Consider the following 72,089-nt stretch of genomic DNA (forward strand, 5'->3'; position numbering starts at 1 on the left):
CTAACCTCTCTCACACCCTCTGACTACCCTCCCCCTTAGGGGCTGCAGTGCACCTGGCCACTTACCTGTCCCAATCTGATGGCCGATCTCTCCGCGGTCCTTTCCTCCCTCGGCTCTAGCTTGGCTGTCTGGGTTTAAATCACTGGGGAGCTCTGCCACCTCCACCTTAAACAGATGCTCTGCTTCTGGCTGGTGTTGCTGCTGCTTGTAGGGCTGGGGTGGACACCCCTCTGTGTCTTCCTTCTCCTCATCTCTATTCTCCCCACCTCCACCTTGCCATTTGGAATAATTCAGATCACACTTCTGCTCTTGCTCCTGCCCTAAGGGGTGCTTGGGGCTGGTAGTGGTGACCTGGGTCTGTAGCACCCTATCCATTTCTTCATAAAAGGGGCATCCTTGAGGGGCCGTACCAGAGTGCAAGACTGCAGCATGAGCCTTCTTGTAAGCCACTTTGAGAGCCTTGAACTTGGTGCGGCATTGGTGGGCATGTCGAATGTACCCTTGTTCCTGGAGGCGCCGGGCCACATCCTCATACACAGAAGTGTTACGATGGACTGTCTTCAGCCGTCGCCGAATGGCTGGCTCCTCCATGATGGCCAGGAGGTGCCGGATCTCTGCTGGGGCCCAGTGGACCCCGGCTGGATCCTGCTGGAAAGACTGGGAGGGCTTGCCTGGCTCTTGGCTGGGTGGCACAGGGGCTGAGGCCATTGGTGGCAAGGTTGAAGCAGTTCCCTCTTGACGCATAATCTTCCAGAGTAGGCTTGAGGAAGGAGGCAAAATGATTTGACTAGGGTACTTTCTCTTCTCTTATAGCCTCTTTGCGGTTACCTAGGAGGGAGTGGAGTGGGTGCTACTGGACTGGGCAGGGAGCAGGAGGAACTGGAGGTGCCAGGTCCAACATGAACAATCCTGAACTTGAGCTTTATCTTTTCCCCAATGAGTGTGTGGAATGGAAGCCTTGGGGTATCTGCCACAGAGCTAGAGGATGGATGACGTGGTCTCTGGGAAACACTGTTGCTGCTTCTCTTTCTTCTGTAGCTGCTCTTTGACCTAAAATGATGGTCCTCAGAGAGCAAGTGATGATGTGGTAACTGCCAGACAGAAGAGCCTAATGATGTCCTGCGCTCCAGCTCCTTAACACTTGTTGGCTTCCTCCCTCTGAAGCTGACCAGCCCCGGGACTCTGAGTGAATCCAAGGCCAGGCTGGACTCTATGGTGGAGGTCTGTAGGGGCTAGCTTCAGCCTCCACCCTGTAGGGTTAGGGAGAGGTGGCTAGGCTCCAGGGATCCTAGCCGCAGTCCCCTGCCTCCGTAGGGGTGCCCCAGCTCAGCCAGAGGAGGTGTCTTCACCCTACCAGTGTGCCTTCTCTTTCTAGATTGAGCAGGAAGGCGGCTCCAGGGCTGTGCAAATATCAGAGCTGCAGACAGCTTGTCTGCTTACTTACCTCTAGTTAAATATGGCTCCTTCACAGCTAACAGCTGAAGGGCCACTGGGTCCAGCACGACTGGCTAGCCAATGAGGAAGCACGCCCAAAGAAGGGGGGACATGGGGGGAACCACGCACTCCAATAGACCGGTTCCACTGTTTGCATTGCAAGCCAAACAAACGTCTTTGTTGGAAAACCCCTTCGGCTGCAACTGAACAGACCGGTTCCCACAGTACAGTTTGCTATAGTAGCTTACAGGGCTGGACTGGTTTCTGAGCTAAGAAAGTACCACCCACAGCTTTAAGTTCCAGTTTGTTTCTCCCTGCTAAACAGAAGATTGTTATGATGAAGATCAGGGCTGGCCTTTGGGAGTATAAAGCTGGGGCGTGAGAGATTGCTTCTGGGATCGAGGACTTATGCATGGGAAGAGGGGTCAGAAGAATGACAGAATTATGTGGGGAGAACTGCCACACACAGTTCTGACTCTTCTCATACTCTTCTAGGTCTGTTTCTCTGCCAGGGCTGCCACAGAACAAATAGAGAGCTATTCCAGGACCCTTGTGGTACTCGAAGAGGGTCTTTTCCAAAGTACTTCCAGGCCACAACAGTTCCTGAATGGGCCAGTATTGCCTCTGTCCATATACCAGGTCTACAAACAAATATCAAGGCTTGTTCCAACATCATATCATGAGATCAGGCCAGTATTCCACAAGTGAAGTTGAGAATCCTACTTAAAGAATAAGAGAGCATAAGGGCTAAAGTCTGAGGCCCATGATGAGGTTTCAGAGCCCCAACCAGTGAACCAGGAGTCAGGTAGGGGTAAAAGAAAAGAATGCAGAATGATCAGATAAAGCTTGGAGTGAGACATAAAGTCATCCTGGGAGCATTTAAGATGAGATTGGAAGGGGGACAACAAGCACATAAAAGATGTAAAAAAATGTATGAATGCTATCATAGCAAAATGAGTGGAGACACCACATTTGGGTTCTAACATTATAGTAGTTAACATTAATAATCTCGAGGAAAAATAAATCAGTTTGAAGAACACAGAGATGGAAAAAGCAATCGGATTGGATTAAGTATATACAGAGAAGTTACATGTTGGAGACGATGGTGTTGAGGGATTGATTCTTAAGGTCTGTGAAAGAGGAGAAACTACCAAAGATGTGGAAAAAAAACCCCTCAAACAATGTTATTACCAAAAAACCCCCCAAAAACCCAATAACTGAAAGAATATTAATTACTGACCCGTGGCCTACTTTGCCATCTTTATAAAATTTTTATGAAAATAACCTACATGTGCCCACTAGACATTTTTTGATGAGGCTATGAGATAGAAATCTTATGAAGGCTTTCACAAGTGATATACCACAGCAGACCACTTCTTTTACCATCGCACAGTTGATTGAAAAATGTAGAGAATCCAAAGTGCTACTATTTTTTTTCCTGATTATAAAAAGCATTTGGTTCAGTAAAGCAAACTACTCCAACAAGGCATCCTCCATTTATGTGTCAAAATTATATGAGATTCCTTCAAAGATATGACAGGAGAGATCCTTTTTTTTTTTTGATGTTCCTTTAATTTTTTGTATCAAGTTAGGAATAAAACAGGGACATGAATGTTCAACAAAAATGTTCCTAACTGTTGTGAAGAATGTAGAACATTAGGGTCCAAGTCAAACAAGGAATCGTCAAAGATGGTGAGGGCCTCCAGATGCTCCTATTGTGCTAATTACATCAAGTCCCAGGACATGGCAGAACTTCCTAAATGAGAGTCACAGTCATGTGTGGCACGGTGAAAAAGGTGATGGATTTGGAGTGAGAGAACCCGGGTTTCAATTCTGGCTCTCCTGCATGTGACCTTGGGTAAATCACTTGACTTGTTTGGGCCTTGGGATCCTCATATTTAAATGAGTGTATTGGGCTAAATGACCGCTAGGGTCCCTTGAAGTTCTAAGTCTATGAAAAGTATTGGGTCTAACTATCCACATAGAAAACACTAAATGGATGAGAAATGCCTATTGTCCAAATGATGATATATTATTGGATGGACAGCTTATAGAATTTGTTCATTATTGTACATGACAGTGAGCTGGTCCCAGAAAAGAATAGGAGGAAGAAATTGTATTGGATTGCCTTTGGGGAATGATGAAGTTCTTTTTAATGTTCCTAAGATTGTTCTAATTTTCTTCAGGTAATACTTTATGAATGTGAGTCAAGAAATACCATATAGTTTCTGAAGAACTGAATTTGAAGATTACCCATAGAGCAATAGAGAGGCACATGGTAGGACTGAGCAGGCTACAATATTTTTTTTTTAAAAAAAGAGCTAACATTTGCATGTCAATTTAAAGTTTTCAAAGCACTTTACATGTGTTATTTCCTATGATCCCCTCAACAACCCTGTCCCTAGGAAGTAGGTACTATTATTCTCCCCATTTCACAGCTGAGAAAACTGAGACAAATGGAAACTCTGACCTATTGGGGGTCACACAGCTAGTCAGTGTCAGAAGCAGGATTCCTACTCAGGTCCTCCTGACTCCAAGTCCAGCAATCTTATCCACTACACCCTCTAGCTTCCTCAAATAAGGTATTAGTCAAGAAAAGTGGCATAAAGGATATCATCAAAGAAATATCTGATTGAAAAAGATGAGTCAGTTACATAGACAGAGTGAGGAATAGCCAATGGACCTCTTACTTGCCCTGTTGGTATCCTCTCCTTGTTAAGAGAATATAATAAGGCCCTTAGAACCTTGGGGAGACCCCCAGAGACAAATTTATGGGAAGATATGGACAAAAATCACACAAGATGGGTGGGCATGGGATTCAATCTGCTTTGGCAGATTCATGGGAGTATGGGCATAGCAGTGTGCTAGGTATTGGAGATATGAAATCCAAGTGGAAGACAATTATTTCCCTCAAGGTGCTTGTAACATTAATTAAGGTAGGACATTTTTTTTTCTTTTTACTGTTTTCTCTTTTAGAATGCTAAAGTAATCAAGTGCCTTTGATTAAGTCTTACTAGGTGCAAAGCCCCAGGCCCACACCCTTTTGTGATTAGGTATGAAGCCTTCAGGCCCTAAGAAGGGTATATAAACTCAGAGGTTAGCATTTTGTTTGGGGCTCTCACTCACTGGAAGAGTGTTAATGTGGAGATTCTGGGTAGCCGCTGGAGTCCCCTGGCTCTGAAAAAAACCCAGACGTTGGTGTTTCTCTTTTTGGTAACTATGTATGTGATGTCTTGATCAGATAAAGTCTGTCTGTTGAATTGTGTTATTTGCTCTGTTTTTATTGTCTCTGTTTGTAATTTCTGTTTGTGTTTGCTCTGAAGTTCAAGTTGCTGGCTTTCCCCCCTGAACTAAGTGAATGATATATGTATGTTTGATTAAAGTGAGATTGTTAACCCCTTAAAGTTGCTTTCCTTAGAAAAGCAGATCAAAGAACCTGTGCTAGTAGCTCTTGTTGCTGGTCTTGTTGGGTTTTACACCCTACAACAGCTGCTAGCCACATTGTTGTTATACTTTCCATGTGTGAGAAACAGCAGAGGTCACCTAACCGAGCTCAGGTACCACAATACTTTGGATGAGAGAGAGAGAAAATTGCTATTACGAGCCACATGTAATGAGGCTAGACAATGGGAGACCCATCCTCAAAGCGTGAACAGTGTGCTCTGCCTGTTACTAAACCGTGAGGAGAGGCTTGGTGACCTTGTTTCTGGAAGTGCCTGATGATATGAAATGATTCAAATGAAGAGACCTGCCTCTCTGCTTACATGCAAGAATGACTGCTAACTATGACATTACAAGTTGAAGAGAAGGACTTTCCTCTCCCTTTCTTACTCTCTTCATTTCCTCTTTTACCTTCTCCCTCTTTCCCTTCCTCTTCCTCTCTTCCCTTCCTTTCCCTTCCCATCTCTTCCCTTCATCTTCTCTTCCCTTTCTCTCCTTTTTCCTCCCTTTCCTTGCCTTCTCGTCTCTTCTTCTCCCTCCCTCCTTCCCTTTCTCCACTTTTCCTCCCTATTTCCCTCTCCCTCTTTTTCTTCTTTCTATTCTCCATCCTTCTTCATGTCCCCCTTTCTCTCCCTCCCCGCTCTACCTTTTCCCTTCCTCTTCTCCTTCTTCTCTTTCCTTCCGTTCCCCTTCCTCTTCCTCTTTCCCTCCCTCTTTTCCTCTCCCTCTCCATTTCCCTCTTCCCCTCTCTCCCTCTCCCTCCTCCTGCCTGGTTATATTAAAATGAGGAGGCGAAGACCATTCTAAGCCTCTGGATGGGGAGAGAGCTAACACCAGCAGCCCTTTCCCCACTTGGATTAACCTGAAGCCACGAGGACATGGACTTGCTATTGCTTGTGCTGCTATTGTGACTACTCTTTCTTCCCTTAGGTAAAGGAATATGGAATGGATTGGGCTGTGTGACCTTGTGAGCTTTGAAAAGTTAGAAGAGTGAGCTGCCAAAGGTCTGGGGATGGGAGTCTGTGCCAGATTTTGTGGACTCTGGTGCCCAGCGAGGAGCAAGGCACAGAGCAGCTTGACCCAGCAGAGCAGCGGGTTGGAGGCAGCCAAGAGGTGGTGACATCAGCCCATCCACTGGCCGTGTATTTGGGAATGACATCAGCCCATCTACTGGCTATGTTATTGTACTTGTAAGTGAATTTGGTGGGTTAATGCTTTGTAGCAACCACTTTAACTTTGATCCCAACCCTCTCCAGGGACCGAAGAGCTATAAGGGAGAGTGCCCTCTCCTCCTCTGCCCTGCCTAGTTCAGAAGAATGTTCGTATTTCTGTTCTTTAGAAGTCTTCTCAGTAAGTATATCTTTGTGAAAGCGAATGGCTCTTAATTGATTAAATGATACTGGAGTGCTAATCACTGGAGGGTATCAGTCATATAAGGGGAATGGTAACTGTAATTGGTGGTTGATATTGGGGAGAACACACCAGAATCGGGGCTCAAGCTGATAGCCTTAGAAACCCCTCAGGTCTACCATTGAGCTTTGGAGAGGGAGGTGCAGCTGACCTTGTTCTGGGAACCTGCTCGAGTATGTGGATTGGAACAGTGTGCCCAGAGTGGTGCCACACATATATTACAGGTAGTAAAACCGAGGTACAGGGAGGTTAAATGTTTTATCAAAAACCACCTTATCTTCACTTTCACAGCTACCACCACTTCTATCAATACCATAATCATTAGGTGGTAGCAATCATGTAGTGAAAAGAGGTGGGTTCAAATCCTGACTCTGACACTTCCAAGCTATATGATTATGAATAAATCACTTACCCTAGTTTCCTCATCTTTAAAATGGGGAGAATAATATTTGTACTTATTACAATTGCTGGAAGTATATTGTGAGATAATGTATTTGTGAGTGCTTTTAAATTCTAAAAAAAAATGAAAATTGCTATTAATATAAAGTATATAGAAGGGCTTTGGGGAGTATAAAGTACTATATATGTATATCTATAAACATATATAGTCAGTTAAAAATTCCTTAAATACTTATCACTTATGATATTGAAATAAGGTCTATTTCACCAGCCAACTAGATGCCCAGTCATTCTTTGATCGTTTTGGAGATCTCTTTCATTTTAAATGAACAAGGTGGCTTTGGAGCTTGGCAGAAAGTAATAATAAATGGCTATTTGTAAATGTTCCTTCCCTGTGTGATTCTTTCTGCTGCCAGCTCAGAAAGACACAGGATGGACAAAAGCCAAGAAAATGTTCCATTAGAAGTCAGTGTCAGATCAAAGACTTTTTGTTTTTTGTTTTAGTGCCACATAAAAAAAAAAGCAGTTAAATACTTTGGAAAACAGATAAACATTCAACGTTTAGCCCTCCAGTCTGGGTCCTATACCTGGGTCCTACAGCTGGGTCCTATATCTTTTATGGTGTAAATAGAGGATATTTGTTGTTTGCCTATTTTTCAGTAGTGTCCTATTCTTCCTGACCTCATTCGGGGTTTTTTTTTTTTTTTTGACAAAGATACTGGAATGTTTTGCCATTTCCTTCTCCAGCTCATTTTGCAGTTGAGGAAACTGAGGCAAACAGGGTAAAGTGACTTGCCCAGGGTCACACAGATATTATACATCTGAGGTGAGATCTGAACTCAGGTCTTCCTGACTCCAGGCCTGGCACTCTATCCACTGAACCACCTAGCTACTCACCTGGCACATAGCAGGCATTTAATAAATGCCTCTTTGCTTCCTTCCTTACCTATCTCTATGACTGGTAACCAGAACCTGTTGGGGCAACAGTATCATCCACTGCTAATTTGATTGGAGCCTGTGGTGGTAAGCCCCGCAACTAGGAATTCATCACTCCTGGTCTAAGAAGACTACAAGGTCCCTGCCACATGGGCTAGTTTTTCCTTAAAAAGCAATTAAACCATCCTTGAAACTTAAATGGTCTAGGAGACTAAGACACAGGTAGCTGACATTTGCTTCATGGCCACCCAAGATGCCCAGTTTAGGAAAAGTCAGGGCTCCTTGGTACGGACAGACTTACTACTGCTTGCACCCCTCTTGACCAGGCCTGCCAGCATGACAAATGAGGAAGCAAAGGAAGCCTGTATTCAACTGAACCAACCTGTATCAGCTATGAATCAGCACTGTTGCATACCCTTTAAATTCTATCGTTGAATAAAGTACCTTTTGTTAAAGGTTTTATGATCGACCAGTGTCTCATTTTGAGCCGGAACCACCAAAATATCTGTCACTGACAATAAGGTTCAGAGTGACCTTCTGAATTATGTGGCTGACCTCATCACTGAAGTGGGCAAAGAGCAGTGTGGAGAGAGGGCAGCCTCAAGCCACTGTGTGGCCTGATACAGAGCCTGACAACCTGTGGCCACAGTACTTTTGGCGATATATGGCAAGTCCTCTCAATGGCACAGGAAAGGGACCTCCATAACCCTGGTGGGGTTGTTTACAGAGGTTGGTGGCATAGGTGACAAAGGGGAAAGGTGTTGCCCGAGTTCAAATTCTTTGGATATTGAGTCTTATGCTTAGATGAAAAAAATCAACTTCAAAACCATAAGATAGGGGACGCATAGCTCCCCTTTTCTAGAAAAGGCCTGAGGTGTTTTAGTGAACCGAAGATCAGTCATTCAACAAGCATTTATTAAACACCTACTATGTGCTAATAGGGCAGCTAAGTGGCACAGAGGATAGAGGGCTGGGTCTGGGTCTTGAAGACTCATCTTCCCAAATTCAAATCTGGTCTCAGATGCTGACTGGGTGACGCTGGGTCAGTCACTTAACCCTATTTGCCAGTTTCCTCATATATAAAATGAGCTAGAGAAGGAAATGGCAAACCATTCCAGTATCTCCGCCAAGAAAACCCCAAATGGGGCCATGAAGAATTGGTCACAACTGAAAAACGAGTGAATGACACGTGTTAGGCACTGTGGATACAATTGTGAACTATTTGTATTTGTAAACTTTTTTATTTCAATCTCTCCATTAGGGCAGTTAAAAAAAAAAGTCTAGAAATGAAGTGCTTTCCAAACTTTTCAAAAACTTTGTTTTTTGGGGCAGCTAGGTGGTGTAGAGTACCGGCCCTGGACTCAGGAGGACCTGAGTTCAAATGGGGCCTCAGACCCTTGACACTTACTAGCTGTATGACCTTGGGCAAGTCATTTAACCTCAATTTCCTTGCCTTCTCTTCTCCAAAAAAAACCCCAAAAACATAAAACAAACAAAAAAAAACAACCACTTGGTTTCATACTTCAGAGCTGAACCTTGACAAGGCATTTGGACATCCTAGTCAAAGTTTGAAAATTGTACCCCCTGTGTGAACATCTCATAGAGGTTATAGAGTGTGATCCACGAGAGCTTAAAATAGAAAATTCACAAATGTACTCATTGAGTAGGAGGGACTGTTCCTGTCTACCAGGAGTTTTTGTAGTGGGGTAAGGGGGTGGGGAATGAGATCAGTTGAGGAATCAGCTAGGGGATGGAGAGAGGCTTCATGAGCAGAGTCCTTAAAAAACCAATGGATTGTAAGGGGTGGGGAGAAGTGCATTCTAGGCAAGTGAACTCAATATGAATCGCCAACGGGAAGCTAGTGGGGTCTTTGGCTACATTAAAAAAGACATAGTATCCAAGATTAGAGAGATGACAGTCCCACCATGTACCACCCTGGTCAGATCATTATGGATTATTGTCTTCAATTCTGAATGCATCATTTTTGGAAGGACAATGATGATCTAGGAATTGCCCAGAACAGGGAAGGTGAAGGAACTGAAGATCATGCCATCCAAAGACTGGCTGAAGGAACTGGGGATGTCTAGCCTGGAGAAGAGACTTAGGATACACATGATTGCTAAGCTCGAGCAGTAAAGGGCTGTCATGTGGAACAATATTAATTACTAACATTTATTTAGTGTTTACTATGTACCAGGCACTGTGCTAAGAGCCTTACAATTATTATCTCATTTGATTCTCATAATATCTTGAGATATATTTTCCCTTTTTGCAGGTAAGGAAACTGAGGCAAACAGAGGTTAATAAGCATCTAAGGTTACATTTCAACTCAAGTCTTCCTCACTCCAGGCCATGTTCTCTATCTACTGTGCCACTTAGCGGTCCCCTTGGAAGGGGGATTAATTAGACTTGTTCTGCTTGGCCCAAGAGGGTAGAATTAGGGGCAATGAATGGGTGGAAATTGTAAAGCAGCCAATTTAGGCTTGTTATCAGGAAAGTCTTCATCACAATTTAAGCAGCTAACAATAGGCGGCCACGGGGCACAGTGAATGAAATTACAGCATTACAGAATCTCAGGGTTGGAAGAGGACCCAAAAGTCATCTAGTCCAATTCATACCCAAATTAGAACTCCTGCTGCGACGTCCCCAGTACGTGATCAATCGACTTTTGCTTGAAGACTTCCATAAAGGGGAACCCATTACCTGCTACATCAGCCCACTCCACTTAGGGCCAGCTAATAATAATTTGACAGTTGAGGAAACTGAGGCAAACAGGGGTTAAGTGACCTGTCCAAGGTCACACAGCTAGTAAGAATAGTAGTAACAATAAAAACAGCTGACATTTATATAGTGCTTACTATATGCCATGCATGATCCTAAGCATTTACAATTTTTGTCTCTTTTGAGTCTCACAACAACTGTGGGAGGTGGGTGCTATCGGTATTCCCATTTTACAGATGAGAAAACTAAGGCAAACAGGTTAAGTGACTTGCCCAAGATCACACAGCTAGTGTTTGAGGCTGAATTTGAACTCTGGGCCCAGCTCCATTGGAAACATAATGCTTTTTTTTTTTTAAAGCCTGTTTTTTTTTTTCAGAGCTATATTTCAAGAAATCATAAATTAAAACAAAAAAATAAATTGTCCCAGCTTAAAAAAAATAAAAATAGACACAGACGCTGTGTCCTCGGACAAATCAGAGCACTACAGAGGTCTAGGTCCTACCTCTATTTCTCCTTGCTCTAGGCAACTCTGTAAGACTCTAAGTTGTAGAGAAAGTACCCAAGAAGTATTTTTCTCATCTGCAAAACTAGACAGGTCTAGTTGCTACCCCCACACTTTCTCCTTCCCTGGGAACCCTGAAAAACGAAGTGTCACATTATCACCAGTTTTCATGGCATCCAAGACCTGTTCAGTATTGTGAGCCCGAAATTGTGTTGGCCTTGAAATAAGTGCTTTCCAAACTTTTCAAAAACTTGGTTTTTCAGGGCGGCTAGGTGGCATAGTGAATAGAGTACTGGCCCTGGAGTCAGGAGGACCTGAGTTCAAATGGGGCTTCAGACCCTTGACACTTACTAGCTGTGTGACCTTGGGCAAGATATGAGATAAGAAATCATAAATATGGATAAAAATGGAAATTGGGATACTTAGCAATCCTTTTTTCTGCCCCCTCCCTTTTCTCTGGACATAGTAATCAAATCAATAGTAAAGGAAATACATTTCTGCCAGCCTCAGTTTCATCTTCTGTACAATGGGTATAATAACAGGGATGGGGTGGTGGGACCTGGACCCCCAAAAGCTCTAAGACCATGTCTCTGAAAGCAGGCCAGCCCCCCTCCCCCTCCTCCACCCGTGAGAAAATTCTCTCCTTGTTACAGACATAAGACACAGTTGACTCGGTAATTCCTTAGATAAACAACAGATGCATGGGTGCCTGGCCCAAGGGTTCTCCCTCCAGTCAGATCCCCGAAGTCCATGCTTCTGACAACTCCCTCAGTGTCTGTTATCAACAAAGTTATCTCTGCAAAATTCCCTACATTTTTCCATCCATAGATCACTGACACCTACTCCCAAGACACCTGGACCCTTGCATCACCTAATTATTCCTTTCCCAGTCTCCTTTTCGATATAAGCTGTAGATTCACTCCCACTAGGTTGCAAGTTCTCTAAAGGAACCCTGACTGCTTCTATTGTCATCACAATAAACTGCCTCTGGACTAAAAGAGGGCTGGAGTGTGTGAATTCATTCCAGGCAACTCTGCCTTGGCATTCCTGGGGTCCCAGCACCCCAAACTTCATCAATAGGACCTAGGGTTGTTGTGAAGATAAAATAGGATAATATTTGTAAAACACTGCAAACTCTAAAGGGATCTATAAATGCTAGTAACAGCAGCAGCAGCAGGAGTGGTAGTAGTAGTAGCAGCAGCAGTTGTAGCAGTAGCAGGAACATTGCTTCTGGAAGGAATGGGCCAGTTAATTTCCCTACCGATCAACTCATTATCCCCGAAACCACTTTGCTGACCAAAATGTCCCTTGGCCACCACTCCCCTTTGTGTGCTGTTTCACCCTATTACAGGGGTTCATGACCTTTTTAGTGTGATAGACCCCTTTGACAGATTGGTGAAGTATATTGACTTCTTCTCAGAATGTTTTTTAATATATTAAAATACATGGGATTATAAAGAAAACCACTTATATTAAATAAAAGTTATAATTTTTCTCATCCAAACTTTCAGATCCTTGAAATCTATTCATGGATCCTATAGGGGATTGTGGACCTCAAGTTAAGAGTACCTGCTCTATTAGAATATAAACTCCTTGAGATCAGAAGCTATTTCACTTTTTATATATTTATATTGCTAGTACTTAATCCTGGTCCTGGCACGTAGTAACCATTTACTGATCTCATTCATTCATTCATTCATTCATTCAGAGTCTTATCTTGTATAAAAGTATAAATAGGATATTGATTCATGAATTTGTTTTTGTTCTCCAGATTTTAAATGCAGAAATCAGATGCTAGTCAAATTTTAGGCTTTCAAATCATAGTCTTGTAGCTAATCAACAAGACCTTAATTACGCATGCATACAGCCAGATTTTTACATATTTCATAGAAATTAGCTTACAACAACCCTATGTGGTACAACAGATATCACAGGCTGCTCAAAGACCATTTTGTAGAATTTTATGCAAATAGCCTTTGGGGTACAGGTTACACAGCTACCAACCCCTGTGAGATGAGGAAACTGTACTTAGAATTAGGTTAGTTAAATAAAAAAAAAAAAGAAAAAAAAAAGAATTAGGTTAGTTAGGAAGGAACAGGTAGTGAGTGGCAGAGCGAGAATTTAATTCTGGTATCTTTCATGTTTGAACTTTGAAGGACAAAGGTATTTATCATTGTATAATTTTGTAGAGATTGAATTTTAATGAAAGGGTAAACTGAGTTTGATCTCAGAGCAAAATAACATTTATTAGAAGGGGAAGGTTACCGGTCAATAAATGGGTCAATGGATTGCCTCCATTAATGCCAAAGAGCCCAAGCAAGAGGGCAATTCTCCTTATGCAGGGTTTTGGGAAGCAAAGATCAGATCAGGGTAGATGACATCATGGGATTAAGGGCAACATGACTGGTCACAGTTGAGGTGCAGGGAACAACATAATTGGTTGAAGTTTGGTAATAGGGGCTAGCAAGGACCCCTCCCTCCTTGTCCTCTCATGAGGCTAAGAAGTGTTCACTGAGTACAGGTGCGAGATAGTGGCCCAGACTTTTGGACAGCAGAACAGACATCTTTGAAAGATAGCTTTGTGGAGTAAGTATCAAGCTCAAACTTCCCTGCATTCTCTCACATTCACCAAGATTAATTAAATTCCTTGAGGCAGGAGAGCTGGATTTTTAAACTTAACCCCTCACAGGCCAGCTGAATGCTGAATTAATTTCAGAGACAAAGAACCATGACTTAAGCAGTTACAGGACAAAATCAATTAATTGTAAATAGGACCAATAAGAAAATGATACAGGATCAATCTTAATTTTCTCAACTTATAGGGATAAATAGCAAGAAGCTTACAGAGCACATATTAATGTACCCAGGTATTCAAAACATCAGTTACCATCATCATCATCACTAACATTTATTTTATTTTATTTATTTATGATTTTGTTTTTTGACTAACATTTATGTTTTTATTTTATTTTTATTTTATTTGTTTATTTTTATCACTAACATTTATATAGTGCCTAATATGTTTCAGGCGCTGTGCTTACTTTACAAAAATTCTCTCTCTTACAAAAAATTCTCTTTTACAAAAAGTGTTTACAAAAATTCTCTCGTTGTTATTCAGTCATGGCTGACTTTGTGACTCTATTTGGAGTTGTCTTGGCAGAGATACTGGAGTGGTTTGCCATTTCCTTATCCAGCTTATTTTACAGATGGGGAAACGGAGGCAAACAGGGTGAAGTGACTCGCCCAAGGTCACACAGCTAGTGTCAGGCTAGATCTGAATTCAGGAAGATGAGTCTTCCTCACCCCAGGCCTGGCATTCTTTCCAGTGCACCACTTAGCCGCCCATTATCCCATTAGATCTTTACAAAAACATAGCTGCATCATGGGATATCTTTTTTAACTATATGATTTCCAGAATTTATTTTTGTTTGTTAAACACTTTGAAATCATAGATATAATGATGATGACGGTGATGTGCATTTATGTAATGCTTTAAAGGTTTGCAAAGGGCTTACAAATATTATTTCGTATGATCCTCACAACGACCCTGGGGGGTAGGTGCTATCCTTAACTTCATTTTATTTTCAGATGATGAAACTGAGGCAGACAGAAGTTAAGTGATTTGTTCAGGGTCACACAGATACTAAGTATCTGAGAGTGGATTTGAAATCAGGTTTTACCTGACCCTATCCAAATGCGCCACCTAGCTGCCACTATTTAGAACTGCAAGGGGCCTTGGAGACTATTGTCCAATCCTTTTATTTTACAAAAATAGAGGCTTAAAAAATTTGTGTTTTGCCCCAGGTTACATAGATCCTAAGTGTCAGAGGCAGAATTTGAACCCTGCCTTCCTTGCTCCAAGTCCAGGACCCCTATCCAAGAGAGAAGCTGCTTGATAGATGTGAAAAGATATTTGCTTTGCATCGAATCTTTAATTTAATCAGTCTAGTCACATAGAGAAAAGAATTTCTGTCTTTCCTTCATATCGGCTACAGAAATGCGGGCAGATCACTTCAACTCTCGGTGCCCTGGCAACTCTCTAAGAGTGCAAATTACAGAAATGTTGCCGAATTATCAGTAAAGGGAATTCCCCAAACCTATGAAGTCTCAAGTGAATCAGGAGTGTGTTGGTAAATGTCCAACAGTGCATTACACTTTAAACTTAAAATCTGCATTGTTAACATTTCCTCCAACACTTTCTAGACAATCAATAAAACAAATCAAGTCCTAATTTGGAGCATTTGCCGATTTCCAAGTTATAAATGCTCACAGTGAAAATTTAACAATCAGTTCTAAGGGTAAGGAGCTCGCTCCAGCACATCCCTGACCCTGTCTACCTAATTTAAAAAAAAAAAAACGACAAAATTAATGATCTTCACGTTTTTATATCACTTGATACATTTATTATCCCAAACTATTATAAACCAAGGCACAGAACAAGGGACTGACTTTCCCAATCGCAAAGTGAGTATAAAGAGCAGGTGAGACTGGAAGACACAACACTGATACTATTTTTGGTTATTACCCAAAAAGGAAACAGCTTGCTAGAAATCAGGGAAAAGCATCCAGCCTCAGGAAGTATCAATCACCCCAGACTTTTAGATTTCTAGCATATGGACTACAATTCCCAGAAGGCAACGCGATGTATTTTCCTTGCAGGCCCAACCCCCGGGAGCTGAAAGTCACAAGGCTCTCCGCCCATCGCGCCCTCTTGATTGGCCAGCTACGCTCTTTGACTTAAGGGCGCTCCGAAGGGGGCGGGGGGAAGTAGAGAAACTTCTGTAAGTTTCCCGCCACGAGAGAGGTATCGGAACGCCAAGAGCAGGAAGATGCTTCCCATTGGGCACACGCTCTTCCGGCCTTGGAAGTTGCAGCCAATCAGAATCCAAGCTGCTTCCGCTGCCGCCTTAGCAGTAACTTTTGGTGGCGGGAAAAGTGAAGTAGTTTTCGCGCCAGGGGAGGAGTCTGCGCTGGGGAGAGCAAAGACGCGGACTCCATTCTGCTGCTTGGAAGCATGGCTGCCACTACCGTGATAGACGATGTTGAGCTGCGGGAGGCGCAGAGAGATTACCTGGACTTCCTGGACGATGAGGTGAGGGTACTAGCCCCCTCTTCCCGGGGCTCCAGGTGCGGGGTTCGGGGGAAGCCATGTGGTTCCGTCAAGAGCCTTGTGCTCGCAAGGGAACCCGGGACTCGATCCCTGCACGCGCTGCCCGAGGAAAAGGAGGCTCCTTTGTCTGGACCTTTGGTCCGCTCGGTTTATGGGAGCCGGGTCCGGGCTGTTAGTTTGAGCCCAGGCAGGTGGGGGTGGGTGGGGAGGGCTTGTTGCAGTTCTCCGGTGGTGGAGGTTTCAGCGGGAGGCATCCATGCGCTCGCCTAGGACTCCTCCTTAGACCGAGTGACTCTTTTGTTGCTAATCGAAGTTAGAGCCGAAGCCCTGAACTTTTATTGGATTGAGGGTGCCAAGATACTTTAGTCTTCGTTCTCTTGGGGTTGGGTAAAGAAGGGACCAAGTAGGGCCAACCTTGGAAAAGTTTTGTGTCTGGGATATTTTTGGTAGCAAATGCAGTCTCTTTAGCCTTTATCTGAGCATCTAGCACCAGACACGTAATAGATGCTTAGCAACTGTTGTGTCGAATTAAAATGGTTGAGTTAAACCGGTGAAAAATTTCCCAAGTGGCATTTTTTGGCATTGACAGCTGTGCATATCACCATTTAAAGAAAGACCTCTAAGATGCTGGTGCTATTTGCAAGGTTGTTGGTTTTTTTTGCAGGGAGGCAGGGTGGAGGGGAAGATGCTTGTCATTGGCTGACCCCGCCTTTTCTTTACTTAATTCAGATAACTAAGAGCGGAATATTTATCTGTCAGATAGATTAGTTTACCATATCATGATGGCTCCAGCATTTAGCGCAGTGCCTGGCACATAGTAGGCATTTAATAAATGCTAGTTGACCGAGACTGGCTTCCTGTGGGTAACGGGGTCTATTTGTTTCTCAGTAAGTTGAGTGTCAATAAGTACTGCCTTTCTAGATGGCTAAGATGGTACTTTTGTGAAGATCGCTAAGGGGATAGCCTGGTCCTAATACCTAAACCAGGGAAGGATAATGTAGAGGGAACTATAGACCAACATCTCTAATGAGTATCGATAATAATTTAAAAGTTTTTTTTGGCAAAAACCATGACAACTTATAAAAAAATTGTTCACTATGAACAAATTAGATTTATACTGTAGACGCAAGGATGGTACAGAGTCAGAAAGGTAGTTAACAGTCATTCGTATTAAAAATAAACCACAGTAAACTACAAGATTGTATGAACAGATACAAGAAAAGTCTTTGACAAAGTGTACCGTTTATTTATACTAAAAATTCTACACATCATAGACCTAGAAGGGCCATTTTTAATGATGAAAGTAAGTCTAAAACCATTTGCAATGGGAAAACAGAAACTTCATCAGTAAATGAAGGAGGCATTTTTTCATTATTCCGTGTTAGGTCAGAAGAGTATAATAAAAGTGATATTGTCTAAATTAATTTGCAGACTTAATACTATGCCAAATCAACTACAAAGGGGATACTTGACAGAGGTAGGCAAAATAATAATAAAAATCATTTGGAAGAACAAAAGATCCAGAATCTCAAGAGAAATAAGGGAAAAAAGTAAGAATGAAGGGTATTACTTCCAGACGTCTGGTTTTACTATAAAGCAGTAATCATTGAAACTATTTGGTATTGGTTAAAAAAAAGTAAAAAAGTAGATTAATAGAACAAATTGGATAAAGAAGAATCAGAAAAATTGAACTTAGTAACCCATTGACTTATATTCCTGAAGAGATAAATTACATAGCAAAGAATTCCGTGTTTGACAGAATTGTTGGCAAAACTGGAAAGCAGATTGGCAGAAATTAAATCTAGGTCAACATCTTATACAATAATAAGGTGAAAATGAATGTGCAACTTGAATGAAAGGTGATACTGTAAAGTGCAAATGAAAGGTGATACTATAAAAAATTTAGATGACAGATTAGGTGCCTTTCACTGTTATGACTAAGATGACAGTTTTTTTTTTTTTCCACCAAACATGGACGGAGTATACAGGTAGTTACATAACATAAAATAGACAAAACCTGTTGCACAAAGAAAATCAATGCAACTTGGATGAAAAGGAAAGCATAAGGTTGGGAGAAAAGCCTTTGGATCACTGATAGAACTCTCCAAGGATCCTGGATATGCGAAAAACCGATACAGGGACATAAGGCCAAGAATCATTTACCACTGGATATGATCAAAGAACATGAACAGACAGTTCTCAAAGGAACTGCAAGCTATTAATGAACCTGTGAAAGATTATTTCAAATCATTAATAACAAGAGAGATGAAAGTAAAAGCAACTCAAGTTTCACCTCACCTAGGAAATTGGCAAAGATCACAGAAGATGTGAATAGACCATGTTGAAGGGCTGTGGAAAGCCAGGCACATTGATACATTTTTTTATGGAACTGTATTTTGGTCAAACTGTTCAGAAAAGTAATTTGGAATTAATCCAAAGAAAATGAGTGAAATGTTCATACCCTTTGAGATCCTCCTGCTGGGTATATACCCTGAGGAGGTCAATGATAGAAAGGCACATATACCAAAAACATAGAATTGGAAACAAAGTAGGTAACCATCAAGTGGGTATTGACTAAACAAATTCTGGTATGATGAATGTAATAAAATAGTGTGGCTGTGTAAAAAATGTGATATGAAGAATGGGAAGGTTAGGGTTCAAGAGTTAAATAAAACAGAACCAGGAAAACAACATCTGTATTATATCTATCTATATACACACATGTAGACTGTAATAATACAAGTGGGAAGAAAGATAATAAAAAAATAACCTGAATGCTATATAACATAATAATTAAAGTTGGTCTTAGAGCGGAGATTAAAAAAATATTGCCTCCCTTCTTCACAGAGACTTCCTCCAATCCAGCTCATCTCACCAACTAGACTTAGCTGATATGTGGGTCAGTTTTGCTAAACCTTTTTTCCATTTCTTTTTTCTTCTTTTTTTAAAATATATTTTTATTTATGTTGTTGAATATTTCCCAATTACATTATGAAAACATTTTTAACATGCATTTTTAAAAGTTTTGAGTTCCAAATTTTCTCCCACCCTTTGAGAAGGCAGGCAGTATATTGATTATACATGTGAAGCCATACAAAACATTTTCCATATTAGCCAAGTTGCAAAAGAAAACACAATCCATAAGAAAAATAAAGTTGAAAAAAATATGCTTCAATTTGTACTCAGAGTTTATCAGTTCTCTCTGGAGGTGGATAGCATTCTTCATCTTGGGTCCTTTGGAATTGTTTTGGGTCATTGTCTTGAAAAGAGAAGCTAAGTCTTTCACAGCTGATCATCGTTAATACATTGCTATCTTTTTTATTCTTTTTTTTTTTAAAGGGAAAAGTTTCAGACTGAAAAGGAAGAAGATTAATCTTAAAAATATGGCATGGGGACATTTTCCCCCAGAGAACTTGTTGTTAAATATTTACTCTGGTTATTAAAACCAAGCAATGCATCAAACTGAATCTGACAATGTCATGTTTTCTACATTTAGTCACCTACCTCTCCAGTAAAGGGAGAGAGGAGTCATTTTCTCTTGTGTTCATTTAGAATCACTTTGAAACATTAACCATTTGACTAGGCTAATTAATGGGTTCTGGCTATTTTGTAGGAAGACCAGGGAATTTATCAGAGCAAAGTTCGAGAGCTGATTAGTGATAACCAGCATCGTCTGATTGTCAACGTGAATGATCTACGTCGGAAGAATGAGAAAAGAGCCATTCGGTAAGTACTGGGGTCACGGAGGGGAGAAATGAGTACAAATGGAAACCCTCCTGTTCCCCAGAGTCATGATCTCCCACGCAGGTTGCTGCATTGATACGTAAGTGGAGACAGAATACATAGTGCTGGCCCTGGAGTCAAAGGACAAGAAAGAGTACAAATCCATCCCTGCAATTTATCACTTCTGTGATTTTGGGCGAGTCATTGACCTCAATGTGCCCATCTTTAAAAAGAAGGGATTGGCCTAGATGATCTGTGAGGTACCTTCTAGCTTCATATACGATCCCATGAACCTATGATTTTATAATCTGATTGGACTTTCTGTTTTTCCATTGCTTGGTCCTTTGATTTCCCCCTGCCCTTGATTCCAAGAGTAGAATTTTGGTTTTCTAGAGACAACAAGTCATTTACCAGTCAGCGGGCTTCTTTCTAGGCTGATATGGAGTTCACATTTCCTGCCTTTCTTTTAGAAATTACATTCAAGGTTTTCTTTCATCAGTTCTCACTAGCAGTGAAATATAAAGTTCTTGAGGGCAGGAACTGTTTCTTTCTCTCCTCCCTTTTTCTTCTTTTCTGTCTTCTTTTTTCTTCTCATCTTTTCTTTTTTCTCTTCCTTTCTCATCTTTTTCTCTTTTCTTTTTTTTTTTTTCTTCTCATCTTTTCTTTTTTCTTTCTTCTCTTCTCCTTCCTATGTCCCCAGCACCTTACTCAGTGCCTGGTGTGCAATAGGTGCTTAATAAATAAGTAAATAAGATCTGTTGGATTGAAAGGGGTTGAAGTTCTTCTGGCTTTCAGTAGATACGTTAAAAAAAAAATTTTGGTCATAAGTTTCTCTTGGCAGGCTTGAGGTATCTGAAGAACTGAACACCGATGTTCAGAGGAGGCCTCCTCCATTCATGCTGTATTTTTCTTGACATGACTCTCACCATTCTAGTTGGTGAGATGAGTGAGATTGGAGGAAGGCCTTGAGAGGCAGCAGAGTGTACGGATGGATGTAGAGCATTGCCCTTGGAGTCAGGAAGACCTGGGTTCAAATCTCACCTCAGACACTTACTAGGGCTGCGGCCCTGGATGATTGATTTGACCTCTCTGGGCCTTGGTTTGCTTATTCATACAATAAAAGGTTTACATTGGGTGTTCCTTTTAGCTATACATCTGTGGCCTTGTTGTGATCCTTTGGGTTACATTTGGGTCAGTATTTTACTTGGGATTTGAATCTGCATTTTCTCCCTTTCTCAGTTAATTTTTTTTCCTTCTTGTCCCATCTGCAGGCTCCTTAACAATGCCTTTGAGGAGCTCCTTGCCTTCCAGCGTGCCCTGAAGGACTTTGTGGCCTCTATTGATGCCACCTATGCTAAGCAATATGAGGAATTCTACATCGGTCTGGAGGGCAGCTTTGGTTCCAAGCACGTTTCTCCTCGGACCCTCACCTCCTGCTTCCTCAGTTGCATCGTCTGCCTGGAGGGCATCGTCACCAAATGTGAGGGGGCTGAACAGCATTGTCAGAATGGAGGGGGCTCTCTGTGGGCACTGGGCAGTGCAGGACGGGGGAAGCATAGCTAGACAGCTTGAGGATGCAGAGTTTTGAGGACTTGGGACAAGGTGGTGAAAATGATCAGGAGAAACCCTGGGCTGCATAATAGGGTAAGAGGCCTCATTTTAAAACCCGTTCTTTTTCCTACATAGAGGAAGTGTAGCAGAGTGGATAGAAGGGCCATCCCTGGAGGCAGGGAAGATGAGGGTTCAAGTCCTGCCCCTCTGTGATGTCGGCAGCTCTGTTAAGATTTGCACTTACGCAGGAATTGGCTGAATTGCGTAAATGGAAGGAATTTCCGCACTGGGAATTCCCTATGCTGGTGAAATCACACATCAAGACCAAAACAAAATCTTTTTCTTTGAAAATGATGTCAGTGATCAGATCATCTGGAGGCCGTGTATTGTGCGTTACGGGGAAGCTGGGTGGTGCAGTAGAAAAAGTGCCAGGCTTGGAGTCCGGAAGACCTGAGTTTAAGTCCTGTCTGGACACTAGCTATGTGACCCTGGCAAGTCACTTAACTCGCTCTTTCCTCAGTTTCCTCACCTGTAAAATGAGTGTAGTAATAGTACTTATCTTCCAGGGCTGTTGTGAAGACCGAATGAAGCAATAATTGTTAAATATTTAACGCTGTGCTTGGTATACAGTAAGCACTATATAAATGTTAGCTGTTATTATTTTTGTAGTAGCATTGAGCCCCCTCTTAATAAGTAGCTAGGTGGTTCAGTGGACCTGTATTCAAATCCTGCCTCTGATATTTCCTTCCTGTAAGAATTTGGGCCAATCAATTAACTTCTCTGGATAGGAGTCAGGAAGACCCGAGTTCAAATCCTGTCGCAGACACTTAATAGCTTCTGTGACCTTGGGCACATCGCTTACTCTCTTGCAACTTCAGTTTCTTTGTCTGGAAACTAAGAATAATGATAGCACCCACCTCGTGGGGTTATCTTAGGGATCCAGAGTTAATATATGTAAAGAGCTTTGCAAACCTTATTTTGTAGGCGTTAGCTGCCGTAATTGCTATTTCAATCAGTAAACAATTGTTAAGTGCTTCCTATGTGCCTAGCTCTGTGCTAAGTGCTGACTATACAAAAGGAAGCAAAAGACAGCCCCTGCCCTCAAGGAGCTTATAGTCTAATGGGGGAGACAACATGTAAACAGATATCTACGAGGCAAGCTATATACAGGATAAACAGGAAATAATTAACAGAGGGAAGGCGCTGGAAGTAAGAGTGGTTGGGGACGTTTCTTGTGACCATGTTCTTGAACCAGACAGTAGTTTCCTTATTGTATCAGACATTCAGAAAACTGTCAGGGGACTTTACATTTGTGAAAGCCATCATCCTTTGATAGGACTTTAGGGAATATGAGTTGGCTAACTTGTATTTAGAGTGAGAGCCATCTCCTTCGGTCTGTTTTCCCTCATCTCTTCAGGAGCTGGTTCATGGGGTAGGGGATGAAGAGGAAGAAATGAGGAGCTAGGGTTGGGATGTGGAAGTCACCCTATAGGAAAAGGAGATGAATTTCCCTTCCATATCATTTAGTGATAGGGGAGAGGCTGCCTTCTGATCTTTATGTGGCTTCTCTCCTTTCAGGCTCCCTGATTCGTCCCAAGGTGGTCCGTAGCGTCCACTATTGTCCTGCCACCAAGAAGACCCTAGAGAGAAACTACAGTGATCTCACCACACTGGTGCCCTTTCCTTCCAGCTCTGTCTACCCCACCAAGGTAAGGAGACTGAGTTGACTGTCTCTTCTCATCCAGGGTTAAGTGGTATCAGAGAGGCCCACAGAGGAAACTAGCCTATAAGTCAGGAAGATCTGGGTTCAAGTCCCTCTTTTGAACACATACTGGCCGGGTGACCCTGGGCAAATTAAGTTAGCCTCTCCGTGAACTCAGGGAAATCTTGAAGATTATAAATTGTAGAGCAGGCGGCGGTGTGCATCAGCCGAGAGTTTTCTCAATGATAGCTTCTTTTCCTCATGGAATTACAGGGCTGATAAGAGAGAGAAAGGGAGGGAGGGAGACAGACAGAGAGGGGGAGAAAAAAAGAGGAAGAGAGAAAGAAGAAAGAGAGAAAGAAAGAAAAGGAGAAGAGAAAGAAAAATTTGAGGTTTTATCTCAGAAATTGACTGGGTGATGAAAAGGAGTCAATCCAGAGGAAGCTGGACTGCTGGACATACATACCTTGAGCCTTTAACCTGGATGGTTTTTACACGGCATTTCTTATCAAACAGGAAATTTTTTCCTGTTTTCTGGTTTAGTGAACCGCTAAGTTACTGAGTTCCATTATTTCTGATTCTCCCTCATCTTATTGACCTTTTTCTGTTTTTTCATCGGTACCAGACGATTTTGATGACTGCTGCTTTACAATACAGTTTGAGTTCTTCTCTACTTTTTTTCATTATTCCCCTTAGTAATCTAGATCCTTCATCCCTCCAGATGAATTTTGTTATTGTTTCATCAAGTTCTATGGAGTAACTCTTCCTTTGATAGTTATGATGTCCTGAGAATTTACAAACTTTATTCTCTAAGGGCAGATACATCTAGAATATCTGGGGGCATGGCTAATAATTGTGCCTTTTCCCTCTGTTTTCCAGGATGAAGAGAATAATCCTCTGGAGACAGAGTATGGTCTTTCGGTGTATAAGGACCACCAGACCATCACTATCCAGGAAATGCCTGAGAAGGCCCCCGCTGGCCAGCTTCCACGCTCTGTGGATGTTATCTTGGATGATGACCTGGTAGATAAAGTGAAGCCGGGTGACAGGATTCAGGTGGTGGGGACTTACCGTTGTCTCCCAGGAAAGAAAGGAGGATACACTTCAGGCACATTCAGGTAGCAATCTTGGAGACTCTCAAAGGTGTTGGACATGTTGGGGTTAGTGGCCTTCTCCCAAATCCTGTGATAATATCGCACAAGTGGAACACTGGATAAATCTGATTGTCCGGAGACCTGGCCTTTTCTCAGCTCTTTGGTCATAGGGAGGATCTCTTGAGCTTAGAGAACAGGTTTTTCCCATCAGTCAGAGAGAAAACTAAGCCTATAGCTATTGATTGGTGCACATTCATCCTAAGGGTAGGCCAGCTCAAGTCACTGAGCAAAGTCCTTCCAGTCATTCAATCAATCAACATTTATTAAGTGCCTCCTATGTGCCAGGGGATGCAAAAAGGGGCAAAGACAATCCCTGCCCTCAAGGAGTTTGCAGCTTAATGAGGGAGACAACATGCAAATGATAGATATAAATATATACTGTATATATGGGAAATAATTAATAGGGGGAAGGTGCTGGAATTAAGATGGGGGGAGACAACATGCAAATGATAGATACAAATATACATAGTATATATAGGAAATAATAGAGGGAACTGGAATTAAGGTGGGGGGAGACAACATGCAAATGATAGGTACACATATATACAGCATATATAAGACATAATTGATAGGGGGAAGGCACTGGAATTAAGAGGTATTGTAAAGTGGTTTACCCATTTCCAAGTGCTTCCTCCATCCAGACTAAAGCCTACTCTATCAAAGGAAATATGTGTAAAGTGTTTTGTAAATCTTTAAAGCACTATATAAATTATTACTAGTATTAATCATCAGCAAAAGGAAAGATGGATTCCATGATATGCATGTGGAGGTAGTTAGCCTGTGGGAGCCAGAAATTGGTAGAGAATAATTTCTGAATCCTGAAATCAGAGGATCAGTGATTGAGAGTTGGGAGGAACCTTAGAGGCCATTGAGTCCATCCCTCTCATGTTACAAGACTCAGAGGGGTTAAGTAATTTGCCCAGAGCCACACAACTCATGTCTGAGGCAGGATTTGAACTTAGATCTTATTGGCTCCAAGTCCAGTGCAGAATCCAGAACTTCATGCTGCCTGAAATCAGGATGGTCCCGGGTAGTTTCTTAGGTCAAGGCATGAGGATGCCATCTTCTCCCGAGGAATACCAATGATTGAACTGACTGGCCAGTAGATGTGAGTAGAAGATGCTGCTGAATGCTCAGTATTGATAATTATTGTCTTCTCCCTAGGACTATTCTGATTGCCTGCCATGTGAAATTTATGAGCAAGGAGGTTCAGCCTATGTTTTCCGCTGAAGATGTAGCCAAGATTAAGAAGTTCAGTAAATCTCGCTCCAAGGTAGGAAAGAGCTTTGGGATAGCCTCTTACTTTAAGTACTTTTGAGGGAAAGAAGTAGGAGAGCATCTTGGGTAGGAAAGGCTTGTGGGGTTGGAGCTTTCCTTGGGAGTTGTGGGGGAACCAGCTCTATTTCTCGGGGTCCTTTGACTTGGTTCTAATATTTTCCACTGAGTAGCAGACTTTCCACTGTTTTTATGGAAATAGCTGCCGTCTCTTGGATTTGGAGGAGGCCAGAGGAATGTAGGCTATGTAGGTGATGGCGTAAGAAATGCTGAGGAGGTCTAGAAAAGGTATAAAATAATTTTCTTTGTGTATACATTTTTTAAAACTTGCAGGTGAAAAGAAGTTCTTACCCAGTTGCTCCCTTACTATTTTTAAAAGAAAATTCTTAAAATTGCAAACTGTTTTTCATTGAATAAAAATAAGCAGACAATATGAAACTGAAAATAGGAAATATTCACATTTTGATAAAAAATATTAACTTTTATCAAATTTCTCTTCTTTTTGGACTAGACCTTTCATTTCTTTGGTATGGGGAGTTCATGGTGAGAACTTCCTCTACAGTATGTAAAACAAGTTGGTGTGTGGATTTGTATCCTTCCTATCTATGTGACTCTGGACAAAGTCACTTAACCTATGTAACTCCAGTTTCTCCATCTGTCAGATGAGAATGTAACACCTTCCTCATTCGGTTGTTTTGAGAAGCAAATGAAATAACATTTGCAGTTCCTGCATACTTAAAGTACTACGTAAATGTTAGGTATTATGTTATTTAAAAGGTGTTCACCTTCTTTGCAGGTGTCTTAGAGAGCTGATTTTCTGAGAAGGTATTTGACTTGCCCAGGGTCATATTGTCAGTTTGTGTCAGTCAGGACTTGAATTCAGATCTTCTTGGCTCTTGAGGCCAGGTCTGTTTAACTATGCCAATTGTGCCCTTCCCTACAGAATAACACTAACGATTTCTTTGATCTTTGCCTTTTAGCAATCTCTTCATTTTGATGCCCTTGGTTTTTCACCCCCTGTAGTTACAGTTTCCACGTATAGGTTACTTTATACCCTTTACTTTATATCATCTCCTATGAGTCTATCTATATCCCTTTGTATTTTGCCATTTTGTGGTTCAGTAGCATTCCATTGCATCACTGATAGACTATAATTCAGTTATTCTCCAGTCACTGGGCTAATAATAGCTTACCTTTTTTTTTTTTTTTGGCCGTTACAAATGAAGTGAATTTGAATATTTTTGTACAGATAAATCCTTTTTAAATTTGATTAAAATCCTTGGCATCTGGTTCCAGCACTATGGCGTTTTGGGATCCAAATGTATGATTAGTTTAGTAATTCTCATCGCGTGATGCTAGATGGCTCTCCAAAAAGCTTGTATCAATTTCTAGTCCTACTGACAACGTGAAAGTGCTTGTTTCCCTGAAGGGCTGCCAATGTTAACATTTTATAATTTTCAGCTGATTTTGCCATTTTGTGCTTGATATAATGTGGTGTCCGAGTTATTTTAATTACATTTCTGATCCTTAGAGAATTTGAATAACTTTTCTCATGGTTATTAGCAATTTTGCTTTCCTCTTTGAATTATTACATAATTAGTTAGTCTATAACTGAATTATTCATGTCTTTTGACCATTTTGCTGCATCTTAGACTTAGATCTGGATAGGACCTTAGAGGTCATTGAGTCCAACCTTCTTATTTTACAAATGAAGAAACCAAGGCCTTAGTGATGTGAAGTCACGTAGCTAGCATCTGAGGCATTCTAATGGGGAATGGCTATTATCCTTTTTTGAAGATTAGATTTTGAATGTCAGACGTTTGTCCTAAATGTTCTCCCCCTTCCCCCATCTGTTTCTCTTCGTTTTGGAAACATCACTTATTTGTTGTACAGAATTCTTTTACTGTGGTGTACTCAACTCCATCATTTTTGTTTCAGTTAGCCAATCAACAAAAATGTATTAATCACCTAAAATGGACCAGGCACTGACTATTCTGGGCACTGGGGATAAAAGTCCAAAGAATGAAACATTCCTTCCTCACTAGGAGCTTGTCCAATAGAGAAAATATTTGTCCCTCACCAAATTTGGGAGAAACATATTCTTCCTTTTTCTTCCAAATTTGTAGATCATGAATTAGATTGATTTTATCATAATAGCTGTTGCGTGTTTATCCTCTTTAAAAAAAATATTTTTTTGCCATTTTGCTTTCTAGTTTTATCAACAATTTTTATGGAATAAGAATTCTTTTCCTTAATGTTTTTTAGTCCTAGGTTTACCAGTTGAAAATCTTTGATTTAACATTAGTTTCTATTTCTGGATTCTCTGTTCTATTACAATGATCTGGGGTTTTTTTATAGCATGTTTTGGATTCTGCTAGGATGAAGCTCTTTTTAAAAGTTCTGTTATAAAATAATTTAAAGCTTGGGCATTTAATGAAATGGTACATTAAGAAAAGTAGCCGTGTAACATTTGCCCCGTAAATCTGGACCACACTGTCACAAATGCACAAATCAAACACGGAATATGCATGGCCAGACCTCACAAAGTTGAAAGGCAACTCATACACTTCTGACGGTGTAGGACTGCTGCTTTTCTGATGCTGTCTTTGCACTATTGTCACTGATCTCTGCAGGACATGACATCCCAGCTGTAAGCATAGCCCCTACTCACATAGTCACTACCAGTTGTTGCTTCTTCCTTATGAGAAGAGTGGACACTGCCATGTTCCCTCAATTCAAAGCCAGAGATCTTTTGATAGTAGCGCCTTTTTCTTTTGACCAACAAAAAGCCTTCTTTTCAGAATCTTTGTCTTTGTGTTAAGCTTCTCATATAGGAAAAAAAAAATAAAAGTTGCTTTTAATTGTATGGGTTTTTTTCACATTAGTTTTATTGAATCTTACAAAGTAGCCCATTGATAGTTTGAGAAGTACTGATTCATTACTATTTAAAATCTCCTGTTTCATAATTTAACTTTGTTTTTGGCCAACATTTTTGTTTGTCCTTTCATTTTAAGGAAGAAAGGATGAGTTTTACCTTCTATTTATGCTGCTTCCATCTCTAAAAGTCAATTTTGATGACTTTTAATGTCATTGTGTTGGAGAATGACATGGTTTCTGTAGTGAGTCTTTTCATGAACTGGGATGAATAGGTAAGGGAGGTTATGGAAGATCTTTAGAGGGGTTAGGTGGGATTTTGCCTGAGCAAGGGAGATAGATTGACTTAGTTAACCTCTCAAAAGTCCTTGTAGTTTCTAGACTTCTTTTAAGACTGTATAAGAAGCAGCTCTTGTAAATAACATGTTTTCCTTGAATTTTATGTGAAGTTTTTGGAGGTTAGAGCATAGAGAGAAGATCTCATCTCTTGGTTGCTGTATAGTCTGGTCTGTGCGCTTAATTTTAGAGCAGAATACCATGAGGTATTTCTTTAAGCATGTAACTCAGCACCAAGGAACCAAAAGATATCCATAAAATCTATCATCAATCAATTAAACATTTATTAAGTGCCAATTTTGTGGTAGGTGCTGGTCATACAAAGGTAAAAATGAGGAAGTCCTTACCCTCAAGAAGCTTACATTTTATTGGTCATTATTCTTTTTTTTTTTTTTTTCACTCCATATGTCTCTTCCCTAGGATATCTTTGATCAGCTCTCTAGGTCACTGGCTCCCAGCATCCATGGACATGAGTACATCAAGAAAGCCATCCTATGCATGCTCCTCGGAGGAGTAGAGAAGGTCCTAGAGAATGGGAGTCGCATCCGTGGGGACATCAACATTCTTCTGATAGGTGAGGAATTGTCTCACGCTAGCAATTCTCTGAGCACAGAGAATTGCTTGGTTCCCAGCACAGGAAACCCTTGCAATTCGTAGATTCGTGATAGATGTCTAAACTGTTTTTCCCCCACTCCAAGTGAGTGGTGCTTTACTGCTATTCTCTTATCAATGAGTACTCTTGTTATTCTGAGGTCTAGTAGGGACATGGGATATAGCTCTGGAAGGGACCTTAGAGATCTAGTCCAATCTGTCGTTTTATAGGTGAGGAAACTGAGGCAGACAGGAATGAAGTGACTTGGCCAGGGTCATGCAGCTTAGTAAGCGTCAGAGGCCAGATTTGAACTCAGGGCTCCCTGACTGGTTTCAGTTCTTTATCTATTATGACACCTAGTTGCCTCTTAACTTGGGTTGTAGCAGAGGTCAGATTCAAACCCTGGATCCCAATCCAGAGCTCTGTCAGGATGGCCACTGTAGTATTTTAGAACATCCCTTCATCCTGGTCCCTAAAAGAAAAGTGAATGATGATGGAGGAAAGATGTGAAAAATCAAAAGGCAAAAACGGTTAAGTGTTGGCTGTGGGTATGGTGCAGTGTTATGTGGACATCCCTTTTGGTGGGGATCTGTTGACTATGTCATCTGAATGGTAAGGTTCTCAAGAGGTATCATAGTGTAAGGAGTAGAGGGCTGGATTAGGGAGTCAGGAAGACTCTGGTTCAAACCCCTTCTCTGATATTTAAGTAATTAATTAAATTATAAAATTAAAAATAATAAATATATAAATATTAAAAAATAAAAAGTAAATAAGTTATTTAACATCTCTTAGCTAGTTATTTTACACGGTTGTTGTGAAGCACAAATAAGATCAAACGAATAGCATGATACATAATATATAATATAACATATAGTAGGTAAATAAAGGGGGTGGGGGAGGGGAAGAGGGATGGTGAGAAAGTTGCCTCTCGGGCTACCCTGCCCTCTGTGGGTATGGTGGCCTTTGGGCATCTGTAGAGCTGGGGTAACACTCTGGACTGGCTGAGCTCAGACCTGGGTTTACTTAGCTCTCAACCCTTCCCTTGGTATTCTCTGCAATTCTAAAAGCTGGACTTTAATGAATAGACCCGTCCTGGGCTATGAGTCCAGAAGGAACCCTTGAAACAATGAGGTTGCTACCTGGTGATCTTTGCCAGTGTGGATTCTTTTCAGAGCCAAGATTCCATGATTTAATGATGGTCATAACTGAGTGGTAAAATACGGAGTGTGGGGTGTGCAATGTTAGTGACAAGGAGAGTTGAATTCTAGCCCATCGAGTCCACCCTGCTCATTTTACGGATGAGAAAACAAACGATGACTTGCCCAGGGTCCTACAACTAGTAAGGTCCTGAGGTGGGGTGTGAAACTAGTTCCTTATGGCTCCATGTCCAGTGCCCTATCCATGCCATGAAGATAGGGAATTACAAGGATAAGGTTAATCTCAACCTACTCTTAACTTCTACCTACTTATAAGACTGAGAATCAGTGCAGTTAGGTCTGCTTGGCTCTGAGAGAGGTCCTACCAGCGTATAAAATGATGATATGTTGGTGACTGTTAGAGGGTCCTTGGTATTTAGGGGGCTATGACAATCCTAGTGCATCAAGGACAGATGGAAGAAAAGGGAAATTGTTGGGATATGGAGTTACATTTTTTTAAAAATAGGTTTTTATTGACATCTTTTGTTTTTATATCACCTATATTTCCTCCTCTCCCCTAGAGCTATCCTTTATATGAGATTTTTTTAAGAGGAAAAGAAAAAAATAGGGCAAAAACTAATGACCACATCCAAAAAATCTTACTTTATACACATGGTTCAACAACTGTCAATCTTTACCTTTGCAAAAGAGTAAGGGGGGGTGTCTTCTCACACCTCTTCTTTGCCGTCTGTCTTGTTCTTTACAATTTCACAACATTTGGTTTTGATCGTTTTGTGGGTTTTTTCCATTTCCATCGTTATAGTCATTGGGTATGTGCTTTCCTAACTGTGCTTACACTTTGCTGCAGATGCTTCTCCATCCATCTGTGACTATGTTTGTCATTTCTTACAGCACAGTAACATTCCCTTCATGTATCATAATCTGTTTTGTCATTCCATAATCGATGGGCCTCCAGTTTGTTTCCTTTTCTTTGCTACGTGGTATTGTGTTTTCACGGCCCCCTAGGATTCACCACTTGCCCCATTTTTATTTCAGGAGACCCATCAGTCGCCAAATCTCAGCTTCTGCGTTATGTACTTTGCACAGCTCCCCGGGCAATCCCTACCACTGGCCGGGGTTCTTCTGGGGTTGGTCTGACAGCTGCTGTCACCACAGACCAAGAGACAGGTAAGGCCTGTGCAGAGTGCTTAGCAGAGGTGTGTAAAATAGGGGGCCAGGCAGGGTAGGAGGTCAGTGGGGAGTATGGATTTATCTTACTGAAGCAGAAAGTTTATGTGGGAAGAATACAGGTACAGAAGGCTAAACAGGCAGGTTTGGACCCAGTCATGGTAGACCAAGTCCTCTGATTGATCAGTTGCAATAAATGCATTAGTTTTACCTTTAGGATAGAAGTTTTGGTGGCCCAGGACTACTCTTAGAAAAATACTTTGAGTGGTGTTTGGAAGAAGCTTGCCAGACAAAGGATATGCTAAGAAAATTGAAGGAGAGGACAGTATTGGAGGAACAGATTTAAAGACTAGCAACACAAGAGGAGGGAGAGAAGAGGACAGATTTGGGGTTTGGGCTGGACCTAAGATTTTGTTAATATACTCTACCAATGCAGAATGTCATCTGCTTTGCAACCAAGAATTGTTTGAGACAGTGAGAAGTCAAGTGGGATATCAGACTTTTTTCAGCCACATTTACTGGAAGATTTGCTCTCAAATGCTTTCTCTTTTTCAGTTTTGAATCTATGTATTTTTTTGTTCTGCAAAATCCTTTAATTTTTGTGTGATCAGATCTCACTAATTTTGTCCCAATAATTTTCCATTTATTAGACAATTTTTCCTCTTCTGTAATTAAGATACTTAACTGATAAGAAAAAGGTAGTTTTTTCCAGTTCCTTCCTTCTCCCCCCTCCCCCAATTTTTTCTGATTAAGAAACACCTTTAGATCACTGATAATGACGATGGAAGAATGAAAATCTTAGGAAGACAACAGTGTGGAATCAGAGTCTTTTTAAAAAAAATTTATTTAGTATTATATTTTTCCCCAATTACCTGTAAAAACAATTTTTAACATTCGTTTTTAAAATTTTGAATTCCAAATTCACTCCCTCCCTCTCTACCCCTGTCACTGAGAAGGCAGTTTCATATAGGTTATACATGTGTAGTCATTGCAAAACAGAACCAGGATCTTTTCTGAGTAGGACAAGGGGAGAAGTGTTGAGATAGCAAGAAAAGGCTAGACTTTTGGTGGGAGACTCTTCGATTATTGGAGATGGATTCCCTGGACTCTACTAAGTACTCCCCAAACAGTTTGGTGGTAAATGTCTAGTAGATTCTAAGGAAGGACAGATGTTTTTCTTCTTTGTTTCCTGGTTGTTACTTTCCCCTATGCCCTAAAGCTCGGTGCTTGCTTTTTCTCCCCTTTTCCTGTTGTCCAGGGGAGCGCCGCCTGGAAGCGGGGGCCATGGTGCTGGCTGACCGGGGGGTCGTCTGCATTGATGAGTTTGACAAGATGTCTGACATTGACCGTACAGCCATCCATGAGGTGATGGAGCAGGGCAGGGTCACGATCTCCAAGGCTGGCATCCATGCTCGCCTGAATGCCCGCTGCAGTGTGCTGGCGGCTGCTAACCCCGTGTATGGTCGGGTGAGTAGGACAGTTGTGGGGCATCTTAGGTTCGAAGGAAGGAAATAAGCATTGATTAAGGGCCTACTATGTGCCGGGCACTGTATCACTTGCTTTACAAGTACTGTCTCATTTGGTCTTCACAATCACTCTGGGAGATAGGTGCTATCATACTCATTTTACACTTGAGGATACTGAGGCAAATAAAGTTGAGGTGGTCTAGGTGCATCACACAGCTAGACCGTGCCTGAAGCTGGATTTGAATTGAGGTCTTCCCGATTCTTGGCTCACTGTGTCACCTAGCTGCCTCAAAGTAGGGCAAGGAGTTTCTCAGTCATCAATTAACAAGTGTCTATTCAGCACCTACTGTGTGCAGCTAGGCCCTAGAGACATGAACAGTCCCTTCTTTCAAACAGCTTCCTTTCTAACCAGCTTTGGATAGCTATGTAGAATAGCTCATTGCTGGGGGTGGGGGCCCGTGGAGCAACATTTTGAGAAATGAGACCCATTTCAGAAGCACCACTAAGCTCTCTATCTTCTTTCTGTCATTTTTAGTTCACATCTTAAACAGGAACGTGTATTTTTTGGCACATTTTGGGAACAGGACAATGGCAAGTTTTATATATAAGGATGAGAAGGTAGCAGGGATCGAGACTTTCTGTGATTCAATGATAATTCATTTTTGATCAGACCATGATTTTATCGGTGTGGGAAACTTCAAGTATGGAAACTCCCTCCAACAACATAGATCAGCCGCTCCTCTGTAACTTAAAAGTGTTAGAGCATTGCCTTAACCGCTGAGAGGTAAAATGATTTGCCCAGGGTCACACAGCCAGTTTGTGTTAGAGTCAGGACCGGCACCTAAGTCTTAATGACTCCAAACCACGCTCTATCTATCCAATATGCCACACAGCCTCTCAATTTATCACACAGGAATCATAATGAGTAGTAATTATTCGCAAGACTGCCTTAAATTAACACAGTCTTCTTTCTGAAATCTGTCATAACCTCCCCCTCAACTCAGCAGTCTAGTGGATAGAGCTCTGAGGGAAATCCGAATTCAGATCCCATCTCATTCGCTCACTAGCTGTGTGATGGTGGGCAACTCACTTAACCTCTGCCTGCCTCAGTTTCCTTGTCTGTAAAATAGGGATGATAACAGCACCTACCTCTCAGAGTTGTTGTGATGATCAAATGAGATATTTCTAAAGCGCTTTTCAAACTTAGAGTCACATGTAAATGCTAGCCATTATCATTGTTATTAACCAGGCCAAAAATATGGTAGGATGGGTGGGGGGCCCTGAACTCAAAGAAATATCTGATTTCTAAGATCTCCCATTTTGGTGTGTAACAATAAATAATGAAAGTTCATATTTATAAAGCTTTGGAAGATTTGCTACAGCCCTTCCCATTACCCTATGATATAGGTAGTAGAAACATCCTTACCTCCCTTTTATGCGGAAGTAAACTGAGGCTTAGAGGTTAAGGGCCTTGCCCGAGGTCACGTGGCTGGTATCAGAGTCAAGACTGAAGTTGGGTCTTTTTCTTTGAGGGCTGGTGTTATTTCAACTATCGGTGGCTGCCATTTTGGCAGGCCCTTCTTCAATCAATGAATCAATAAACTTTTATTAAATGGCTGTTATATGCCAGGCACTTTCTGTAAGTGCTGAGGATTCAAAAAGAAGCAAAGGATGGTTCCTGCCCTTAAGGAGCTTACAATCTAATGGATTCTTGCTTGCTGTCATTCCTGTTAGTGCCCGTAGTACCAGCCTCACAGGGTTGTGGTAGTGATAAGATGAGATCATGTCTGTATAGCCCTTCGTAAACCTTAGATGGCCGTGCTTTACCATCACCATCGCCAACATCATTACCATTGCAGCCTCCGCTACCACCTAGTAACATTAAGTTTGACCATTTGAGTAAGTTTTACTTGAGATTTTACTCACTGATTTGTTATTCTGGTATCATGAAGGACTCCAGAATTCCCAAGGGCTTCTGACTTCTGGGATGCTCAGTCTGTCCCAGCCCCCAACTTTCTCCTATATTGGTGACACACGATTAGAGGTTGAAGTACAGATTCATCTCTCAGAGTCTATTCTGCCTTGGCAAAAAAAAGCAGATGAAAGTAAAGCTTGGGAAAGGAGCCAGCCTCCAGGCCCTGCTTGGTCTGGCTGTGCCAATGGCTCAGCCTTGGTTAGCTGACAGGTTGAGGGGTGAGGTGAACATTTCAGTGAGGCGAACGTGGCTGTTTGCATGTTGTGTCTCCTGTTAGACTGTAAGCTCCTTGAAGGCAGGGCTGTTTTTTCCTTTCTTTATGCCAGAGCTTATCACAGTTCCTAGCACATTTTGTTCAGTTGCTCAGTCAGGTCTGACTCTTTGTGACCTTGTGGACTATAGCATGTCAGTAGCATGGGATTTTCTTGGCAAAGGTAATGGTTTACCGTTTCCTCCTCCAGTGGATTAAGACAGAGGTTAAGTGACTCGTTCAGAGCCACACAGCCAGTAAGTGTCTGAGGCTGAATTTGCACTTAAGTCTTTTTGACTCCAGGCCCAGTGCTCTGTCCACCACTGAACCACCTATGTGCCTCCAGCCTAGCATATAGCAAGCACTTAATAAATTCTTGTGAACCTTCTCTCCCCTGTTTTTATTCTAAATCTTCCTCCTCCCACCCCCATACTCCCCCCTAATAAAGTGAGAATCACTGAGATAACATCCATTATAGAATGAATGAATGGATGGATGAAAAAATGAATGAAAAACCATTTAGTCAGCCCTTCTCATGTGCCAGGGGACATAAATACAAAAATAGGGCAGTCCCTGCCCTCAGGAAGCTCTCATATCATATCATACCATATCATATCTATTAATATATTATCATATATTATATAATATAGTTGGAGAAGACAGCACATAGAGAGAAGTGGCAAAGATATCTGAGCCTGTTGCCCTGAGAGATGATGTAATAGAGTGGAAAATATGCTGAATCTGAAGTCAGAGAATCTGGGTTGAAAGCCTTGCCTGCCAATTAGTAGCTGTGTGAACTTGGAAAAGTCCCTGTCTCTTTATCTGTAAGATAAGAGGATCATACTAGACGCAAGTCTCAGGTCCCCTCTAGTTCCTAAGTCTCATCTTATGGTTCTCCCAATGATACATCTCTCTCCTGTTTTTCTTTTTCCCAGTATGATCAGTACAAGACACCCATGGAGAACATCGGACTGCAGGATTCTTTACTGTCCCGATTTGACTTGCTTTTCATCATGCTGGATCAGATGGATCCTGAGCAGGACCGGGAGATCTCAGACCACGTTCTCAGGATGCACCGGTACCGGGCAGCTGGGGAGCAGGATGGTGATGGTGAGTGAGGCCCCTGTCTTCTGTCTCCTTCTGAACATTAGGGAGCGAGGGAGACCAGGAATGGTCAGTGAGTGGCTTGGGGTTTGAATTGAAAGGGAGAATGGCCACCTTCCCACCCCAGAGCCACCTGAATGGTCTTGCCTGGCTAAGATGCTTTGAGGTCTACAACTCACTTTACCCCTACTTACTGAAGTTGTAAACTAACTCTGTTGCCTCCTTTCTTCTTATCCGTGGATCTCATATCTATCTGATGTGGTCACCTAGTGAGCATATCCCTCTCTGGCAAGATCCTCTTTCTCCTTTTGTGGCACCAAAAGTATCCTTTCCATCCATATCTTCGTATTGTGTTGCTGCTGCCAATGCGTTGTATGATGAGAGTGCCCAAATCTTCCCAAGTTGTTTGATTTTTCAATGCTGTTGTTATCATAAATATCGTTCTCCTGGTTCTGTTCACTTCACTGCATCAGTTCATACACATCTTCCAGGGTTACTCTAAAGATGTCCCTTTCATCCTTCCTTATGGCCCAGTAATATTCTATTACATTCAAATTCCATAATTTATTCAGCCATTCTCCAATAGATGGGCACCTTCTTTGTTTCCAGTTCTTTGCTTTAACAAAAAAAAAATGCTGCTATAAATCATTTTGTACATAAGGGTCCTTTTCTTCTTTCATTGATTTTTTTTTTCGACTTGGATTGGGATTGTTGGGTCAAAGGGCATGCACAGTTTAGTGACTTTACGGACGTTGTTTACTAATAGTTAAGCTCATTTTCTGGGTTTTCAGCCATGCCCTTGGGTAGCGCCGTGGATATCCTTGCAACCGATGATCCCAACTTTGTCCTGGAGGACCAGCAGGAGACCCCAATCTATGAGAAGCACGACAACCTCCTGCATGGAACCAAGAAGAAAAAGTGAGCGCTATTATTAAACTTTGCTCCCTAGATTAATGGTAACAACCACAGTAACGGTAATGATAACAGCCTAGCATTTATATTGTGCCACCTATGTGCTGGACGCTATGCTCGGCACTTTACAAATACCATCTCATTTCATCCTCAAAACATCCCTGGGAAGTAGGCGTTAGTATTATTCCCATTTTACGGAGGAGGACACTGAAGCAAACAGGTTAAGTGACTTGTCCACGGTCGCACAGCTAGTAGGCATCTGAGACTGGATTTGCACTTGGGTGTTCTTGACTGTGGGCCCAGCTCTCCATTCACTGCACCACCTCGCTGCCTCATCTTAGTTATGTCCCCTGAGATAGACATGTTTGCGGTGTTACTAGGGTACCTTCACGGCACTGGTGACCTCATTGGGTTAGGGCATTATTTTCATGAGGGTGTGGTTCTGGGCCAATTGGATTTGCCTTTAAGGCCATAGATTATATTCTTCTCTCTGATCAACTTCTCAGAAATGATGTGCCTTTGGTCAAAAAAGGAATTGGGAAAAAGTATGGATGGTTAAAGATGAAACCGTCCCTACTCCTGAAAGTATAACTAGGAGTATATGGGCTCCTGATGGTTTGCCCTCTGTGGAGGAGAGAAAAATCACAGAATCTCAGACCTGGAAGGGACTTCAAAAAATGAGTTCCTCTCTGAACACGAACTTTTGAGTTCAGATCTAGCCTCAGACGCTTAACTAGTCCTGTAACCCCTGGGCAAGACATTTCTCTTCTGTCTGCCTCAATTTCCTCCTCTGTAAAAATGGGAATAATGATAAAACCTACCTCCCAGAGTTGTTGTGAGGATGATGGCTTTGCAAACCTTAAAAGTGCTATGTAAATCCTGGCTATCATTGTTCTTATCATTAATCTGGGGTTTGTAAACTTTTTTTTTAAAAAAATGGATAACTATTTCAGTATAATTGACTTCCTTTTTAATTTTATACATTTTATTTTATGCATTTAAAAACATTGCTCTGAGAAGGGGTCCTTAGGTTTCACCTGTCTGTCAAAGGGGTCCATGATGCACACAAAAAGGGTTAAGAACCTCTGTTCTAGCCTTTGTTTGAAGATCCCAAGGGAGGGGAAACAGTACCTAGTACATAGAGTAGGTCATTCTACTTTCTGATGGCTCTGGTTGCTAGTACACTATTATTTAAAATGACCCTCATCTGACTTTGTACCATGCACCCATTGTTCCTAGTATTGCTCTCTGGGGCCAAGCTCTTCTACATGATAGCTTATCAAATATTTAAATTATAGGTAAATATATATGATGCACTTAAATATATAATGCAGTACAATATATATATAACGTAAATAAATTTACATAACGTGTAAATTTTGATATTTAAATTCTTCAGGCTTATCAACTCCAGTTCCTTGTTGATCCTCCTGTGGCATCTCCTTTCACTATCCTAATCTTCCCCGAGTGGACATACTTCAATTTGTCTGTATCTTTCCTAAAATATGGTGGTCAGCAAAATACCCTCAAGATGGCTTGACAAGGGCGTAGCATATCAGATCTTTGCCTTCATTCTAGACACTATGCCTCCCTTAACGAAGCTTAAGATGGTATTGGGTTTTGGGCCATCATGTCTTGTAACTGACCCATGGAACTTTGAGTCGACCAAAACCCACAGATCTTTTTTATAGAAACTCTTTCATCTAGGCATTATTCCTTAGTTTTTTAAAAAATCTAAATGTAGGGTTTAACCCGAGTGTCATTTCTACTTTCTGTTAACCCTGTTTATAGTTATCTGCCTTAAATTTTATCTTTGATTCACCCCAGCATTCTTGGCTGTTGAGACAGATCTTTCTGGCTCCAGACTCTGCCATCGAAGGGTTATATAACCGTTTTTGCTCCATCATCCCTAGTTCAGAGATCACTCTCCTGAGAAGAGAAAAGGAGCAAATTAAGAGTGGAGTATTTTTGCCTTCTCACTCTTGTCCTTTATCATCGGCCCTTCCCCCAGGGTTGTTGCCCTTTTCCTTTCGTTGATTCTCTTTTTAGGCTTGACCGAGCTTAAAACAAAGGAGCTTTTTGTCCTTTGCACCTACTTTCAGCCTTGGCTCACTCTGGGCTTTAGAGCTCTGATTCATATAGGGCCATATCACACTATTTGTCTTTGCTTCTTAATCTCTGCAGTTCTCAATCTGAATCTGTTAGTGAGTGAACATCAGTCTTTTTTCCTCCTCCTCTCTGTCATTTCAGCTTAGGTCTCTTGTCTTCAGAATTTCATTCTTGAGAGCTTCCCATTTTTTTAGGGCTGAATTTTCCCTCACAATATTAGGCCATTGTATTCATCCTGCTAATCCTTAGACCCTCGCTCTCATGAAAACTAGTGTGCATGTCAGAGTGAAGGTGGCTTTCCTCTCTTCGGTATTGTGATCTTGATGATGGAGAAGTCAACCCATCAATAAGTGTTTATTAAATGTTTTCTGTGTGTCTGGTGCTGGGAATATAGATATAATGAGTGAAACAATCCCTACTATCAAGAAACTCACAAAGTTGTTGTCATTTCGACTTCACCAACCTCCCTTTTTTTGTTCATAATCCAAGTTGAAGATAACAATCCCCTCAGTCTCTGCCTCTGCCTTTTAAAGGGCGTGATTGTCATTAAGAGAGATCACCCTTATCAGTCAGTCTGCTTTTAGCAGAGAGAATGCCGCCATCGGGTGTCGGTGTGATTGAGGCGTAGTGAACGACAAAAACATTAATAATGACCACAATGGTGATGAAAATAAAAATCATAATGGTGACAGTGACATTTATGTAGCATCTACTACGAGCCAGGCACTGTCCTGGGCACTTTATAATAATTATCTCGTTTGAGCTTCACAACAACACTGGGAGGCAGGTGCTGTCTTTATTCCCATGTTACAGAGGAGGAAACTGAGGCAAACAGAGGTTAAGTGGCTTGCCCAGGGAATAGAGAGCTGACCTCAACGCCACAGCCTGGGTTTAAGAGCCCTGACGTGTATTGTCTGGGTGACTCTGGGCAAGTCACGGTGAGTTCAGAGAGGGTGCCATATGCATTGGGAGAAATGGTTTCCTCACCTGGGAGATCTCTACGCTAATGAAATCACAATCTGCCATCTTTATATCCATGCCATATTTGTGATGTATTTTCAAAACCCTTCATCTAATTAATTCCTCTTTTGGTCTTTAATGTACCCCAACCACAGTGTTGTATCTGTTTGCACTCTACCCAAGTTAATCCTCGTCCAAATGCCATCTTGTTTTTTACTTAGGTTCCTGACTCTGCTCTACAGGAAGAGCCTCATAATTTGTATTGGTCTATATCAGTCATTTTTGTCTTTCTATTCTCCATGCCCTTCTGCCCTCCCCTTTCTTGCCGCAGATGATATCTTTCCTCTTTGCTTCCTTTTTCTGATTTGTTCCTCGAAGCCCTTCTTTTCCTCTTTTAAGGGAACACGTACGTACTCTCTCATAACCTGGAAAGTAAATCAGTATTCCTCTAGCCCTTTGACTTTATCTCCTAGAACAGACATGAATTTGGATTGTGTATTTACATGGATACTATGTGGTACTGGCAGGAATGCATACATGGCACCCTCTCTTGGGGTCACATTAAAATTCTTCTTACCTGCTATACTTGTTAGAAACAAATTCTAGAGTCTTTTGCCTTGGCTAACTCTTGTGGCTGCTGTCTACTGTGGCCAAACAGCTCTTTGTGAGGTGTGAACCTTGAAGCCCAGATATGGCTGTGTGGGACATGTTCTTCCATGTGCTGTTTTTGTTGTGAATGGCCTATGGAAAAAAAGCAGCAGATATTTGAGGTCTCTTGAGCGTGTGGACCGGGAACGCTCTGCTGTTCTAGGGTTACCTAGATTGAGGAACACAGAGCAAAGCACAGATCCTTGGGCCACTCCACTAGAAACCTTTCAAGTGGAAATGGATTCTCTGAATTCTGCTTTATCTAAACTTTCAAACAAAATGATCTCAGGTCATTTAAGGGCTGAAGTAAACACCTCTAGGTCATTTATAAACCAAATCCTGCCTCAAAGAATGAAGACTCTTTGCCTTTCTAGTTCGTACTTGTCCATTTGAAATAGTAGAGGGTACACAATGCTTTCCAAACCTAGAGATCTGCCATCTTGAATCTTGATTGTGCTCTGATCTGTGATCCTGGCTGGTCAAATCCTTCTATGGGGATGGTGAACCTGGCACCAAGGCACTTTTCTAAGGCATTTGTGAGGAGTAATAGGCGCAGGGTTGAGGAATGCATTTGTAGGCAAATCTTAGATTTAGGGTTCATTCTTAATCTTTTTGTTTCATGGACCCCCTTGGCAGTCTGGTGAAGCCTGTGGGTCCTTTCCCCAAATAATGTCTTTAAATGCATAAAATAAAGTACATAGAAATGTCAGAAGAGACCATAGGTTAATAAAAATAAAGGTGTTAAGTATTTTTCCCTATCCAAGTCCACTATTCATGGACCCCGCCCCCCCGCCAAGGGTCCTTGGATCCTAGGATTAAGAATCTCTGGCCTCCATGAATATGGATGAGAATTGTCTCACTAGTGTTTTTGTGGGAGCCCAGGGAGAAGACAGTGAGTGCAGCATTCATGAAGAAGTACATTCATGTGGCCAAAATCATCAAACCTGTCCTGACGCAGGAGGCGGCCACCCACATTGCTGATGAGTATTCACGCCTACGAAGCCAAGACAGCATGAGTTCTGATGTTGCCAGGGTGAGTGAGCTCACTTGGAGGGGTGTGTGTGTAGTGGGTAGGACTGCTTTGGAGGGCTATGAGAGGGTGTGAGCAGATGAGGGATGGTACCTATAACCGAAATATTTTTATTCCCCTGGTCTTTTCTTCCTGAAGGTTTGAAGGACTTCGTGTTATAGTATATAGTTTCTATTTCTCTTTTTTTAGAGTAATGGCATCTTGAGTCAAACCTTTGTTCTGTTTAGCTTAGTTTTTTTTTTCATATTGAGTTGGTACCAAGGGACATATTGTGGTAGGCTAAAGGTAATCCTCAAATATACTTTGCTTCTTTTAAGGACCTCTCACATTCTAGCCAGGGTTTTTTGAGCTCCAAAGAAACTTAGGGCTAGCTGGCCCCCATTTTTTTTTTGTGACAGAAAATCATAAAATTTAACATTTAAATATTTAACATAAATATTTAACATTCATTTAAAAAAGAATTTTGAGTTCCAAATTCTTCCTCCCTTCCATCTCTCCCCCACCATTGAGAAAGCAAGCAATATGCTTATCATTTATACATGTGAAATCATGCAAAGCATTTCCGTTTTAGCCATGTTACAAAAAATAAAAAAAATTGCATTTCAATTTGTACCAATTTTCCCTCTGGAGGCGGATAGCATAAATCATTTGGAATTGTCTTGGGTTGTTGTCTTGATCAGAGTAGCTAAATCTTTCACAGTATTGCTGTTACTGTGTACAGTGTTCTCACTTGAATTTGCATCAAATCATCAAAAAACTTTTTAGGTTTTTCTGAAACCAGCCCCCTCATCATTTATTACAGCAAATAGTATTCCATCACAGTCATATGCCACAACTTGTTGAGCCATTCCGCAGTTGTTGGGAAGCTCTTCAGTTTCCGATTCTTTGCCACCACAAAAAGAGCTGCTATAAATAGTTTTGTCCAAATAGGTCTTCATATTGTTTACCCTTCGGTTTTATGGAAATCAATGGGGCTCTTCCAGGTTTTCAGTTAATTTTTTTTTCTTAGACTTTCTTCATCCAAAAACCACCCTTGTTTCTAAGTTATCTTCCTTTTCCCACATTGGTGCCCTCTTTGAGGCATCCAGAATTCTGAATTCTCTCCTGGAATCTGCTACTGGCTTCCCATGAGATTTCAAGCAAACCTTCATTAACTCTCCTCACTTCTTACATTTGTACGCTGGGAATGATAACTGCTTGCTAGAGCTCAGGAGCATAACGACCAAAACTGACTCCTTTTCCCTTTTTTCTCCCAGACATCCCCAGTCACAGCCCGAACACTGGAGACCCTCATCCGACTGGCCACTGCCCATGCCAAGGCCCGGATGAGCAAGACTATTGAGCTACAGGATGCAGAAGATGCTGTGGAGCTGGTCCAGTATGCTTACTTCAAGAAGGTGAGAACCAGGAGTGGGATGGAGATGACTGGGACAAGAAGCGGTACTTATACAGTCCTCAGGACTTCAATCTGTACCTGAAACCTGAATGTAGAGTTATGGAAACTCTTATTTAAATTTTATTTTTGTTTTCAGTATGTGGTTATTGTCATAAATATCAGTCTTATAACCAGCATGCTTTTAGGTAAGTTGCTTTTGGAGGGTGTCCCTTGGCCTACACCCCATTTGAACATCTCCAAATTGACTCTTTTAACGTATTGGCTATAGAGGAGGTACATGGGGCCACCCATATTCAGTTGATTGCATCTGCCATTCCCAAAATGCCCCCCTTTGTCAGTTGAAAGGCACTTTTAATGGTAAAATCTCTTAATGGCTTTCCATTGTCAGTGAACCATATCAGTTCCATCCATACCCCAGATACCTGTTTATCATTGCACTTCTTCTCAGGGGACTTCATTTCTTTCTCGCAGTTGTCTTTGTTTCTTGATGGCAACATTTTCTAATGTCTAACAAGTCTCATGAGGGCACAGCATGGTGTGTTGGGAGCCAAGAACCAGATCATAAACCTTATCCTGTAAGAGGGAGTAGCAGCTGCTATGATTTGAGGTTTTGGAGGTACTCTCGAGGAGACAGCAGCTAGTGGACAGGTGTCAGGTGTCATAGACAGTGGCCAAAGGGATGGTCTGAGGTCCTCGATGAACACCTCAGATACCACACCCTTCTGCTCATGGGCAAAGAGGAAAAAGGCTTATTATAATATGGAAGGCCCAGAGCTGGTGCTGAGAGGAGAGATCTTTGAAGCTGTCTCCAGATGTTCAGGCATTAGAGGCAGAGGTTCTGGGACAGAGTCTTCAGTTAGAGCATTTAATGATTTAACGATCTCACCAAAGGCTGGAATATATCGTCCACAGTATCTTGAAGCTCCAAGTAGGGTTTTTCTTTGTCTTCATTCAGGCTGTGTTGAGTTTCCTTCCAGGTGAATGCAAACAGGTAGTGGACAGATTCACTGATTGGAAAACTGAAAAAGGCTGAGCATCATTTAGTAAGTGTAAAGCAGTTTAGCCGTATTGGGAGTGGTGGAGACAGTGGTGTCCAGATTAGGTACCTAGCGATAGCATAGGAATCAATAGCACGGAGATCTTACATAGAGAACAATAGAGAGGATGTCATCAGAGGCTGATTTAGCTGTTTTAAACTCCCTTTATCAATCATAGATGGTCCAGCAGTTCTTTACTAATTTAACTTTTGGGGGGCTTTTATATGGAGAACAGTAATACTGTAATATATATATATAATACGTATTATAATTAATATTATAATATATTAAAATATATATTATCATATATAATAAATGATAATTTAACAGTAGCAATAACTAATGGTGTTAATTTTATGAAAGGAACATTGACAGACAAAACAGCATTTTTGAGAATATCCAAATTATAATTTCTGAAGTGGTAGATGGTAATGATTTTATACAAAGATCATTAATTCTGCCAATTAAGCAATGATTTTTAAAATGTCCAAATTATAATTTTAAAGATACTGTGGTTTAGATGGAGGAGAGTCACCTTTTATCTCAAAGGTGGAGGTATGGCTTGATCTTAAAATCTTCACATTATTGATCAGCCCGAACTAATTCAGAAGTAATAGATAGAATCTGCTTAGTGGTGGCATAAGTAATAGTGGTTGTTACAAGTACAGAGAGAGAAAGTGAACAGTCAGTAGTGTCTCTAAGTACAAATCTCTTTCAGTGATGTTAACTATGGCGTGAACGGCAACACGTTCATTGTTACTGTTAAAGGATCAGAAGTTAGTTAGAATCAGGAAGCACAAATTTCTCAGTTTCACGTTGTGAACCATCCTTCCTCTCACCAACACCTACATCATTCTGAGAGGTACTACAGTTTCTTCATGGCACAGGACTGGGTAAAGAGAACATCCTGTCTTGGGCTGGTCCTGAGGTTTCTCTGCTTCTGATCTGCCTGTTTGTACAGTTTCTAGCACAGTAATCCTTTTTCCCATGGTAAAAAGAATCTAAGGGTTTGCTTTTGTCTGCTTTGGACTCAAATGCTGCAGGTATAATTGCAAGAATCTTAGGATCTCAGTTACTCACTTTCTCTTCTTTCTTGTTCTTATCCCTTTCAGAAATCCATAGAGCTATGCATAGAAATCCATAGAGCTCTCTAATATTCCTTTGATGCCGCTCAAGGCAGTTATTCATGAAAAACTCTGATTTCTGAGGATGTCTGATTTACAAAAGCTGTGATTTTGGCATCCTTAGGGTTAATTGGGTCAAGTCCTGCATAACTTTTAGATCCTTTGCAGAGATGGTCATGGACTTGGTTTGGGGTCTCTTTCTTTTCTTGCCTAATTCCTGAAACTTGCTAAAATCCTCTGTCAGAGAGTCTTTTGCTTAAACCAGTCTATCCTCATCTGTAGGAAGATGAGGGTTCAGATTTCCCTCAAGTTTAGGGGTCTGGATTAGATCGTATTCAGGGGAAGGTGGTGGGCCCTCTTCCCAGCTGGGCTGGTTTTTTTTTTTTCCGCTCACCATTTCCTGTCTTCGGTGGTTTAGGGGTGTGGAGGAAAGCTAAATGTAACTTCCTTATTTTCAATACCTTGAGAAGAAAGTTCACTAAAATCGCTAATTGATTCTAATAGATCTGTGACTTGAGTAGCTAGTCCAAGCAATTCTCTAACATGCAAACAAAAGAAGGAGATGATAGGTTGACTTTCCTTGGCTATCCTGTTACCACAACAGAACAAAGAGATGACTCTTGTGATCAAAAAGCACCCGAGGAGGTAAGAAAAGAGAATAAATTTAAGAATTATTTTTAAGAGATTTATAGCCTTAGTTATTAACCTAAATGTTTCCAAGTAGAAAAGAAAATCATTTCTAACATTTATGGCTTAAACAACTAATCTAAAAAGTTTCTATGAAGAGTTTTTGAAAATTTATTATTTATAGCCTGTTTCTTTTTGGTTGATCAAGTCAAAAGAAAGGGCATAAATGAAACGTCTTTTGGCTATGGGTTAGCACAAAACATGGATAGCACAAGACAAAACACTTATACAAGTAGGCCCTTTAAGGAGCAATGAACATATCCTATTAATTTCTGGGAAAAAGAGAAGTAACAGTTACCTAGTTTCTGGTGCTACGAAATCTTTTTTCACACACTTTTAACTTTCTCCTTAAAGTGGAAACCAGAGAGAGACTAAGATGAAAAATTTATGAAGAGAAACAGAAAAGAAAAAAAAAAAGGATATCCTCCTAAGGCTTGAGGTTTACCTGAGCTCAGAGTAAAAGGAATCAGTGAGCGAGAGGAGTCCAGGTTCAGGATGCCCTAGAGAAGGAAACAAATCAGCAGTTCCTGAAGCCTTCACCGGAGGGTCCTAGGAGCCAGAATCCAAGCTGTGTTCCTTTTCTGGCCTGTATGAGGTGCCACTCTGTAAAAAAGAAACTGGGGGGGCCTTTCTGGGCAAAGATAGCAACTTTTATTAAGAGAAACAAAGTGGAGTCTACAGTTAGCCCCGACTGTGTGGTCTGACAAACCCGAGATACAAAATTCACAGTTATTTATAGGTCTGTTGATTCATGTATGGTGCAACAAAGTCCTCTAGAGGCTGATTCACGCAAGATTGCATTTGGCAGGTCCTTATGTCCTAACTTTATACCTTATATATGTAGGTGCGTATATAAACATACGTACATATGTGCAAACACACACAGTTATATTATGCTAAACATTATATAGAAATACTTGTGTTTATATATATGTATATATATATACACACACAAACATACATATACGCACATTCATATATATATATATGTATATATGTATATATATATATGAATTGCTCGGTGCACTTATCCACGGCCTCTGTGATCTCTTAGACCTAGACTTGAGAAGACCTGGGTTTCCAGTTCCACATCAGACATTTAATAGCTGTATGACCTGGGCAAGTCACTTAACCTCTCTGTACCTCAGTTTCCTTATCTGTAAAATAGGGATAAAAAAATAGATCCTACCACCTGGAATTGTGAGAATCAAATGAGAGATCTGTAAAGTGCTTTGCCAACCTTTAAAGTGATACAGAAATACCCTTATGTATATGTGTCTATGTACCTGTACACAGGCATATGGATATTACTTGTATACATGTATACATGTGACAATACTACTAAACCTTTATAGAGAGCTTACTATGTGCCAGGCCCTGTGGTAAGTGCTTTACTATTGTTGTCTCATTTGGCCCTCACAGCAGCCTCCTCAAGAGGTAGGTGCTGTCATTCCAATTTATGGATGAGGAAACTGGGGCAGAAAGTTTAAGTGACTCGTCCAGGGCCACACAGTCAGGAAGTGACCAAGGCTGGATTTGAGCTTGGGTCTTCTATACACAAGACCCAGCGCTCTATCCAACATGCTGCCTAGCTGCCCTGAAGTATTATTATGTATATAGTATACATAATATGCTAGTATGTATGTGTGTGTATATATAATATTTTTTACTGGAATATGACTGCATTAGTGTAGGAAGTTCCTCATCGCAGAAGCACTGAATTTGTCAGAGGTGAGCTTAGAACCCGCCAGGGCTTGATCTCTATCCACTGTGCCACACTGACTTTCAGGCCTTTTATATGCATTATTTTATTTGCTTACAACAATCCTGTGGGTTAGGATCATGTTTTGTATGGAGAAGGACCCTGAGACACAGAGAGATTAAGCCACCGGCTCTGTAAGGGTCAGAACAGTGTAGGGTGTGGCTGCTTTGTTTTCCTCCCGGTAGGATCCATACATCTGATCTGTCTTTTAATTCCTGGGTTTGGTCCTAGGTCCTAGAGAAAGAGAAGAAGCGAAAGAAAAGAAATGAGGATGAGTCCGAAACAGAGGATGAGGAGGACCAAATGCCCGATGGCCATGAGCAGAGGAAGAAGAAGAAGTGAGTGGAGCAGAAGAGATAGGAGGAGGAAAAGGCTTTTTTTGGGGGGGTGGGGAAGTGGGGGTGTTCCCATATCTGTTTGCTAAGGAATGCTTGGTTGCTTCTCTTTCTTTGGAGAAAGCTGGTCTTGGCTATTCACAGCAGGATCTCAGGCCGAGGTTGCCAGAGAAGGAAAAAAAAATAAGAACTTCTTTTGATGTGCTTTGCCCACACCTGGGATCCCTTGAGTATCAAGGAAATGGAGCAACAAGCCCAGGCCAGGTCGAGGTCCTGCTGCCTGTGTTTTTGCACCTGTAGGGAGATGCATTTTTGGAATCTCAGTTACTTTTTGAAAAGATAAAAGCTTCATGGAGCATCTATGTGATTTAAGTCTGTAAATTCCTAAGAGGATTTAGGGGGCTTTGGAAAAGGATGCTTTTTAACCCGTGTCAATTCTCTAGGAGGAAGGTCGATGCCTCAGAGGGGAAAGAGGGGGAATCTTATGACCCCTATGACTTCAGTGACGCAGAAGAGGAGATGCCCCAGGGTGAGTGTCCTCTGCCATTTTGGAGGCCACGTTGTCAGGGTTTGATCCTGTTACCAAGGGGCTAGCTTCTGGAGAGCAAACTCTTAGCCATCCCTCCACCCCAGGGTGGGCTCTTGTTTTCAGTATCCCCAGGTATTGGCTGGTTTTCCTTGATTTCCTCTTGCAGAAATCTCCCCCCCGCTTCCTACCTTGGACATTGCTCCATGCTTTAAGCTGAATTTCCTTTGGTCCTTTCTATATTCTGCCGTGTATTGTGGAAACACCTGATGCATTGGGGCCTCTTGCCTATTTAGCTGGACCTCTGTATGAGTTGGGGTTTGTAGAAAGTGGAGTGGACTTTTTTTTTTTTTACTACTGGTTATAAATTTGGCTTCAACTTGTTATCTTTCCTTTCCCCCCAATTACCCGTCCCCTTTAGTGCATACCCCTAAGATGCCCGAACCACAGGAATCCAAAGAGGGCCAGAAGACGGAGTTGGCTGAATCCAGGTGAGAGGGGTTGTAGGGAATCATTACATCTGTCTTGTCCTGAGTTGTCTCTGTCAGTCAGTGAATAAAGCCATAAGTATTTATTCACTTGTTATTTATTTCACTGAGGCGATGATCCTTTCCTGCAACCGCAGATTATTAGAAAGTCACACCTAGGAGAAAGGTGACAAATCCTGTAGTTGGGATCATAGACTGAGAATTGGGAAAGGGACCTTGGAGGCCATTTGATCCAACCAACCTTTTCATTGTACAGGTCAGGACACTGAGGATTAGGAAAGCTATGTTAGGGTTCCATAGCTAGAAAGTATCAGAGATGACATTTGAACCCAGGTCTACCATTATGATGCTGTGCCCTAACCTCTTTAGGCTTCAGCATCCTTAGGTGTAAAACGAGGGGCTTGGTCTAGATGTCCTCCCAACCTTAAATCTGTGATCCTATGTCTCCCAAGTCTTGCATTCTTATCTCACGATGCCTGTAATACCCTGACTTGCCCCTTTTGCAGTTAGAAAAATCAAGGTGGGGGCATTTGTTCAAGGTCACGCGGTAAGCGTTAGAGTTACCTCTGACATTTACTGCAACTGTGATCATGGGCAAATCACTTAACCTCTGAGCCTCACTTTTCCTCATCTGTAAAATGGAGTTGGATGAGGCGGCCTCAGTGTCCTCATTTGTAAAATGGGGAGGTTGGACGAGATGTTCCCTACGATCTCTTCCAGCTCTGAATCCCATGATGCTCTGCATGATTACGTGTGTGTGTGTGTGTGTGTGTGTTATATATACACATATACGTATATATACACACACGTGTGTATATGCACACATATATACTATACATGCATATATGTCTATGTATGCATATATATGTGTATATGTTATGTGTGTATATTTATGTGTATATGTATACATATATGTATGTATGTGTGTATGTATACATATATGCATATATACATATGATATATATTATATATAATATAATGACTAAGAAAGACTCCAAGCAGGGGTCTCCCAAGTTATTAGCTCATTTGCCTTGGGAGGGATGAAGGTATTTACCGTGAGATGATGGAACAACCACCTGTGGGGAGAAGAGCTTGCTTGGGGTCAGAACTCGCTCTCTCCTGGAAATAACCATTGATTCTCCAGGACTGGCTCCGCTGGGTGACAAGAAAACTCATTGTAGAGCAAAGTCGTCAACTCCCCTAAAAGAGGAAGTTGGCTGGGGGACTAGCTTTCTAGGGGCAGCCATGTGTGATGAGTGGAGAGAGAGAAGGTGGGGGGTGCCGAGAGAGACAGACAGATTTAATGCTCTCAGATCTACATCTGGCTTTGATGACGTTGGGGTTGAAAGCTGTTATTTTTTGTTTTTACGTCATAACCAGTTCTTTCCGTCATAGTCTGTGATGAGCCCCTCCCTATCTCCTGGTTCTTGATGATTCCCGTCTTGGTAACAAAGAATAATTAAGCAAATCCAATCCATTGATGTTGTGTCTAGCAGTGTATGCCACAATCTGCAGCCATGCATGGTTCACCAACTCTCCTGAAAGGAGGCTCTGCTATGCACTCAAAAAAAAAAACGTAGTATTGGTTTCTTTTGTCTTTATATTACCTTCATTTCCAAATAGTCTTTCTTCCCTTCCTTGAGAGCTTGTAAATATAGGGACTGGACCTATGATTTGTCTGATAAAGTGCAGGCTACCACTTTATCTCCCAATTCACCATTTTAGAGTTGTCTAGAGAACCGAGAGAGTGTTCACCCTGCAGCTGATATGTGTCCAAGTTGGGACCCAGCTGTTTTTGACTCCAAGTCCGGCTCTAGCCACCAGGCCACTTTGTCTCTCCCTTGTAACAGAGAATGAAAAAGAGAGGAGGGAAAAAGGGCAGTTCATCAGAAATAAGCAGCACATCAGCCACGTCTGACAGCAGATGTGATCTTCCACACTCATTGTCTCCCACTTCTGGAAAGAAAGGAGGGAGGTTTAGCGATCCGCTTTAAACACTCCTCCGTGCCTCCTGTCCCCATTCTGACAGTAATGGTTTCTTCTATCTTGGGCAGGATGAAGGAATTCAAGGTCGCCCTCCTGGAAGTGTTCCGGGCAGCCCACGCCCAGTCTGTGGGTATGAATCGTCTTACAGAATCCATCAACCAGGACAATGAATCGCCCTTTTCCCCAGCTGAGGTCCAGGCTGCATTGAACAGGATGCAAGAAGATAACCAGGTCATGGTCTCCGACGACATCATCTTCCTCATCTGAGTCTGCTGTTTACCTGATGAGGGGGCTTGTCTTTAAAACTGGTTTCATTCAAGAAAAGTTTTCCCCATCCCTTCCCTGCTCCCGCTTCCTGTGTCTGTATCTTTCTGCATACATCCCTTCCTCCGGCCTTCCCCCGCTGACTCATTATACTGCCTGAGAATCTGTTGGACTGAAGCTGAGAGCCTTGGTGGGTCCCGGTGAAGCTGAAACTGGACTTGGGGGAAAGCGTTGAAGATGGAACCTCATCTCGTCACTGTGGGGTGATGGGGGAGGGATGGAAGAGAAAGACCCTGGGGCCCTGAGGCTCTCAAACAAGCTGGGGAAGAAAAAAAATCCTTAGTGGCCTTTTCTCTGTGGAAGTCTGTCAGCAACGATGCTTGACTTTTTGATGGAGTTCCTGTCATTTCGGATGAGATCTGCTGGTTGGTTTTTCAGACCTCATCTGAATTAAGTGTACTGACTGCCCCTGCTCTACACTTGGGCTGCTGTCCTAGTTTTAGCACCCGGCTTTCACTTGTTTGAAATAGCATGGGAGGCAGTTTCTTGGGTTAACTGGCTCAAGTATGCTTCCAACATAATCCAGTGGTTTGAGAGCAAAATACATTTTTTTTCTTCTCTGGAGTGACCTGGTCATTGCATTAATTCACCATTTTGATGATGTAGATTTGGCCTGAATTGCCTGTGTGCACTCCCCTCCCCTGCCTCTCACATTAATGTGTGTGCTTCCATGCACCGATTGTTTGGTTTTGCTTTCCAAAAAAATCTTTGGCCTCGGATTCCCTGCTGCAGTTACTGCTCGGGGGCACTGACACCGAGCCACCACAGGGTGGCGACAGGTAGCTGTACATAGGGCCAACCTAGCTGGAAAGGGGCAGACAATTGGGTTCAGGCTAATCTCCTGGGGTTAGCTTTCTTCTGTCATCTGTAAGGGCATTTAATTAGCATAGGTAACAGATCAAACCCAATAGTGGGGGATACCCTTTTCCTGGAGTCTACAGACAGCCAACCCAGCTGGAGGAAGCCCAGTTGCTTGAGGAGTGAAACCCCCCAGAAGCCATTTCTGGAGAAGAATTGGCCAGTTACTGGCCTTTGGCAGGACTGAGATGGCAGACCCTCTGATGGTAGATGAGCTTTGGGGCAAAAGCTGACCTCTCATTTTTCAGGTCTTGATGAAGCTATGCTCATTTGAGTATCCCTGAAATTTAAGGACCCCAGCGGTCTTAGGTTGTAGATAGACACTGCCCACCAAGTTGCATGGGAAGTGGCAGGTGGAACCTCCTGCTGTTATAAAATCTGAATGTGGTTGGTTGGTTTGCTAGCCTTTGAAGAATTTTTTTTTAATAATAAAACAAACATGAAAGTTCTTTTGGGAATAGTTCTTCTGAATTGGAAACTGGGCTGGGTTGGCAGGCATGGCTGTATGGGAGGAGTCAGATCAGTTCTCAATCAGTCAATATTTATGAAGCACCTCCTTTGTGCCAGGCTTTGCGTTAAGTGCTGGGGATACAAAAAGACAATCCCAACCCTCAAGGAGCTCACAATCTAATGGGGAAAACAAGACAAATACAAACAAGCTATATATAGGATAACTAGGAAATAACAGGGAGGGCACTGGAATTAAGAGAGTTTAGGGAGTCTTCCTTTAGAAGATAAGGATCTTAGTTGAGACTCTTAAAGCCAGGGAAGCCAGCAAACAAACAAGAAGAGGGAGAGCATTCCAGGCATGAGAGAGAAAATTCCAAGAGCGAAGAGATGGAGTATGGCTTATTCATGGAACAGCAAGGAGGCCCAGGATCACTGGGTTGAAGAGTAAATTGAAGGGGTTGAAGTATAAACTGGAGAAGCTGTAGGAGGGAGCAGGTTATGACGGGGCTTTGAATGTCAAGAGAGTTTATATTTGGTTCTGGAGGCAACAGGGAGCCACCGGAGCTTATTGAGTGGGTGTGGGTTGATATAAGTGACTTATGGTTTAGGAAAATCACTGGTGGCTGAATGGAGGATAGATTGAAGTGAGGGAAGACTTCAGACAGGCAGTTAGACCAGTAGGCTATTAAAATAGTTTAGGCATAAGGTGATGTGGGTTTGTGCTAGAATGGTGGTAGTTTCAGAGCAGAGAAGGGGGCATATCCAAGAGATGTGGCAAAGGTGAAATTAGGCTGTGGCCAGCAGATTACATGTGGCGGGGGGGCGGTGGTGAGAGAGAAGTTGAGGATGACTCCTAGATTGTGAGCCTGACTGACTGGGAGGATAGTGTTGCCCTCTACAGTAATAGCGAACGTAGAAGGTGGGGAGGGGTTCAGGAGAAAATGAATTCAGTTTTGGACCTGTGAAGATGTCTACTGGGCATCTAGTTTGAGATATCTGAAAGATGGTTGAAGATGGGCGATTGGGAGTCAGTGGAGAGGTTGGAGCAGGAAAGGTTAGACTTGGGAATCACCAGCATAGAGATGGTAATTAAATCTGTGGGAGCTGATGAGATCACTAAGTGAAGTTAAATAGGGAGAAGAGAAAAGGGCCCAGGACAGAACCCTGATGGACAGCACACCTATGGCTAGAGAGTGTGATATGGAGGAGGATCCAGTAAAGGAGTCTGAGAAGAACCAGAAAGGGAGGAGAACCAGAATAGAGTAGAAAAGCTAGAGAGGAGAGAGTAAGCAACAGTATCAAAGGCTGTGGAGAGACCAAGGAGAGTGAGGATTGAGAAGAGGCCTGGATTTTGTAGCTAAGACGTCATCATTGGTAACTTTGGAGAGAGCAGTCTCAGTGGAGTGATAAGGTTGGAAGGTCTATTATACGGAATCAATAAAGAGGAAAAGAGGCACCTATTATAGATGGCCTTTTCAAGGAGTTTAGCTACAAAGAGAAGAGATAGGACAATAATTAGTGGGGATGGAAGGATCAAGTGAGGGCTTTTTCAGGATAGGGGAGTTCTGGGCGTATTTGTAGGCAGTAGAGAAGTAGCCAGTAGACACGGAGAAATGAACATAAGTGATTGAGAGGGAAGGTCAGAGGGGGCTATCTCTTGGAGGAGATGGGAAGAAATGAGATCACTTGGGCAGGTAGAGAGGTTAGTCTTTGTAAGGAGTAAAGACCACCCCATGAGGTGGGTAAAAGAGAAGACAGTGAGAGAAGACCTTGGAGTGACATGGGATGAGGAAGAAGAAGAGGGAGCTGACAGTGAATGACTTTAATTTATTTTGTAAAATATGAGGCAAGGTTCTCAGCTGAGAGGGTGGAGGTGCCATAGGATGTTAGAGGAGGGATGAAAAGGTTTGGGAGAGCCACTTGTGGAGAGTAGGAGAGTGAGTTGCTAAGGGAGAGATAGAAGGATTGCCAAGCAGCAGTGAGGGCCCAGATGAGAATCTGTAACATAAATTTGAAGCAGACCAACTCAGGATGATTGTATGATTTTTCACCATCTCCATTTAGTGGCACGTGTGCAGGATAGAAGGCGGAGAATGGTGGGAATGATCCAAGGCTGAGGTTTGCAAGGCAGGATGTAATCCTGCAAAATAATAAGGGGGCTAGGGATTCAAAAGAAGACAGTGTAGAGTTTCATTGGTTCACCAAGGGGTCAAAATGGGGAAAAAAGGTGGGAGTGACTAGTGCAGGGGAGATGGCCTGGGAGAGAGTTGAGGGGTGAAGGAATTATGGTGCAGATTAAGAGTAAGGTTTTGTAAGGGAAGGAAAGGGGGAGAAGTGAAAAGCGAATAAATTATGATCAGATAAAAGGATGACAGAATCAGAATTCTTAAGCATGGAGGTAGTGATGAGGTTTGAGTGGGGGGACCCCTCAAGGACTGGAGTATAGGAGAGGGTTGTCTGGAATGTATTCACAGACTCAAGCATTCTTTAAGTCAAGGTGACAAAGGTTTATTGTAATGCCACTATAGCAGGCAGAGCTCCTTAGGGAACTTGCAACTTAACAGGAATGATGCCAAAGCTTATATAGGAAAAGTAGTGGATTATCTGGCAGATATGCTAATTAGGCGTTAATTTACAACCTTGGTCACTGGCATCATTCACTACTGGAAACGAGGGGAAGGGGTTTCTCAGGGGTGTATTTTTGGTCTGTTGTGGCTATAGCAAGATAGCTTTTAGAGTTGAAGTCCATAGTTTGACCTCTGGATTGAATAAAACTTTGGGAATCAATACATGATAATTCTGTGGTTACAAGATAGTCCTGTTTTTGCCAGAGAATTTCTTCAGAGGTCAGCTTGTTCTTATGATGGAGAAAGATAGTTTATTTTACTGGGGACCCGCTTATGAGTAATTGCAGGGAAAGGTAGTTTGTCTTACTAGGGGCCACTCGTGAGTTATTGGTAGGCATAATGTCCTTGGGCTGAGGAGAAAACTGTCAGGGATTTTAAAATTGGGGTCCAAGCACAAGCACCCAAGCACCCATCAGTAGTAGTACATTTGTAGTTGATGACAAGATCAAGGAGTATGTCCATCTTTCTGTGTGGTTGAGATGGGATGGAGGACTAGGTAGGTCATGGGAAGTGGCTAGGTCAGGGGTGGGGAACTGAGTGGTTGGGGAATATGAGGGAGAATTAATGTATACGTTGAAGTCTCCTAGTATAAGGGCAGGAGTTGGGGAAGAGAGCAGACCTCTATTTCGGGAAATTTATAGTCCTTTGGATGAAACACCCACGTGTAAGTGTATGATTCCCTATGTGGAGGGAGGGAGGGAAAAAAAGAGGGAGGGGGAAGGGAGGAAGGGAGGGGGAAAGGGAAGAAAGAGGGAAGGAGGAAGGATAGGGAGGGAAAAAGAGAGGGAAGGAGGGAAGGAAGGAATATTACTCAACTGGAACTGGCTAGTTGCGTCCCCTGTGGGGCAGCTACTACTACTCACAGATTGTTGTTTGTCCTTTGTTCTCAAAGAAGACCAATGACATTAGGAAGGTGATGTCTTGACTTGCAAGTGAATTACATTTAAGGAAGGTGGGACTGTGCAAAGTCACCAGCCTCACTCTCTCCTCTAGAGCCATCTGGGTCCAGTGGCAAGACATAGATCAGGACAACTGGACGTGACCCTGGATGCAGTAGGAGACCTTGGCCTTTTTAAGCTCAAGTCTTTCCCAGGTTGCAGTTTGTCTGAGGCAACACCCATTCAGTGATTAAGGCTAGGAAAGAAATGAGGCAAAAAAAAAATCACTCTAGGAGGGGAAGACCCTCAGGGTTTTTGGCCAGAACAGAAACAGTTGCTATTTCTACTCACTCTGAGCCAACAAAATGCAAATAAAGAATGAAAGAAGTGGGAGAGGAAAAGATTAAGGATGAAGGGAAATTTGTTGCCTATGGAACTGGCATTCCACAGCCCTGGTGTTTAGTTGAAACTTTGGGATGGGAGGGTTGAGGGGGATGGGAATAAGGAATCAGGAAGTTGGCATTGGGGAATGGGGTTTGAATAATGACCTACAGAGGTTCAGAATTACTGGGATGTGAAAGGTCTAACCAGGTGTAAGAACATTCATTGAGTTGAGGGCACTGCTCTGCTTCCCCAAGGAGACTGGAGATGAAGCAGGAGGCATGTTCTATATGAGATGGGAGGCACAGTTAGATGGTCAGATGGGAGGCCCAGCTTCACTACTCTGCTTCTTTCTGAAGGGGTGGAGATTAGCCAAGAAAGGAGGCAGCCAGAGATGGAAATCGAACCTGCATGGCAGAAGAAAGAAGCCCCCACTAACTTTCTTCTTCCCTCCAGGGCCAGGTGGAGCAGGAGACAGAAGACCTGAGATCAAAGGGAAGGTTCCTTTTGTATTTTTCTCTGGCATACTAGGTAGGAGATTGGGCTGGCTCTAGGAGGTGGAAGTTGCCTTGGGCTGGCACTGATGGAAATCATTGCTTGGGGGAAGAGGGAAGGCAGGTGCTTGGTCTCTTGCCATCTTCCCTCAGGGGATGCAGTGTACCCAGCAGCCTTTGTGATCAGAGGTAAGTTTTGCTCCTTTTCTCACCTTCTGCCTTTGGTGGTATTACTTTCTAATCACTGGAGGTGGCATAGTGGATAAATGACTGGGCCTGGAGTCAAGAAGTCCTAAATTCAAATCTAGCTTATGTAATTCATTAGCTGTGTGACCCTGGGCAAATCACTTAACTTCTGTTTGTCTCAGTTTCCTCAGCTGTCAAATGGGGATAAACAGCACTGACCTCTCAGGGTTGGCGTGAGGATCAAATGAGATGATATCTGTAAAGCACACTACCTGGCAAAAAGTAGGTGCTTTTAAAATGCTCATTCTATATACCATGATCTTGGGTAGACGATCAGTCACAGATGTTAGTCTGAGCTAAGCTAACTGGAAATAACTTGTCCCGAAGACAAGAATAATTGTAGAAAGGGAGTGGTCGAGGAATCTATCAAAGCAGAAAGGTGATGTAGTACAGTGGAAAAAGTGCTGGTTATAGAATAAAAAGGGCCTGGCTTCAAATCCTGCCTATCATTTATTACCTGTGCATCACTGGATAAATCTATATGCTTCTCTGGGGTTTGTTTCCTCATCTGTAAAATGAGGGGGATCATACATTTACAGCTAGAAAGGATTGTAGAGGTCATCTAATCAAATTCATTTTAGAGTTGAGAAACTTGAAGCCTACAAAAGTTTTTGACTCTTCATGGCCCCATTTGGGTTTTCTTGGCAAAGATATTGGAGTAGTTTGACACTTCCTTCTCTGGCTCATTTTACAAATGAGGAAGCTGGGGCAAACAGGGTTAAGTGACTTGCCCAGGGTCACACAGCTAGTCAGTGTCTGAGGTTGGATTTGAACTCAGGAGACAAGTCTTCCTGACTCCAGGCCTGGTGCGCTATCCACTGCACCACCTAGCTGCCCAGAGAAGTTGGGCAGCTAGATAGCACAGTATATCTATCATAAGCCTGGGAGTCAGGAAGACCTGAGTTGGAATCTTGCCTCAGACCCTTTCTAGCCATGTGACTTTGGGCATATCACTTAACCTCCATTTGCCTCAATTTTCCCATCTGTAAAATGAGGGTATTATCATATACCTCGTGATTGTTGTATCAAATGAGTTGATGTGAAAAGGGATTTGCAAACCTTGTAGAACTATATAAGTGCCAGCTGTTATTATTAATTATTATTGTTATGTGAGTTGCTGGAGATCACTCATAGTATGTGCCAGGGCTAGGATTCAAACCCAGGTCCTCCGATTCTAAATCCAGCCCCGTTTCCTGCCGGTTCTTTTTGGTCTCTTGTCACAATGTACTGGGTGCCTGGGATCACTGGTAACTATTCAGATTCCTTTAGCACAACTCGACATCCTCATTTTCCTCATCCGCCTTTGCCAACTCCTGCTAGGGCTTTGAAGGTGTTCTTTGTGAGGACCCTTCTGTCAGTCCCCCGCCAGCAGGGGCTGTCTGTACCATGGGTGGTTTTTGGATCCGGACGCATTTTTGAGGTGACTGGCTGGGATTAGAAGGGCAGCCTGTGACCGGGGGAGTGAAGCAAATGGCCCTCTTGAGCCACATGCTCAAACAGCTGTTAATCTCCAAATTGAAATACTTTACAAATGCAATGGAAATTAGGGGGGATCATGGGCTCAAGGGAGAGAAGCAAAGAGTGGAGCCAATAAGAAATTAGGCAATGAACATTTTAATATAAATCGAGTGTTTCATTCACTCTTGACTGGTTAACTCAGTCGTTTGGAGCACGGGGCTAATGAGGCAGCAGACACGCATCCCATCCCTCTGTGGGCCGGTTAGCTGCTCTGGGTTTCAGATCTACGTACAGATTGCACTCTTGCCAAATAGACCCTGTTTGGCAAATGGCTATCATTAGTCTTCAGAGGGATGGGTAAGAGGTTATGGATGGATCAGTGCAAATCCATCCTCACTAGGAGAGAAGCAACTCAGACGTAATATTGAAGAATTGGCCCGACAGGAGCAAGAATAATTTACATTCACATAAAGTTTTGTAAAACCTTTTATAATATTTTATTGTTGACTGACTAACGCAGGATAGCCCACAAAGGTAAGTCCTATTAATATTCCCATTTTGTTGATTTTCCCAGGACCTCATGTATATATTTAGGGCACTAATATATGTGATAATATATCAAAAAAGCATTTATTAAACACCTACTGTATGCCAACTGGGCAGCTAGGTAGCATGGTAGATAGAATACTAGGTCTGGAGTTAGGAAGACCCGAGTTCAAATCTAGCCTCAGATACTTTCTAGCTGTGTGACTGTAGGCAAGTCACTTACCCCTGTTTGCCTCAGTTTCCTCATCTGTAAAATGAACCGGAGAAGGAAATGGTGAACCACTCCAGTATCTTTGCCAAGAAAACTCCGAATGGGGTCACAAAGAATTGGTCTACAATGATAGCAACAATGCATTTACATCTAAGGCAATATTTGAATGGAGGTGTTCTAGACTCCTGGGCCAGCACGCTAGCTGCCTCAGTGACTTCAGATACAAAGGACAGCATTTTTCTCTGAATGGTCTGACCCAGAGCCAATTACTAGGTATGACTACTGACCTTCAAGCTCTCGGTGCACACGACCAGATGGATTATTGTTAGAACCTGGCTGAATTGCCTAAGGTGGGCAGAAAAAGCCTGGGAAAAAAAATCATTTTCATTGATATTTGGAGCCTCTGCAAAATTGTCATCAGTTTCCTCTCCCTCCCCTGTCTCATTTATTTTGAAGAAAAACTACAATCATCTTGTAATTATTGTCACTCCTTGGGGATAATAGAAGGTGGGAATCCCAAAATAGTTTTGGAGTTTTTGAGAATGGATAAGAAATGGAATGCGGTGTTAGAGCTGGAAGGGACTTTAGAGTGATGGCGTAAAATTCAACTGGGGCAGCGGCCACTAAACCATTTAGCGGCTACACACTGATTTAGAAAACTACGTAATAATGTTATATACTATCCTATTTTTGTTTATTTTGTTAAATATTTCCCACTTACATTTTAATCTGATTGGAGCTACACTGGGGAGGGCCCATGGGATATGTGTTTGATACTTCTGTCTTAGAGGACAGACAACTCTTTCCTGTCACCGATGAGGAAACTACTGGCACAGATTGTCATTGTCTACTTGTTTCAGTCGTGTCTGACTGCAACCCAATTTGGGATTTTCTTGGCAAAGATACTTGTCTGATTTGCCATTTCCTTCTCTTGCTCATTTTGCAGAGGAGGAAACCGAGGCAAACAGGGTTAAGTGACTTGCCCAGGGTCACACAGTTAGTACGTGTCTGAGGCCAGATTTGAACTCACAAAGATGACTCTTCCTGACTTCAGGCTCAACATTCTACCTACTGTGCCACCTAGCTGGCCAACTGGCACGTAGTAGGTGCTTAATTTGCTTTTTGACTGAGAAGTTAACTGTCTTGCTCATGGTTGTAGCTAATGGCAGAGATGGAATTTGAAACTGGGTCTTCCTGACTTGGAATCTGGCTCCCTGGGTTTAGCCATGCTGCTTCATGGCTACACTACACAATCATACACAGACTCACTTTGTGCCTTGTCACATTTTAGTTTGGGCATTTTGGAATCCCACTGAAGTGGTGATTAAGAAGTGGCTATGGTTATTCCACCTACTATGTGCTTCTGTGCTAAGCACTGGGGACACAGAGAAAGGGAAAAAACTATCTTCTTGCCTTCAAGAAGCTTCTATTCCAATGTAACATGAATACATGTAACATGGATACATGTAACATGGGTAATGTAACATGAATACATGGCAAATATAAACAGTAGATGGTAGCCTGAAATGTGGAGGTACTACTAGCTGGGAGAACCCAAACTTCTAAGGTCCCTTCCAGCTCTAAATCTATGATCTTATGATGAATCACCAGCCTAGAAGTTATCTTAACGCTAAAGGAAATAAAAGATGGAGAGACATAGACCCATCGCTTCGTGTGTTTTATTTTTTTTTGTTTTGTATGTTTTAAAATAATTTCTTCCCTCTATTGCTTTGTTAGAGGCAGTGGGGTATGTTCTATTCTTGAATCTTGAAAAAATGACTTGGCCATTAAATTTCCTTAGAAGTATTCCTGGGATGATGTTTAAAAAGTCATTTCCTTGGGATAAAAGCCATATTCTTTGGCTTTATTATTATTAATACATTATTATGTATTGAGATAAAGTGACAACTGAAGTTTTACAATCTGTTTGAGACTTAGAGGGTTTAAAAAAAAGAATTAGATTGGCCGTTCTATGCTGAAAGCAATTTCCCTTTATAGGAAAATTAGGTGGTTTAATTAGATCCTGAAGGCCAAGGGCAGGGAGAGGCAGGCAGGGGCACCTGTTCCTAAATAGAGTAGCAGCTGGCATGTCCAAAATAGAAAGGAGAAAGTCAGAGAAGGGTTATGACCATGGATGTAGCTAAATTTTCTGGTATAAAGATCTTCAGTCCAAGGCAGGATAATGCAATCCACAATATGAGAGGCAGCCTTCTGGACATAGGGCATTGTTACAATTTTGGATTTTTAACCTTGATCTCCCTTTGTGTTTTCACATCTTGGTTTCTCACTTGGCTCCTCATCTCTCCCCAATGGGACCCCCCACTCTCCCCCCTCCCACTTTCTATACAACTTCTCTGTCCTCTCCATACTATGCCATCTTATGCCTCCCCCCCTTCCTTTTCCCCTTACATGTTATCTTTTCTCATGAGAATATAAACTCCCTGAGGGCAAGGACTGCTTTGCTTCCTGGTGTTTTTTTTCCCTAGCACTTGCCTGACACATAAAAACTGCTTACTAAATATTCTCTCTCACTACCTTGCTTGCTTATATTTATATCCTTAGCACTTAGCACTATGCCTGACACATAATAATTGATGAATATTCTGTCTCTTCCCTCTGTCTCTCTCTGTTTCTGCCTCTCTCTCCCTGTCTCTGCCTTTGCCCCTGCCTCTCTCTCTCTGTCTCTCTCTCGGTCTCTCTGTCTCTCTCTCCCTCTCCCTCCCTTCCTCCCTCTCTCTCTCTCCCTCTCTCTCTCTCTCTCTCTCTCTCTCTCTCTCTCTCTCTCTCTCTCTCTCTCTCTCTCTCTTTCTTTTTCTCTCACTTTCTCTCTCTGTCTGTCTCTTATCTCTCGGACACAACCAGAAAATGGAGTTAGAAGTTCCCTTTGGAAAAACAGGGAGAAAATGGAGTTTGTGTCCTAATGACCAATGTGATCCTAATGACTACAGCCATCTTCAGTTCTCAACTCAACCCTCCTATAGGTTCCAGCACACTTTGAAAGGGAAAGTAGTGGGGATGATGATGGGCCAGTGAAGTCAGGAAGATAAGAAATAGAATAAGGAGGGGTTCAAGAGTTGGCAACCTTCTAGATTTAATGGGTGCCAGGGCAATTGGAAGAGTCCCAATGACTTTATTGTGGCACAGTGGAAAGATAAATGGATCTCCCATAAGGACCTGGAGTTACATCCTGTCTGTTACCCAACCTCTATAGTTTATGATTTTCCCAACTCTAAAATGAGGTGGGGGGGGCAGGTTGCATGTGGTAGAGGACCAACTGAGGTGGCAGAGTAGTAGGAAGTAGTACACCTGAGCTATATTCCACAATGACTCCAGAAAAATACAAAACACACCAGACTGAGTCTTGATCAGGAAATCCAAGGGGAAAAAAATCACAGTGAACCTTTTTTTTTAACCCTTGGTCAGCATAGGGAGACTGGTCTATGGACACAGGATGAAGTCTAGTCAGGAGTACATTGCATGTAGCCTTTAAGTGGAAACTAAAGACGGACCAGCCTTCCTAAGAAAAAGGGTAGCTATAAATTTATTTGTCATTAGGATACAAACTGTTTTCCCTTTATGCATTAACAAGAAGAGGTCCTATATCAGTACAGAGTGGGGCAGGAACAAACAAGATGAACTATTCATATTCCAATATATGTCCCTTCAAAACCTTGTTATCATATGGGTCACAGAAAGAATCCAGTAAGAGAGACAATAGGTTGAAAAATGTTTTGATGATCTTAAAATAAGAAAAGAAAGGGAGAGGGAAAAGGAATGCACTGGGGAAGGGGCTGGGAAGAATAAAATCCACTTCCATAAAGGATCAGAGAGCTTGGATTAAAATATTCCTGAAGGCAAAAAGATACAGGTTTACATCCAAGAATAACCTAGCCAGAAAAACTGAATAATCGTGCAGAGGAAAACAATGGATCTTTAATGAAATAGACTTGCCAAGTATTCCTGATGGAAAGACCAGAGCTGTGTAGAAATTTAGAAATGCAAACATAGGAGTCAAGAGAAGCCTAAAAAAGTAAACACGAGTGAGCAATTACAAGGGACTAGACAAGGACTATTTACATTCTAATTTGGGGAGATGATACATACGTTCTCTTAGAACACTTTAATCATCAGGGGTCATGGAGGGAGTATAATGATAAGATAGAAGGCCTGGGAGGGGTTTTGTTATGTTGAAATGATCTTAGGAGAGGAAGGATGGGGAAAAAATTATCTTACAAATTTTGGGTATATAAATATATAAATAAGGAGGAAGAGGTAGAGGGAGTAGTTGATACCTGATCATCACTTTCATCTGAACTGGTCAAAGGAGTGAAGAACACACACATTCACAGTTGGGTACAGAACTCATTTCACTCAACAGGGTAACAGGAGGGAAAGCAAAGAAGGGAAAGGGCGGAATAATAAGAAGACTAGATTAATGGAGGAATTAGTCCTAAACAAAACAAACTAACCATGCATGATGGATAGTGAAAACAGGTTTAAAAGGAAAGGGCATTATATGAGCCTATTATTGGGCTCTGGTTGAGGGAAAGAGAAGAGAGGAACAGGGGAGAAGAAGCACATTACATCAAACCTAGGACGCTGGTTCTGACTATACTTCTCTCTCACTACTTTCTTCTTTATAAAGATGGGGTCAGGAAACTAGCCATGATTCCAGAGGACTCATGATGAAACATACTCTGTACTTCTTGATAGAGAGTTGATAGACTCAGGGTTCAGATGAAACACTTTTTTGGATATGGCTAATATAGGAATTTCTTTTGCTTAGCTGTGTATATTTGTTGTAAGAGGTCTTTTTTTCTCTTTTTTTCTGTGGGGCTAGGGGGTGGAATAGAGAGGGAAGGTAGATTTTCATTAACTTTTTTAAGTTTTAGGTTGAATGCAGACAAGATTAGAAGGGAAACAGTTAAGAAGGAACAAATCTTTGCAGTAAATTTCTCTGATAAATGTCTCATTTCTAAGATATATAGAACTTATTTAAATTTACAATAATAAAAGCCATTCTCCAAGTGATAAATGGTCAAAGGATATGAATAGGCAACTGTTAAAGCAAGAAATCCAAGTTACCCATAGCTATATGAAAAAAAATGCTCCAAATTGCTAATAATTAGAGAAATACAAATTAAAGCAACTCTGAGGTTCTATCGTACTCCCCTCAAATTGGGAAAAATGACAAGAAAGGAAAATGACAAATGTTGGAGGGACTGCGTGAAAACAGAAATATTAAAGCACTATTGTTAATGTGGAGCTATGCCTCCAAAGTTACAAAACCATAAATATCCTTTGACACAGTGAAACCCAAAGAGATCAAAGAAAGAGGAAAAGGACCCCATATGTACACATATAGAAACTTTTTTCTTTTGGTAGGGGTAAAGAACCAGAAACTTTAAAAAAAATTAGTTTTTATTAATTTTTTTTGCCTACCACAATTTCTCCAGTATCTCTACCCCACTCTATCCCAGAGAACATTACATATGACAAATAGTGCTTTTTTAAAGAGAAAAGAAAAGGAAGAGGGAAAAAAAATCAGCATAACTGACCAATATATTGAAAAAATCTGAAAATACGTAAAATGTAAAATGCTTGTGGACTTGTTGCCTTTAGAAAGGTATGGGGTTGGGGTGTCATCATTTTTTCACTTAAGTCATGCTTGCCCTTTGTCATTTTGCAACATTTGCTTTTGGTTATGGTTTTTTTAAAAAAAATTATATTGTACTTTGTTTACATATATTGTTTTCTTGGCTCTGTTTACTTTGCCCTGTGTTAGTTCAAGTAGACCTTTCCATGCTTCTGTGTATTCATCTCATCCAGCACAATTTGTTTGTTTAGCCATTCCCCAATCAATGCAAATCTATGTTGTTTCTAATTCTTTGCTATCACAAAAAGTGCTGTTATAAATATTTTGGTGTATATAAGAACGAACTTTCTGTCAATGACTTCCTTGGGATATAAGCCTAGTAATGAAATCTTTGGGTCAAAGAGTATGGGCATTTGCACAATTTCAAATTATTTTCCAAAATGATGTACGGATTCACAGTTTTACCAACAGTGCCCTAGGGCAGCACTTTTTAAACTGTGGGTCATGACCCCATGTGGGGTCGAGAAAAATTGGCAACAGTAAAAGGTTTCTGAACATGCAGCAACCAAAAATTAATTAGAAATCAAACATGTAATGAATCTGAGGTGTTTCTGGCAATGCCTGCCTGTGTTGTATCATGCAACTTCATTGCAGTCTTGGTTCTGAACACACAGCATGTGCACTTTGCGCTGCTCATGCCCTCGGGCCACACAACACCAATGAACATTGCTGCTAAAACATGAAAAGGGGTGGCTTGTGGAAAAGGGTTAAGAAGCCCTGTCCTAGGGAACATATCTTCTCTCCAACTATTTCTGCCTTTTGTCATTTTTGCCAGGTTATATCACTTAAAGTCAAACCTTGGATGTTTTCATTTCAATTTCTTTTATTATTAGTGACCTGGAGCATTCTTTCGTATGTTTAAAATTTTCAGTTCTTCTTTTGAGAAATATTTTTTTCATATCCTTTGCCCATTTATCTACTTTTATAGATGAGGAAACTGGAGGCAAGAAAGGTTTAGAGACTTGCCCCGGGTAATACAGGTTGACAGACCTGGGATCCCAACCTAGGCAAGACTTCTGACTTAAAAGCTTGTATACTTTCTACTATACTGCATTACCTCTCAAACATTCCCCTCAAATACCCCTGAATATCTTTGATTATCTCAAGAGGTTTTGTTCTAGAGGCCTTGCCTAGAAGCTACGATGTTCTGATGGCTGTATTTTTATCCAGCAAAGGACCTAACCCTGATTCATCCCAACCATATTTCTGTCTACCATATTGCCTCCATGCATGACTCTGCTCCAGTCCTTCCCCTACTTTCTTCTTGTTCTGGAACTAAAATCAAGCCAATGCTACCATTGCTCCTAGGGGTAGTTAGGTGATGAAGTGATAGAATGCCATGCCTGGAGTCAGGAAGATTTATCTTCCTGAGTTCAAATCTGGTACTAGCTGTGTGACCCTGGGCAAGTCACTTAACCCTGTTTGTCTCAGTTCCTCATTTGTAAAATGAGCTGGAGAAGGAAATGGCAAACTACTCCAGTATCTCTGCTAAGAAAACTCCAAATGAGGTTACAGAGAGTTGGACACTACTGAAAGGGTTGAACAATGAAACCATTGCTTCTGGAAAAGACAAGTCAGTTACGCCGATTAGTTTCCCCATAGCTCTAGTTTCCATCTCTGTGACATCTCAGAACAGAATGCTCTTTCTTTGGCCACTACTCCCCTGTATATGTTCTCTTCTCCTATAAAAATGTAAGTTTCTTGAGGTCAGAGGCTATCTCCCTTTCGTATATCTATCTATCTATCTATATCTGTTTATCTATCTGTCTATCTATGTATATCCATCTATAGCTATATACCTATATATCCAGTGTCGAGCACAGTGCCTGACATATAATGAATGCTTAATAGATTTTCTTCGTTCATCATTCATTTAATTCTAATCTCCTGATGTATTAACTCAATGGACTTCTCTTAAACTACATATCACAGTCTAGACTAGATGTCCTGGAGGCATCTCAGACTCAGCCTGTCCAGAACGAAATCAACATTTAAACTTTCCCGTTTCCATTGAATATATCACCATACGCCCATTCGTTCGGGTTTGAAATTCTTTACCCTTTTCTCTCTTCCTTCACATCAGATAAATTGCTGACGATTATCTATTCTACCTCCACAATATATTTCTCATCTAGTTCTTTCTCTCCACTTAAACAAACAGCTCCCGAATTTGGAATCTCATTACCTCTTCTCTGGACTGCTGCAATAACCTTTAATAACCTAATTGATCTCTTTGGTTCTAGACTCTCCATCTCCAATACGTTCTCCATAAGCTAGGTGGGTGGTGCAGTGGTCAGTGTTGGACCTAGAGTCAGGAGAACCTGAAGTCAAAATAATTTCTGTGTGACCCTGGACAAGTCAGGGGATAATAGCATCTACCTCCAAGAATTGTTGTGAAGATCAATTGAGATAGCATATGTAAAGTGCTTGGAAAACCTTAAAGTGCTGTATAAATGCCAGCTATTTATAATAATATTAACTCGTAATATTATCATTACTGTAGCAGCCACCGAAATGCTAAAGCAGAGGTTTAACTAGGTCATTCCCCCGATCAAGGGCTCCATGGCTCCCTCTTGCTTCTGGAATAAAACGCACGCTCCCCTGTTTTGCTTTTAAAGCCCTTTGCTTTCTGGCCCTAGTCCAGGCTCCTTACATATTACTCTCCTTTAACACTCTACATTCTAGCCAATATGTCCAGTTTGCTGTTTCTCATAGGCAACTTTCTGCCTCCCAACTCGGTGCTTCTGTGCAAGCTGCCCTTCTTTGTGCAAGAAATGCAGCTTTTCTTCACTTCCTCCTCTGACTACTGACCTCCTTGGCTTCCTTTAAGTCTCGATGAAAATCCCACCTTCTATAGGGTGCCTTTTGCAGCCTCTTAATTCCACTGCTTTCCTCTTTTAATTATTTCTATTTATCCTCTGTATAGATTGCTTTACATAAATTTGTTTGCATATTGTCTCCTCCATTATATTGTAAGCTCTTTGTGGGCAGAGACAGTCTTTTGCCTCTTTTATTATCCCCACAGCTTAACATAGCACCTGGCACATAGTAGGTGCTTAATACATGTTTGTTGATTGATTGACAATCTCTAGCTCTTTTCAGAATTCAGCTCAAGGGAGACCTCCTATAGGAAGTCTATTTGAATCCTCTGCTGATGGCCTTTCCTCAAATGGGGTGGGACTTTAGATATATTTTGTATTTAATTTTCTATGAACAACTGATAGTATGTGATCTGTTCAGATGGAGAGAATTCTCGAATTGAGATCACAAATCCACTTGAGTTTATGTACGTATTGTTTCTCCCGAGTAGAATGAAAGCCTTCTGGGGGGCAGGGATAGTTTCTTTTTTGTTTGTCTTACTATTCCCAGTGTCTAGCACAGTGGGTTGCACATAGTAGCTATATGCTTATTAAATTGAATTAGGTAGTAGACATTCTTTTTTCTTTCTCTCTCTCCCCCTCTCTTTTCTTCCTTCCTTCTTTTTTTACTTCCTTCCTTCTTTTTTCCTTCCTTCCTTCCTTTTTTTTCCTCCTTCCTTCCTTCTTTTTTCCTTCCTTCCTTCTTTCCTTCCTTCCTTCCTTCCTTGCTTCCTTTCTTGCTTGCTTGCTTCCTTCCTTCCTTCCTTCTTTCTTTTAAAAAAACATATGCCTTCTTCATCTATTTAGGCAGCTAGGTAATATAGTAGAATATACCTGGAATCAAGAAGACCTGAGTTCAAATTCTGCCTCAGGCATTTAGTGTCTGAGAGACCTGGGCAAGTCTCTTAACCTTTCTTAGCCTCCATTTTTTCATCTGTAAACCGGGTAATAACACTTACCTTATCATAAAAGTCCAAGCCTGCTATTGGGGCTGAAACTGCAACTACTCTGGTAGCCAACACTAATAGATTTTCTGTGACCTTTTGATGTTCATGAAATTGACGTTAGAGAAAAGAGACACAAAATCCCACATCCATTACCCATACAATTATTAAAATGATAATACGTAGTTATATGGCACCTACTGTGTGTTAGGCTGTGCTAAGTGCTTCACAAAATATCATCTCATTTGATCCCCTCAGTGACCCTGGGAGGTAGGTGTTATCCCCATTTTACAAATGATAAAACTGAGGCAAACAAGTTAAATGACTTGCTCAAGGTCATACAGCTAATACGTTTGGCTTATTAGCGGCAACTGACTTTTAGCTTTTTTACACTATGTAGAACTTTACATTTATTACTTTTAAAATTCAGTTTTTAGATTTGGCTCATTATTCTAACCTGTCATAACTTTTTGAGATCTTGCCACCCGATGTGTTAGCTATCCTTGGCAGCTTTTTGTCATCTGTAAATTTGATAAGCATGCCATCTATTCTTTTATTCAAGTAGTTGTTAAAAAAAGTGTTGCCTAGGGCATAGGACTGATTCCTGGGGCACTCCATTAGAAACTTTCCAGGTTTCTTCCCCCTTCTAATTTCTCATTATCAGTGGGCAGGAAATTCTAGTTAGGAGAAACTGTAAGCAAAAATATATGGACAGTAAAAAGTAAAGCCTGCTATGGGAAAAATAAAGGAAGGAAACAAGCATTTATTGTACCTACTGTGTGCCAGGCAATGTGCTAAGTGCTTTATGAATATTATATCATTTGAGCCTCACAATAAACCTGTAAGGTAAGTGATATTATTATCCCTGTTTTACAGTTGAGGAAATTGAGGCAGACAGGGGCTAATTGACTTGCCCCAGGATCACATAGCTAGTATCTGAGAACTAGATTTGAACTTGGATCTTTCTCACTTTCAAGCCCAGTACTCTACTACACCATATATCTGGTTTGATTGAAGCATAGAGTTCAAAAGGCAGAGTAACTGGAGTTTAGAATGTGAGTGAGAACTATACCCTATGTTGTTCAAATCTCTCACTTCACCAATGTGGAAACTGAGGCCCAGAGAGCTTAAGTGACTGGGATTAAAATCCAAATCCCCCAATTCCAAATCTAGCCCCTGACTCCACTGAACCACAGAGACTCAAAGATTTGATTCAATTCAATATTAATCAATATATATTTAATATAATCAATATAAATGTCTATGTTCCTTCCAAACTCCAGTTGCCTCAAGTGTGGGCATCCCCCCAATGCTCTATCCAGTTCTCTCTGCCCTATTTTCACTCTCCAGTCTCTTCTTCATTTTATCATTGGATCGAGACGAGATAAAGAAGAAGAAACTGTAGTGTGACATAGAAGGGTAGAGAGCACTGAACTGAGGCTTGCCCACACTTAGTTGGAAGCCAGATTGCAAGGGACTGAGAAGTGAGTGGGAGGTGAGGAAACCAAGGCAATGAGTGGTTGGAAATGTAGTTTGGGGTACAGATTGTAGAAGGCCTTGAATGCCAGGCTAGGGAGTGTGTAGCAATGGATTGATGTTTCACTTCGGTCCAGTGTATGACTCAAAACAGAATAGCCTTTGTAGCTCATGGGGGTGTCTAGTATGGTCAACTACTCCTGAGAAGCAACACTGCATGGTTGATATCTTGCAGGACTCCAGGATGGGGAAGTTCTATATTCAAATCCTGATAATGATCATAACTTTGATAATTATCAAATCTCTGATAATTATCAGCTGCGTGACCATGAACAAATTACTTACTCTTTCTGTACCTATTTCCTCATCTCTAAAATGGTGTTAATAATACCTGTTGCACCTGTCTCCTGATGCTCAGAGAAGATAACCTATGTGAAGTGCCCTGTACATTTTAAAGTGTCTTGTAAAGGTAATATAGTATCATTGTTATGTTTCTCCAAGCTAGCTTGGCTAGTTGTCAGTGATGGTCACAAGGAGGGGAAGTACAGGACTGAAAGATGCTGATCCTAAGTTCTGATATTACCCTGGTGGAAATGAGCTGAGGAGAAATTGCATCTTTTCTTTTTTGGAGGTGTGGAGCTCCTGGAAAATAAGACAGGGTTTGGCAGAAGTGAATCTGGACTTTCCCCGTGGCCATTGTTTCATAGAATCATTGACTTCACTTTGACAGCAGACTGACTAATAGAATCCGCCCCAAGAGGGAGAAATCAGTTCATGTTGCTGAGTCAGGGAGACATCGCATGAAAGAGATATTGTGGTACAATTTACCTCAGCTTGTGGTTATGTAGGTCAAACAGCACATTCTTTGCATCTCCCAGATATTATTATGTTCTAAAATTGGGGTTATGCTGACAGTGGACTCCATTCAAAGTATAGTTCCCAATTCAATGCAGTGTAATCCAATCTAATCCAATCCACATTAAGTAACTCACTCTATGAAAGGTATCGGCTGATGTTTCAAAGACAAAAGCAAAACAGTCCTCATTTTCAAGGAATTCACATTCTAACTTTTCATACTTACACATGCCGGAGGCTAGCAGGTTTTGGGGTCAGGGATATTTGACCTTAGGTCTCCTGGATATAGATCAGGTGTATGAGTAAGGATCTGGGATTCTAGACCCCAAGTCCTTGCTCCTTCTTGATTTCAGTGATCTTTGTTTCTCAATTACTTTGTTTCAGATATAAATAAAAACAGATTCTATTCACGTAGCCTTATAGACTCTGGAGATCCTTGTCCTGAGGAGTTGGTTCTCCTAGAGTAAGGCTAGATACATTTCCCTTTCAGGGTGCTAGCTGTTGCGGGCTGTGGTATGTCTTCTTTTAACGTGCATGGCTCAACCCCC

The 72,089-nt window shown here is 41.7% G+C and overlaps 1 protein-coding gene across 1 annotated transcript; it reads left to right on the forward strand.

Moving 5' to 3' along the window:
- The first annotated feature begins 15,794 nt into the window (after positions 1-15,794).
- Positions 15,795-52,909, forward strand: MCM3 (minichromosome maintenance complex component 3). Its single transcript, XM_036765857.1, has 17 exons — positions 15,795-15,935; positions 19,567-19,679; positions 20,948-21,156; positions 22,806-22,936; positions 23,809-24,047; positions 25,248-25,356; positions 28,989-29,142; positions 31,353-31,484; positions 32,743-32,951; positions 36,111-36,285; positions 37,071-37,197; positions 41,791-41,941; positions 43,195-43,335; positions 48,176-48,282; positions 48,723-48,808; positions 49,227-49,296; positions 51,348-52,909. Exons 1-17 carry the CDS (start codon positions 15,858-15,860, stop codon positions 51,544-51,546), a joined length of 2,430 nt encoding a protein of 809 aa, XP_036621752.1. The 5' UTR covers positions 15,795-15,857; the 3' UTR covers positions 51,547-52,909.
- The last annotated feature ends 19,180 nt before the right edge of the window (positions 52,910-72,089 follow it).

Source organism: Trichosurus vulpecula, chromosome 7 (genome assembly GCF_011100635.1).
Source record: "Trichosurus vulpecula isolate mTriVul1 chromosome 7, mTriVul1.pri, whole genome shotgun sequence".
Classification (NCBI taxonomy): domain Eukaryota; kingdom Metazoa; phylum Chordata; class Mammalia; order Diprotodontia; family Phalangeridae; genus Trichosurus; species Trichosurus vulpecula.

Bases quoted from the DNA above. Each gene is read 5' to 3' on its own strand.
- MCM3 (XM_036765857.1), top strand. From the start codon at position 15,858: ATGGCTGCCACTACCGTGATAGACGATGTTGAGCTGCGGGAGGCGCAG. The intron at 22,937-23,808 runs GTAAGGAGACTG...TCTGTTTTCCAG, and splicing joins GCTCTGTCTACCCCACCAAG to GATGAAGAGAATAATCCTCT. The intron at 48,283-48,722 runs GTGAGTGGAGCA...TCAATTCTCTAG, and splicing joins GAGCAGAGGAAGAAGAAGAA to GAGGAAGGTCGATGCCTCAG.